This window comes from Haliotis rubra, unplaced genomic scaffold (assembly GCF_003918875.1).
Source record: "Haliotis rubra isolate DU_JTF1 unplaced genomic scaffold, ASM391887v1 Scf138, whole genome shotgun sequence".
Classification (NCBI taxonomy): domain Eukaryota; kingdom Metazoa; phylum Mollusca; class Gastropoda; order Lepetellida; family Haliotidae; genus Haliotis; species Haliotis rubra.
In genome coordinates, this window is record NW_025765314.1 from 1,841,130 (window position 1) to 1,904,949 (window position 63,820).

Below are 63,820 nucleotides of genomic sequence, written 5' to 3' on the forward strand. Positions count from 1 at the left end.
AACAGTATTTCAGTGACAACAGACTTTTCCTAAATATTTTTTTGCATTTTGAAAAACGGCTTCACATCGAAAGACAATTGTGAATAATTTCGCAAATAAAATGTTCTCGCGGAAGGATCAAAGGAGCCGTGATGCATATGTATGCCTCGCGCCTCATCGATTTTTAACAGACTTCGTTAATTGCGACAAAAGCTCAGGCAGGTATTGACGTGAGTTCCTTTATTTTAAAGATGTTTTTATAGTAAATACCATATGGTACGGACATCTCATTATTGTGTGTAATTCCATCACTGTATATATGTGTCTGCTTAATTAGCATCCTTAAGCCTTATAATTAACCCGTATTGACTGTTTGTTTTGCTTTAACTGTACAAATCTGAACATCAGATTAGCTTAAGGCGCCTGATTTCTCTATGTAGTGTTTCATCCCTCTGTCTTTTTACCCTTTTCGCGAACACCTGGTGTCATCACTGATTTTCAGTGATCCAATCATATCATTTTCACAGCTATTTTTCCCTTTACACCAGACGGAATGTGTTTATGAGGATAGTCAAGACTGGGTAGACATTTTGCACTGACGTCCTATACTTGCAAGGATCTGGTCATTCTTGGTTGAAATATTAGTTATGACCTGATCATCAGCATCATTGTCCTCACAAAGCACCACTGACGGCACCTTTACCGATGTATTTCTGTGCCAATTTCTCACACATTACAGCTAAGGTAAACAGGTAGATGTCTCTGAAGCGTGTTTGTATTCCAACTGGAAGTTCTTGGGGGAAAAGCCCTTTGTTATTCATAACAGGCCACTAAAAGGGGCATCGTATTTTACAAATACTAGCTGGATCAAACTGAAACGGAATTATTGAATGAATGAGTACTGGAACGGTGCCTAACGTGCTGGAGTACCTTGACGGTATCGTAACATATGTCACCTGTGTCAATGGGTTGGGCGTAATGCCACTCAGGACAGTGTTTCAGGTTTATTATGGCGTGTAAGCATGATGTGGCGGAACGCCTCAAGTGATGCATGTCTCAAACACTTACCTCTTCGTTGGAACCAAGGGGTACAGCACTCACAAACCCAGAAACATAACCCACGATCATAAACATGTGGCACGGTAAGGAACGCAGCTCCAGGATCTTCACAACCAACAGCCTTCCTTGGCCAAACCGATAAAACAGATTCTTAATGTTTATTTAAAGATTGGTTGTTTAACCTAGCTTCTGTTTGACTTTATCCAAATTGTCAGGAAAGTGTTGCAGAACGCGGAAGTGGCGGCTCATGATATAAACTTCACTACTTTTGCTGCCAAGACCAATCAGAATACTTCCAACTTGTTGGTCAGATAGTCACTGGTGACGTCTCTATTGCTGTTCCTCAGTTATTCAATTATGAACCGAAATATCTTCAGCAGACATTTACCAGTCGGGATATCGTAGTTGCTGTTGAGGCATGTGCCAAAAGGCGAAAGAGAACATGAACTTGTTGAATGTCCATATGATTTTGGTCTATTAAGTTAAGGTGGTGTGACTGGTAGAAGGCACATCAGAGAAACAACTGTAATCAAACCAATATTAAAATCCTTCCAAAGTCAGTCCAAAGTCTGGCTGAACTACATTAAACATTATCTAATTGTGACGACTGACACAGAGCCCACCTGTGACGGGGTGTAAAAACCTTGGAGTCAGCTTTGTGTGCAGACTCTTTCAGTGTTGTCACAACCCCTAGTGTACAGCACACAACCCTGTGCACTTAAAAGGACCCACGAATCCGTTGGTAAATGATCAGATGGTGGCCACATGAATACGCGCAAACACCTTGGGCAAAGTACTGTGACTATGTGTCCCAGTCCACCCAGCGGTGAATGGGTACCACGTAAGCATGGTAACAAACCGAAACATGAGTCTCATTAACCTATTCAGACAATGACCTACTTTTCATCCGATCCGAATTTTCTTGTGTGAAAGTGAAAATAGACACCATAAACAACTATGGTTACACTGAATTCCAAATTCCTTGTTTCATAAGAAAATGGCATTTACAAAATGAAGTTTAAGTTTAAACTTTAATAACATCGTATTTCTATATTTTATGGCGAGGTTGAGGCAGCATGACCTTAACTAAGACGTCACAGACTGCCCCTGTTTGATGAGGTCGTAAAATGATTCACAATGCATCTGGCATACTGGTTCCACCTGTTATGTGTTTTCTGCGCTTATTCGGTGTAGTTCTGTAACGCACAATGTGATTGGTATAATATCAAGTCCGTACCAGACCGCCAAACTTTTCTAGCGGGAGAGCCTCGTTTTGAGATTTCCACGATTTCCAGGTTTCCGTTTGTCAGAGCTCGCTATACGACAGAGCACACTGCACGACGTGTTTGCAAGGATAAGAAGGAGCGTATTGTTACAATATACAAGTGCTTAGATGTATCAAATAATACTGATTAATAACTATGCATCAAGTTAAATGAATTGGTCCCAAAATTCTGGACTAGTTATTGTACTAAGTTGCGCAATATGACGGGATCCAGTCAACAGGAAACGAGACTGTTGTGTAATCAATGTTTTGACTTGGATGGGAAACTCACATTAACTCGGTGCGCCTATTGGCAGCAAGAGTTGTATGATCCCCAGGAGTTGAGATTGATAATATGATGTGCCGCTGAGTTTGACATGCAATGATTGAGGGACAAACAAAGAAGCGCTTTCAGCATGCATGTGGGATGGACTATAGCCCTATATAAATACCCACATAAAAATATGGACAATATCGCTGTAAAATATGTACGTCGGTGACGTCACTGACGATACCAGGTGTAAATGTACCACATCAAAAGTACCCACCTGGACTAAAGACAAAGGAAATCCGTGAAACAGCTTCATCTGTTTCATGGTTAGGCTATAACGTAAAGATTCAGATCGTCAGTGAAACAGCTTCATCTGTTTCATGGTTAGGCTATAACGTAAAGATTCAGATCGTCAGTGAAACAGCTTCATCTGTTTCATGGTTAGGCTCTAACGTAAAGATTCAGATCGTCAGTGAAACAGATTCATCTGTTTTCATGGTTCTAACGTAAAGATTCAGATCGTCAGTGAAACAGATTCATCTGTTTCATGGTTAGGCTCTAACGTAAAGATTCAGATCGTCAGTGAAACAGATTCATCGTACGTAAAGATTCAGATCGTCAGTGAAACAGATTCATCTGTTTCATGGTTCATCTAACGTAAAGATTCAGATCGTCAGTGAAACAGCTTCATCTGTTTCATGGTTAGGCTCTAACGTAAAGATTCAGATCGTCAGTGAAACAGATTCATCTGTTTCATGGTTAGGCTCTAACGTAAAGATTCAGATCGTCAGTGAAACAGATTCATCTGTTTCATGGTTAGGCTCTAACGTAAAGATTCAGATCGTCAGTGAAACAGATTCATCTGCTTCATGGTTAGGCTCTAATGTGAAGATTCAGATCGTCAGTGAAACAGATTCATCTGTTTCATGGTTAGGCTCTAACGTAAAGATTCAGATCGTCAGTGAAACAGCTTCATATGTTTCATGGTTAGGCTCATATGTTTCATGGTTAGGCTAACGTAAAGATTCAGATCGTATTACAAGGATAATTACTTTGACTTACTGAAGAGCTATTACCTGTGTTTAGTGTACTCAAGCAGCCCCCATACTTTGGGGTCCACATTTAAAGATTTTTGATGCTCAATCGAGCATTCTGTTTTAAAGAGCATCACACCATTAATACCCTTCCATGTTTTGTACCACACGTTCCAGTGTTGAACAATTGACTTGCCTGTGCATGTGTGTGGCGGTGCCTCCAGGTGCCACCCAGTCCATAAACGGCATTATTTCCCCTTCAAACCAGCCCTTTCTGAAATGCTAAAGCCCTAAATGAAGCAAGTCTAGAACACCTCACGTCTGAATCTTCCGTCTCACTGGGGATCCTTTCGAACTTTAAATGTATTATTGGTTTCTATCAAAGTGTTATATATTCAGAGACTAAACGTGAGTGTAGCTGATCCCTGGTATCAACAGTATTTGACTCACTCACTTACCATTTGTTATGATCCATGCTGGTAGGCTATAGCTAACACGTGAGTCACCACTCCAACCAGTTCATCATCCACCCAATGAGAGTCTCAGTATTTATTCAGCCAACGTGTGGACTAGACGATGACCAGTTGATAGAGATTCACATGCACATGCTCTTGACGAGGTAGGACTCTAACAATAGCGTCGTTCGTCTTATAAACATGTTATTTCCTTGACTTTTGTCGAACCTGAACGCACCTAGGGAGAGTTTTGGTATTATGTAAGCTTTAAATAAATTCTGAAAAAAAATAGATTTCTTTTTGCCTTAATAAGTTTGTTATTCAAAGAATTCCTGTTAAAATATCAGACTAATAATATATCCTTTGCTTCTACTAATACAAGACACAGACGAAAACAACCGACACGGGCTTTCATCTATACGCAGTGTAATTGAGTAGATCAAAGGAGTTTGATAGCTTACGAAAACATTACCGTCACACACTTACTGGTGTAATGCCAAACGACGTCTCTTCGCACGTGTATTAACAAAGTCGTACTATGGCACGAATCCCGTGGGACTGTGAACAAGGACGGAAAGTGAATCCAATGTCGCACAGAGAAAAAGTATATTACACTGGCGCGGGAAAGTATTGCAACGCCGATCACACCTTGGAGAGTCAGTTACAGGCACCGAACAATGTTTGGTATCACCGGCCCATTCAGCATCTGTAACCTGCTCTCCGCGTGGGAGGGGGAAGGAGGGGGAGGTCGGTTAACGCCGCCATGGCGGGGAGGTGCGGTATCACTAAAACAGATGGAATGTAAGCAATGCAGTACAGACAATACCGTTTTGCTATCATACCCATCTGGGATTGGAAGATTGGGGTTGAAGGGTGGTGAGTGTTTGATGTTCACAGCGCCTGAGGCCAGTCTTTCCCGCCACGGCAATATTCTTGACGTTGTGGGCAATTCCCATGTTATACATGCAAGATGGCTAACTGATGGCCCCACACGGGCTTGTTTGTGTTGGTTTGGGATCTAGGTATTAGTTGTGGGCGTCTGATACGTTGTTGTGACGATATTGATCTTGTTTGCCTTTGTGATATTGCTAATAACGTTGTGATTAACGATAGCGCTATGTTCTTTTAAGTCCCTGCACGTGGGGATGCTATTTAGGGTTAATACAGGAAAACTCCAGGCTAATATGACGAGTGTGTAAGCAAAGGCGCAAAACATTCATGATAGCATCTATATATATTAAGTAGCACTTCCCTACGCAAATAGGGTCGTAGACTCCTGCAAATAGTTGACTGCGTCAGTAGTTGTATAAATAGCATGACGGTTTTTATATTACAAAATCTTCTCCTCTTGAAAGTGTTTATTGTTTACATGCATATATTTAGATGGATTCCAGGAAGGTTCTGGTTATTACATAATAACGATAATGAATGCATATAAATACTCCAGACTTACACGGCAATCCGTATGCATAGAAGCTGTAATGTGGAGTACACCGAGATCTGTAAGTTATAATGTGGAGTACACCGAGATCTATAAGCTGTAATATAAAGTACATCGAAATCTGTAAGCTGTATATGTAATGTGAAGTACACCGAGATCTGTTAGCTGTAATGTGAAGTACACCGAGATCTATTAGCTGTAATGTGAAGTACACCAAAATCTGTAAGCTGTAATGTGAAGTACAAAAATATATGTAAGCTGTTATTTGAAGTACATTGAGATCTGTAAGATGTTATGTGAGGTACATCGAGATCTGTAAGCTGCAATGTGGAGTACACCAGGATCTGTAAGCTGTAATGAGCAGTGCATTGAGATCTGTAAGCTGTAATGTGCCGTACACCGAGATCTGTAAGCTGTAATGTGCCGTACACCGAGATCTGTAAGCTGTAATGTAAAGTACACCGAGATCTGTAAGCTGTAAAGTGGAGTACATCGAGATCTGTAAGTTATAATGTGCAGTTAATTGAGATCTGTAAGTTATAATGTACAGTACACCGAGATCTGTAAGCTGTAATGTGCCGTACACCGAGATCTGTAAGTTATAATGTGAAGTACACCGAGATCTGTAAGCTGTAATGTGCAGTACATTGAGATCTGAATGCTGTTATGTGAAGTACATCGAGATTTGTAAGCTGTTATGTTCAGTACATTGAGATCTGTAAGCTGTAATGTGCAGCACATTGAGATCTGTAAACTGTAATGTGCAGTTAATTGAGATCTGTAAGCTGTAATGTGCAGTACACCGAGATCTGTACCGAGATCTGTAAGCTGTAATGAGCAGTACATTGAGATCTGAATGCTGTTATGTGAAGTACATCGAGATTTGTAAGCTGTAATGTTCAGTTAATCTGAGATCTGTAAGCTGTAATGTAAAGTACAGTCTGTACATTGAGATCTGTAATGCTGTTATGTGAAGTACATCGAGATTTGTAAGCTGTATGTTCCGTACACCGAGATCTGTAAGTTATAATGTGAAGTACACCGAGATCTGTAAGCTGTAATGTGCAGCACATTGAGATCTGTAAGCTGTAATGTGCAGTTAATTGAGATCTGTAAGCTGTAATGTGCAGTACACCGAGATCTGTAAGCTGTAATCATAAGTACAAAAAATATGTAAGCTGTAATGAGCAGTACATTGAGATCTGAATGCTGTTATGTGAAGTACATCGAGATTTGTAAGCTGTTATGTTCAGTACATTGAGATCTGTAAGCTGTAATGTGCAGCACATTGAGATCTGTAAACTGTAATGTGCAGTTAATTGAGATCTTTAAGCTGTAATGTGCCGTACACCGAGATCTGTAAGCTGTAATGTGCAGTTAATTGAGATCTGTAAGCTGTAATGTGCAGTTAATTGAGATCTGTAAACTGTAATGAGCAGTACATTGAGATCTGAATGCTGTTATGTGAAGTACATCGAGATTTGTAAGCTGTTATGTGCAGTACATTGAGATCTGTAAGCTGTAATGTGCAGCACATTGAGATCTGTAAACTGTAATGTGCAGTTAATTGAGATCTGTAAGCTGTAATGTGCAGCACATTGAGATCTGTAAAATGTAATGTAAAGTACATTATTGAATGTGTGACCAAAAGCCTCATTCAGCAGTGTGTGTCTAATGAATGAGTGAGTGATCTTCGTTGCATAACGTTTTTAAGAGTATTGGAGACTGTGTTATATCACAGCTGATATTGGCGTCATGTTGGAGATAAGCCTGAAAGAGTGCAGGCCTCAGACGATTATCACTTTAGTGAAACCCTCCAGCAAGGTAATGTTCCTGACAAACCCTGAAACAATCAGGACGAACTGTGATTCAAACTGATAACCACGGTTCCTGGCGTTTCCAAGGGAAGCAACTCTGCGAACTGTCTGATGTAGGAGGACGCCATCCGTGACGACACGTCGTTGACCTTAGTTACTAAATCGGAGACACGGGTTGGGAACAGGCAGACCAAAAACCAGGTTGCTTATTGAATTTATCGCTTCTCAGGATCCTGGAAACCACACAGCAGCACACAAAGAGGGCTGATATATTTTCCCTTGTCATTGATCCGATGTATAAATACCAAATTCTAACCTCTCAAACTTTCTAATCAAATTGAATGGACACTGAATGTTCCGCCCAAGGCGGGTACTGCACTGACTGAGCTCTGTCTGTAGAGCATTCTACGAACAAATAGTGACTTCACTGAGCCTCGATAACCAGTCAAACATGCTGCCTGCCACTTAATGTACATTCACACGCACACCAACGATTACAAACACATTAGAGAGCGGCATTCCCACTCTGACAAAGACAAATATTGACGCATTGACTCGGTGAGAGGCTTTCATTAGGTGGGAAATGCTGGCTGTATACTGTGAGTGACGGCAGCAACTATAGCAACCTATACTTCAGGAGGGATTGACACCATCCACGGTATCCTCCAGGGAACTTACGTAACAGGGTATCTCGCATTACTTGCTGTGGAAATTCCACTGTGCATGTCGACAGGAGGTGCCCTCTCTGTGATACTGCTAGTCAGGAATGTATATTCCAGCTTGACGTTCCAGTTGGTGGACTGTTCCACCTCTTCATTGCAATGCCAAGGACACTTTTTCGCTAAACATTACCAGTGGTGGCTTACATCCCAGCTGTGTGATGTCCTGTAATCAATGATGACAAAGGGCCAAACCGTGTGAGGCTCTGCAATCAAAGATGACTGATGGGCAGCAATATGACGTTCAGTGATAAGTGAAAATGTACGGCTCAACCATGTAATCAATGATGACCAAGGCTCAACCACGTGATGTTCTGTAATCAATGATGACCAAGGCTCAACCACGTGATGTTCTGTAATCAATGATGACCAAGGCTCAACCACGTGATGTTCTGTAATCAATGACGACGAAAGCTCAACCAGGTGATGTTCTGTAATCAATGATGACGAAGGCTCAACCACGTGATGTTCTGTAATCAATGATGACCAAGGCTCAACCATGTAATGTCCTGTAATCAATGATGACCAAGGCTCAACCACGTGATGTTCTGTAATCAATGATGACCATGGCTCAACCACGTGATGTTCTGTAATCAATGATGACCAAGGCTCAACCATGTAATGTCCTGTAATCAATGATGACCAAGGTTCAACCACACGATGTTCTGTAATCAATGATGACCAAGGCTCAACCATGTGATGTCCTGTAATCAATGATGACCAAGGCTCAACCACCTGATGTTCTGTTTAAGAAATACAGTTCGCTCTTCGTTCAGTGTGCTTTATTACACTATACATGGTGGTAGAACGAACTGTATTTCTTTTCTAAGATGCCAAATTTAATACTTTCTAAGGATAATTACGATTAATTTAAGGCAGAAAACAAACCACGGTGTCTGTGACCTAAATTAAGAATCCTCGCACAGGGCTAACTGGCGCGCTGTGCTATTGATGTGTCAGCCCCCCTACGTTAAGACGAACGTCACCAGAAAAAAACAAATGATAACAGTTTGATGACGGTTTATGTTCGGATTAAATATCTACTCTGAATTATTTTAATTACATCTGGCATTAACGTAAACCATATGGGGCAATATGAACGTCGCATTTCTTCTACCAAAGTAAGTTTAGATCAGTATATCCAGATGAAGCTGTGTAGTCAAGCAACATTCCACGATTGCATTGAGGGAATGTAAACATTGCGAACGTTACCGTGTCGCTGAAAACTTGTGAGTCGAATTGACACAATTTAACCGTCGTAAAACATAAACGTAGTGTTTCCACCAGTGATGTTAGCTGCGTGAAGCAACTGCAAACCAAGAAACGGGATGCAACGGAGTAGTTTACTGTAGGAGGCCGTACGAGGCGATGACAACTGACATGCATCGTGACTTCGCTTACATTGTGACGTAATGTAAAATGGTTCGACTACGAGGGGGCACACTGGAATGGCGCAGTGACGGGATAACGTCATTCAATTGTTACGTCATCAAAAAACTATACCTTTATTGTCTGATAATGTATTTTTTTTCGATTGTTCTAACCGCTAGGCATCTTAGAAAATTCAATGATGACCAAAGCTCAACCATCGGATGTTCTGTAATCAATGATGACCAAGGCTCAACCACGTGATGATCTATGATCTATGATCAATGATGACCAAGGCTCAACCACGTAATGTTCTGTAATCAATGATGACCAAGGCTCAACCACCTGATGATCTATGATCTATGATCATTGATAACTAAGCGCTCAACCGCAGGATGGTTCTGTAAATAAGTATGACCAAGTGGTGCTCTGTAATCAGTTAGAGCTTTGGGCTAAACCAAGCCCAGTGGCCTAATACACTGGTCCTCAAAATAACACTTTCAAGCAACTAGCTTGTCGTTTTGGCCTCACACTAAAGTACTCTTATAACTAAACGAACACCTAACCGTCAAGGGGATGTAATGAACACATTATATGATAATTTTCTCTGGACTTCTCGATATCAAATAACCCTGCCAATTGCATTACGAAAGATACACTTACTGACAATCTTGATTCAGAACGTGGGAAACACGTACATCTATGACAATCAGGACAAATGCATCAGCAGTTTCAACAGCTCTCTGTTCTATACTGTGAGGAACGAGTCTCGTGGTGATTGCCACCAGTTATTAACTGTATGGACCCTCTATCATATCAAGCCTGTACCTTAGCCTGGGAAATATGAGAATACTATTTGAAAAAATAAAGTTTCAGATATTTCAAGTGCCCACAATGTGTATCTGCTCTAGTCCTTACGGTAGTAGACAGCTTTTGTCGCTTTTAAACAAATACCAAATAACGTTAAGAATACCCTTTTCATCACACTTAACAAATAATTTCTATTTTCATCTGGCTCAGGCGTTGGTAATTGTATGGATGCAGTTTGAAGAGCTATTCATTGAATGTTCATACGCGCACATATATATGCAACATGCATTGCATGTGATGATTTTATATCTGCCGTTATTCACAGCACATATATTTAAGTAGATTCAGATGTTGGCCTATGATGTAGAAATACCACGGAAAGGGTGTAGTATCATTTGCTGCCAGCATCTGATTTGGATTTAGGTGGGTTAGAGTTATTCTTGGAGATCGGTAGAAAGACTGGGTTGGATGGATTAATTATATGTGTGCTTGTTCATATATAATTAAGAGTAAAGTAACTAAATGCAACAAAATAGGTTCGGCAGCAACTGGGACAGCAACTGGGACTTCTACGAGGTGACTGTTGCTGTGCAGCCTTCTATTTCAATTTTCAGGCCAGCCAACCTCATCCAAGCAATATGGTAATCGCTACAACTGAAAACATGCAGCTGAATTTATAATTCGGATATATATTTCTTGCAGACCAAATCAAAATCGAAGCCAAATGTTTTAACGTCTCTTGGGATGAAACTGCCGGGATTCGAACTACGAATCTCCAACGCTATACCCACAACAGCCTGCCCACTAATACTGTAGCTGGTCGGGGTTGGACTCTCAAGAGATTGCGGCTTTAATCAACTTTCACCCACTCACTCAGAATTGGAAAAGTGACTTCAAAATATATGTTCATTCTCTAACGTAACATTTAGTGCAAACACTAGTGCAGTCAATATCCTGGAGAACTTATCAAAGGTTAATATATAGAGTCATTTCCAGATAATATTCAGCCTCGGTTATTTGACAAGGCATATTCCATTGAGCGTACAAGAAACTTGTAGTGAGAGTCTTGACACCAGGTGTTCGAATCAAACACGGCCAAGCAAATCATGTGTTTGGTGTAATATCACTTTATAAGCGTTTGCAGCAGTTGTCCAATCAGTTGGAGTTTCGCGTTAACAAAGTCCCCGCAATAACAGTGATACCATGCGTTAAGCCACTGAAGTCCTTTCAGAGTAAAAGTTGCATCATAGTCATGTTTGTTAACGAGCTGTCCTTCCTTGCATGTAGTAACTCTGTTCGGGGTTAGTTTGTTCATGTAGCTGTGTTGTACAGAGGTACACCCATCCACATCCCTCACAGCCTGTCTGACTACATACCACCGGACACCTTCCCACACAGACCGTCTGACTACAAACAACCGGACACCTTCCCTCACAGCCTGTCTGACTACATACAACCGGACACCTTCCCTCACAGCCTGTCTGACTACATACAACCGGACACCTTCCCTCACAGCCTGTCTGACTACATACAACCGGACACCTTCCCTCACAGCCTGTCTGACTACATACAACCGGACACCTTCCCTCACAGCCTGTCTGTCTTCACATCCCTCACAGCCTGTCTGACTACATGCCACCTTCCCTCACAGCCTGTCTGACTACATACTCTGACTACATATCACCGGACACCTTCCCCACTTTGTCTTCACATCCCTCACAGTCTGTCTGACTACATACCACCGGACACCTTCCCTCACAGCCTGTCTGACTACATACCACCGGACACCTTCCCTCACAGCCTGTCTGACTACATACAACCGGACACCTTCCCCACATCCCTCACAGCCTGTCTGACTACATACCACCGGACACCTTCCCTCACAGCCTGTCTGACTACATACCACCGGACACCTTCCCTCACAGCCTGTCTGACTACATACAACCGGACACCTTCCCTCACAGCCTGTCTGACTACATACCACCGGACACCTTCCCTCACAGTCTGTCTGACTACATACCACCGGACACCTTCCCTCTCACAGCCTGTCTGACTACATACAACCGGACACCTTCCCCACACAGCCTGTCTGACTACATATCCCTCACCTTCCCTCACAGCCTGTCTGACTACATACAACCGGACACCTTCCCTCACAGCCTGTCTGACTACATACCACCGGACACCTTCCCCCACTTTGTCTTCACATCCCTCACAGTCTGTCTGACTACATACCACCGGACACCTTCCCCTGTCACAGCCTGTCTGACTACATACCACCGGACACCTTCCCTCACAGCCTGTCTGACTACATACAACCGGACACCTTCCCCTCACAGCCTGTCTGACTACATACCTCACACCCCCTCACAGCCTGTCTGACTACATACCACCGGACACCTTCCCAGCCTGTCTGACACAGCCTGTCTGACTACATACAACCGGACACCTTCCCCCCACAGCCTGTCTTGTTTTCATACCACCGGACACCTTCCCTCACAGCCTGTCTGACTACATACAACCGGACACCTTCCCTCACAGCCTGTCTGACTACATACCACCGGACACCTTCCCCCACTTTGTCTTCACATCCCTCACAGTCTGTCTGACTACATACCACCGGACACCTTCCCTCACAGCCTGTCTGACTACATACCACCGGACACCTTCCTTCACAGCCTGTCTGACTACATACCACCGGACACCTTTCCCCACTTTGTCTTCACATCCCTCACAGCCTGTCTGACTACATACAACCGGACACCTTCCCTCACAGCCTGTCTGACTACATACCACCGGACACCTTCCCTCACAGCCTGTCTGACTACATACAACCGGACACCTTCCCTCACAGCCTGTCTGACTACATACCACCGGACACCTTTCCCCTTCCCTTTCAACCGGGACACCTTCCCTCAGCCCTGTCTGACTACATACAACCGGACACCTTCCCTCACAGCCTGTCTGACTACATACCACCGGACACCTTTCCCCACTTTGTTTTCATATCCCTCATAGCCTGTCTCACTACATACAACCGGACACCTTCCTTCACAGCCTGTCTGACTACATACCACCGGACACCTTTCCCTCTTTGTTTTCATATCCCTCACAGCCTGTCTCACTACATACAACCGGACACCTTCCCTCACAGCCTGTCTGACTACATACCACCGGACACCTTCCCTCATTTTGCCTCATAGTCTCATGATATTGTCGGATTCGTACACTGGACTCTGCGATGTTCAGATTTCTTGTGGTTACGGAAATGGTTTTGTTGCATGGATAGACATACAAAGACCAATCGATATGTCGAAAAACATTGAAAGCGCCTATTTTTTTTCTTTGAAGATTTGGTTTAAATAACAGTTTCATTTCTTGTTCACTTTGAAGTGTACGTGTTTGTGTAGACTCTGCTTTCATCCTGACTCCTTATGATCATGGACTTACGTTTGCAAATTTTTTGCATCCATTTATACATGTTTGGAAAGGTTTACAAACTTTCCAATTTTCAGATGCAATATGCTCAAAAGATGGTGCAGCTTGAGTTTTATATCATTTGTTACACTGTATCATCTTGAAAAGTAAAGGAAGGTGAAACCCCTTACAGCAATGAGCTTTCAACTTACATCCGGGTAACATCGATGCTGTGGGGTAGCCAAGCGGTTACAGCTTTCGCTCCTCACACCGAAGACCCGGGTTCGATTCCCCACATGGATTTCTGGTGTTCCTGAAATATTGCTGAAGGCGGCGTAAAACCACACACACTCACCCTAGGATATTTGGTCAGTCTGTTGTGTATAGCATTAGATTAATCAAACGATCGACATACTGTCTATACAGTGGTGACTAATTTCAATTTTCAGTCTTCATAAAATTCGTTACCTTTAATTCACACAATGCTTCTATACACACACCCCTGATGCAGAAGCTGATCATCTTCAGGAACAGACTCATATCGCCGATTCCCGGACAAGGAATGCAACACATCAAAGCCGTTAACCCTACTTTAACAGGATCAATATACCATGTTCTGTTATGTACCTCCATTTGGTAAGATTTCTCTTTCATTCTCACACAGATTAATGTAATATCTGTACAAAGTACATTAACGGAAATCGTAACACATTTTGGTTTGGTTCAGCATAACACACTCCTTGTGTAAAACAGAAACCGAAATTTACCATCGCATGACATGTTTTGTAAATTACCTGTGCTATAGGTATTTCACAACGCTGTGAATTGTTTCTCCTCCATAGTTGCATGGCGGGATGTGGCTGAGTGGTTGAGACAACTCCAGAAACAGACAATGGCAGGTATCGATGTGCCATAAACCTCAACCTGACGTCATTTAATAAATAGCATATATAGGCTTCCAATTGTATACAGGTTCGGTATATATTTATTTGTAAGTCTCTTCCTTTTGTTAACGCCATAGTATCACAGTTATATAACTGCTGTCTGTATGTGACCTATTCTGAACCAGACAATCAAGTGATTGACATCATAAGCATACTCCTACGTACTTGGGATACGTGATATGCATCAATCAATGCTGATCACTCCGTCACCTTTCACAACCAGCGAAGGTTGCTGAAGACCAATTCTAACCCGTATCTTCAGGGGGATGGCATACATGAAGTTAAAGCAGGGATGGTGCTTAACCTTTTTTAAGTACATATATTTCAGCGACAGAATATTGCAATGCTGGTCTGAGACGAGTTTTTTTAAGTGCAGAGATAACGTATTTGACGATAACAGCTTAAACAGGCACGGCATGTTCTTAAAGCGCTCTCGTTGAAAACAGATTCAGCCACGATAGTGTGCAGCGTTCTATTTACACTTTGCTTTTTTAAGTCATTTACGACAGATGGGTCAGTTTCGGTGTATTACCGATAACATTTCACTCGATTACCTTGTGTTGAATGAATTAACGATAGCAAGGTGAAAATGAGTGGAGTTTATATATACACGTGTTGAGTGTACGAGGAAATAGACAACGACGGAACAAAGAAGATCAGTGGCACTTTCTTTTATATGAATAACAATTAGCATAATATACATCTTACTGTAATTTTACTGCAAATGTATAACAAATAGACAACGTCAATTCGAAAAATAAAACATACAAAATTTTGACAACTATGAGCCCAAGTCATATATATAATATATACCATGATTAGAAATTTACTCATGTATAGTGAAAGACATACAGACCAGTACTGGTGAAACAGCTATCACAATAGAGAGTCTCTGGACCACACGGATTACCAGTGAGGTATGCAGTGCTATCATCGGATCACCGGAATAATGTCCCATGTAAACACTGCGAGTGTCACCAATATACACCTAGAATACACATGTAACGTGTAAGGTGTTCGCTGTGGCAGTGTTGGTAAGCTCACAACAGGTAGAGATGATTTGTGTGGAACAAGAATCACATAGAAACGACAGGATCACAGTCCGGGACATGATGAAAGAGGTGAGACATACTTGAGACATCGTCCATCACAGTTTTATCACCAGGTAAGCATAATTAAATGACAAAATTTGTTCTCTTTGGAATACATGTATACGTGACCTTCCATACACTTCACAGCACTTTCATGTCATGTCAGGACTTTGGTTGCACTATTCACGCACCGCTGGAAAGAATCCGTTATCCCGCACACCCTCCGAGTCCATACCTTGCTGAAGGTTCCAGTACAACAAAGCTTCTTTCAGCCTGTACTTCCTCGTTTTCGGGCAGAAGAACCATTGTCTGAGCACCTTCCTGAACTCCGCATTAAGAAGTCCGTATAAGAAAGGGTTGATGGCCGAGTTGGCCATAAGCACCCAAAACGCAACGGTTCGAACCCAGGACGCGAGACACGTATCGCACTTGGCATACACAACACTGCTCACCATGTAGGGGGTCCAACACAACGTAAACACAAGCACCAGCATGCCCAAGGAACATGCTGCCTTCTTGTCCTGTTTCACCAGAAGGTCCCTCACAAGGTCGTCACTCTGTTTCCTGATGATTGAGCTGCTCCTCAGCCCCGTTCCACACATGGAGGACTTTCTGATAGCACTAGGTCTGTAGGCCGTCTGACCCATCAGGGTGTCAAAAGACACACGTCGTTTTACGCTCATCCTGGAGTACTGAGCAGGTGCAGAGGATGCTCTGGCAGGTGTCAGGTAGTTTGCAAGGCTGTGACGCCTGGTCGAATTCATGATTAGAGACGTGCGTCTAATATCAAGTCGAGAGAAACTGTTCGGAAACAGATCTGCACTTTCGTCAGAAGGGTTAGTAGTACAGTCAGATTCTGATGAAGATTTTCGATATGTGAGAATGAATGTGTCTGATGCGCTAAGAGATCGTCGAATTTTCATGCTTTTCCTCCTGCTGATTTTAAAATAAATGCTACAATTAAGTCCCCACAACACCATGACTGGGACCAGGTACTCCACAGCCGAGGCAGTCAATGTAAATGCAAAATGTCTCCTGTAGGGTACATCACAAGTATAGGACGCTGACGATGTTAAATTTGTGTCAATGTCTGCAATTAGATCCCAGAGCACAATGGGTGGAATGTGTATCGCCAAACTGAGGAACCAACACAGACAGACAATACCAAGAGCCAGTCTGCGACTTTGTCGTACTCGGTAGGAGAATGGGTAGTGGATGGACCACCATCGATCAATGCTGATAAGGAGAATACTAAGTAGGGACACGTACAATAAGGAATGGCGAAAAGTAAGGCTAAGTTTACAAGCACAGCCCGCAAGAGCCCAGTTTGGATTCAGATCTTGAAGCATCGCGATGGGCATGGTACACCCTATTAGAAAATCCGCCATGGCAAGGCTAGCAATGTATATATTTTTACACTTTCGCAGCACCCGTGTTAAGATAAACATCAACAGAACGGTTCCGTTAGCCATCAACGTCATGAACGTCACTGACACCATCGGGATGGAGAGTCCCCAGATGACGTAGAAGCTCCAGACAGGTTTTGAGTGTTCAGGATTGAACAGGTGCTTGTCTGTGTCATTGACCATTGCTGCTCTAGTCGTCACGTCCCTATACCAATCAGGTACTCGAGCTACCATTTATAAGCAGAGATGGTTAATCCGATTACATGGCCTTACCCACATTCATCATGGAGAATGGTATTTAGATACTTCTTTAAATCCAATTACACGGTATCCGATGAAATCTATATACCCGTCATACTGTGCAGGCGGAGACGGACGGGCCGGTGTTGAGGAGACCAGCAGCATGCCTCGCACGGACTCCTACAGGAGAACAGTTAGATTACACTCGCCTTTGCTTCATAGACGGATGATGATATTCCTTAATTGCTTAAATCCCTTTAACACGTCTCGAATTCTACACATTAAGCAAGCGTTATGCATTTGATACAACTCTCAACGCTTCCCACAGCCGGTGTATCATGTTCATAAACACCGACTCCAGACAGGAAGACGGCGGGTGTGTTTGATATTTGACGCAATCACCACACCTGATCGGAGGTTATCCAAGAAGTATATGGCATAAACACACTAGATGACAGGATCCAGCAGGCAACAGAAGGGGTTTATATTGTCTGGAAGTTGGGCTGTAAAACTTAATAGTATACTCCTTTTACTGGCACCAAGCTCAACGGAAGGCTTATCTGGAAATGTCAAATATATCTCAATGTTGTCTATTCACAGCTCGGCCATGCACAGGACACTGCTTGTATTCTCTTCATGAACCGCCTCCTCACAACGTTCATATCTTCCAATGCCAGTGTAAACAAACATTACATTAATCAGTAGAAAATCTCTCACAAGTTGTCTTCGCTTTGATCACAAAATACGTCTTCCTTGTAATAACTCTTCATGTAGAAATAAGTTCTGATGGTACGTCAACTGCTCCAGTTGCACGTGTTAAGCTGCTAGTAGCTTCTATCATATACATCACCTCACGAGTAATGCCTTCACCAGTTGGTGATCAGCTGGTAAGGAATGCTGCTAGCTGCTCTGAGTGTGCTAGCGTTGTGAGGTAGAGAGTTGGAGCGACCGCTCATACCTTCCCGGATCAATACGGTGCTGATGCTTGTAGGCTGGGCAAGATGCTTCTGAAACCGAGGCCTGGTCTTCGCGCAGCCTGCCCGGGCTGGCTGTCAGTGCCTGCCCAAGATATGCTCTCGCCATGAGACGGCGTAGGCCTTTCTCTGTGCAAGACAACAGGTTTCAGTAATGTGTCGTTACGTTTAAGTAACATTTTCTTCTAAACATTATTTACGTCGGTTTGTACAAAGCGGATATAATTGTATGAGTGAGAGGAAGAAAACATTTATTTCTATATTTAGAGAGGAGTAGGGGAAATGTTTGTATGGACTTACGACCTGGATGCCAATTAATACGATAGTGCTAATGCTAAGTGTAATATGACACTTACATTTTCAAAGGTTGAAAATACCATCATGACTTTTTAATGAGGGAGTCGACTTGATCCAGGGACTGAACACATGTGAGCATCGAATATGGGTTAATGGGTTGCTGGTACACTACAGTTAAAATCCTATCTGTCATTCTCTTCATGATATACATAGGAGGGTTATATACTATAACTGGAGCACAGAACAGATATGGAGTTGCAACACAACTATTTCATGTCTATATGAACAGGTATCGTTGGGCAATCTCTTGTCGATAAATGCACCAGACAAATCAACATGACTAGAATCTTTAAATACTCGCTGGCTGAATGGATAGTATTACGTAATTAGTAAGAACATGGCTTTCTTTCTCAAATACGATATATCGACCTCAAAACCAGAGGTTTTCACATGGATATCAGATGTAAAATCAGTTCTTGCAGTGTTCTATTACATCCTAACATGGTGTATAACGTTGCTTAATTAATATGTGACGTGATATGATGGTTTTTATTCCTTATGTTATGATCATGTGAGTTTAATCGATCGTGACCCCTCCACACGGGGCTGGAGCTGATGCTGGAGAGGTGACATACTTGTCTGAGGCGCGGAAATGCGCAGTACAGAGTCGCGTCCCCTAGATATGCCAGAAACCTCTGTTCCTGTGGTCCAATACCGGATTCGCGGCCGGTGGAGTAGCCTAGTGGTTGAAGCGTTCGCTCGTCACGCTGAAGACCCGGGATCGATTCCCCAGGTTGGTACAATGGAGCCCATTTGAAGTGTCCTCTGCTGATATTGCTGAAATATTGCTAAAAGCGGCGTAAAACTACACTCACTCTCTCACTCAATACCAGATTCGTCCTCATTATATTTCTTGGTTTGTAAACATTATAACGAACGCAGGAGTCCCGAGAACTGAAAGATATCAAGGTCCCGATAACGCCCGAATTTCCTTAGTATGTCTCAGAGTCCCTGAAACCTATTATTTTCCCTAGAGCCTTGCCCTCCCTGCAATGCTAAAGCCCTAAATGAATCAAGTCTAGATAGATTTCCTCAGGTCTCCCTGGGGCTCCTTTTTAATTTAAATGGGTGTGTTTGTTACAATCCAAATTATATATTCAGAGACTATAAGAGTTAGTCTGGGGTTTCCTCACAGCGTAGTTCACACGCCATGATTTGTCTGAAATACTGAAGAACCAAACTGAACCCATCCATGATGTCATGTTTCAGTGACCAACTGGTCATCTATTGATGAGTTTAGAAACCATTAAGCAATAAATAATTGTTTTTGGTGCCTCGTTGGTTTGACATCACACTCAATCCTTATGAAGGAAGATTACGTTTTAAGTCAACGGGATGACCAATCCCGACCCTTGTAATAGATGTTGTCAAAAGTCTAACCACTACAAGGCTAGGCAGAACAGCCAGTGCCCATATGGCCTTGTTTTCTATTGGAATGGGTCATTTCAAACTGTCCGCCAGGCTTCAGTGACGGGATCAGGGGTCCGTTTCACAAGGCGATCGTAGCGCTTACGACTGTCGTAAGTCTGTGTTAAACAATGGGAGTTACGACTGTACGACTGTCGTAAGTCTATGTTAAACAATGGGAGTTACGATCACCTTAGCACTACGACTGTCGTAAGTCTATGTTAAACAATGGGAGTTACGATCACGTTACGATCGCTTTGAGAAACGGGGCCCAGTACTACAGGGTTTACGACACGAAAGTGTAAATGATGGCAAAACATAATCGTACGGTGGTTGTCTTTACAAATTCATTTACATAACTAAAGTGTTCCTAAATGGTATATGTGGTGTCCTTAATCTTACCTTGTTGCGTGTGTTGTGAGTTCACATTTGCCATCTACATCGGGATACACACATGTTCTGCGATATCTGGGGCTCACATTTAAACAAATAACTCAGTAATGATCGAAGTATATAATCAGGCGTCTCGTCACTTGCCAGATAGTCTAGAGTGATATGTTGAAGCAATTGAAAGTTTCCACCATATATATGCAAATATATTATGTGAAAGATTTGTGTAGTACTATGGTGCCAGGGTGTGGTTGGTTGTGTGGCGTCCATTTGTGGCCGGTTGTGTGATGTCCGTGTGTGTCTTGTGTGGTGTCCGTGTTTGGCTGGTTGTGTGGTGTCCGTGTGTCTTGTTTGGTGTCCGTGTGTCTAGTTTGGGGTCCGTGTGTGTCTTTTTGGGGTCCGTGTTTGTGCCGTGTTTGGCTGGTTGTGTGATGTCCGTGGTGTCAATGGTGTCCGTGTTTGGCTGGTTGTGTGGTGTCTGTGTGGTTTCCGTGTGTGTCTTGTGTGGTGTCCGTGTGTGTCTTATTTGGGGTCCGTGTTTGGCTGGTTGTGTGGTTTCTGTGTGTTGTTGTTTGGGGTCCGTGGTTTGGTGTCTGGGATTGTGTGGCTGGTTGTGTTTTCTGTGTGTCTTGTTTGGGGTCCGTGTTTGGCTGGTTGTGTGGTTTCTGTGTGTCTTATTTGGGGTCCGTGTTTGGCTGGTTGTGTGGTTTCTGTGTGTCTTGTTTGGGGTCCGTGTTTGGCTGGTTGTGTGGTTTCTGTGTGTCTTATTTGGGGTCCGTGTTTGGCTGGTTGTGTGGTTTCTGTGTGTCTTGTTTGGGGTCCGTGTTTGGCTGGTTGTGTGGTTTCTGTGTGTCTTATTTGGGGTCCGTGTTTGGCTGGTTTTGTGGTTTAGTCTGTGTGTCTTATTTGGGGTCCGTGTTTGGCTGGTTGTGTGGTTTCTGTGTGTCTTATTTGGGGTCCGTGTTTGGCTGGTTGTGTGTGGTTTCTGTGTGTCTTGTTTGGGGTCCGTGTTTGGCTGGTTGTGTGGTTTCTGTGTGTCTTGTTTGGGGTCCGTGTTTGGCTGGTTGTGTGGTTTCTGTGTGTCTTATTTGGGGTCCGTGTTTGGCTGGTTGTGTGGTTTCTGTGTGTCTTATTTGGGGTCCGTGTTTGGCTGGTTGTGTGGTTTCTGTGTGTCTTGTTTGGGGTCCGTGTTTGGCTGGTTGTGTGGCTTCTGTGTGTCTTGTTTGGTGTTCGTGTATATCCGGTTGCGTGGTGTCCGTGTGTATCGTGTGTGGTTTCTGTGTGTATCTTGTATGGTGTCCATACCTTATTATTGTACCTTATTTGAAACTTCTTTTTAATAGAGTCTTAATTACTGGCGATTTTCCAGAATCATGGAATATAGGTATGATTTTGCCTTTGTTTAAGTCGGGTAAACGTTCCGACCCCAACAATTATAGAGGTATTTCTATTCTGAATGTCACAGGTAAATTGTTCACTATTGTCAAAGAAAAGCGCCTTAGAATTTGGTTAGATATAAATGATCTTTTATCAGAATGTCAAGCCGGTTTCCGCCAAAATTACTCAACAGTTGATAATCTATTCATATTGCAAGCATTGTGTTCAAAATATTTATGTAAGCCGAAAGGTAGATTCTATTGTGCTTTTATCGATTTTAAAAAAGCTTTTGATTACGTTGATAGAAAGAAATTGTTATATGTACTGCTTACTAAATGTTGTCATGGAAACCTGTTTAACGTCATTCGCAATATGTACTCCTCTGTAAAGGCTTGTATTAAAACACAATATGTGAAGCCTATTTCTGGTGTCCCCCGCCGTGATGTTGCTGGAATATTGCTAAAAGCGGCGTAAAACCAAACTCAGTCAGTCAGTTGTATTAAAACTTCATCTGGTAGAACAGAAGAGTTTTCCACTTCTAGTGGTGTGAGACAGGGTTGCATTTTAAGCCCAGCTTTATTTGTCTTCTTCAATAATGAACTTGTAACCGAAGTATATAAAGAGTTTAGTTATGGTGTATTTGTGACACAGGATATTGTTGATTTAATGTTACTTCTTTTTGCTGATGATGTTGTCATGTTTTCATATACTGTTAATGGCCTGCAGAAACAATTAAATGTACTGTCTTCCTTTTGTAAGAAATGGGGTTTAGAAGTCAACTTACAAAAAACAAATGTCATTGTATTCAGAAATGGAGGTAAAATTGCTAAGCATGAACACTGGGCATATGACAAAGTTCCTTTAGAAATTAAGACATATTATTAGTATTTAGGATTAGTTATATCTTCTAGATTATCATGGTCAGTATCTTGTAAACAATTAGCATGTCAAGCCTCTAAAGCTGTCATTCCAGTTTATACATTTTCCAAAAAACTTGTAAATGTTCCGTTTTCCACAGCATGTTCTATTTTTGAGGGTAAAATTGCGCCGATTTTGTTATATGTGGCAGAGATATGGGGCACAAAATATAATGAGGCAATAGAGAAAGTCCAATCATCTTATTTTAAATGCTTTTTACGGGTTGGGAAGTTTGCTTCAAATAAGGCCATTTTAGGCGATACAGGGCGTTATCCTCTTTTTATTCTCAGCCAAGTTAGAGTGGTTAAATATTGGTGTAAATTACTAAAGATGGAACGACAACGATATCCTTATCAATGCTATAATTTATTAAAAACTCTTGATGATAATGGTAAGACCAGTTGTAATTGGGTTTCAAATATTAGATCTTTGCTGTTTACTTGTGGGTATTCTTTTGTTTGGATTGCGCAAGACTTTGGTGATGAAGAGTTATTTCTATTTTCATTAAAACAAAGATTACAAGATATGTACATGTATTATCAAACCTGGCACAATAGTATTTCATCTTCATCCTTTTTATGTCATTATAATTCGATTAAGTCAGCTATAGAACCAGAGAAGTATTCAACATCATTAGAAAATAAGGATTTGATAAGAGCCATGTGTAAATTTAGACTTTCCCTACACAATTTTAATGTCAATTTTTCCAGAAGGTATAAACAAGACGATATTGACCTAATTAAATGTGCAAACTGTAAATTGGGTTTTATTGAAGATGAATTCCATGTATTATTAGTTTGTGATAAATATAAAGATCTGAGAGAGAAATATCTTCCACACATTAAACATGTCCATAAAAACAATATGTAAATGGTAAATTTATTAAACTCTCACAATCCTCTTGTTATACATGCAGTTGCAACATTGTTAAAACATATATTTATTGCTAGATAACTATTTCAATTTGTGCTCACGTGACATTAAAAAATCACATTATATATTAACTGTAAAATGGGCCATAAGGCCGTATATTACCGAATAAAGTGTCTGTCTGTCTGTCTGTCGTGTGGTGTTTACCTGTGTCTGTGTGTCTGAAGCCTGTCGCATATGTCGGTCATTGTTTGTGTTTGTTTAAGTTGTCTGTGAGATCTTTTCCTTTGATATCATTCTGCATCTATGTATCAGCACATATATACTTCATATAAAAACCCTCTCATCGTTGACCTTGAAAATTGCGAAGGACATATATTGCCCGAGTCTCTTGTTTTCCCATAGCAAATACATGCAAGTCGTTCCCGGGCACTGTGGAGTAATATTGGTCAGGGAAGTCAGACCACGCACCTTCCAACACAATGTTATTAATCGCTTTGTCTCCAGGCCAAAATTCCTTTGAGATTTAATTAATTTTCTAGCAAGACCAATCGCCGTTTTCCCAGGATCCGATCTCTGGCGGGTCCCTGTTGTGTGCGTTATTGGGGCAACGCGGCAAGGAAAATACTACCAAATAATTTCCTCTCTGTTCATAGACTTTGAGGGGGGCCTGAAAATTTAGCAGATTTCTTAGAGTGTGCTATTCTTGTAGATTGAATACTAAAGCGGGAGAAGGGACTCGAGAATAAATCGCTGCCCATGCCTCATAGGTGGGGAGTCAACCGAGATTACGATGTCGTGGGATTTGTACTTTATCAGCCACAGCCTTCATTGGCCTTCTTCCAAGTGAACGACTGTACGCGGTTGCTCTTTTTCTCAACTCACTGCACATATCCTCGATGTAGTGTTCGTTCCGAAAGCATTCCCTTGTAAAACCAAGCCCATCGCTCGGTTGACACTCATTTCTATACTGACAAGCAGTACAGAGCCACATTGACATTAGGTAAAAACCTTCATCCACCGCTCGTTTATCTAAACGGTGGAATGGCTTTTTCGTCATGACCTTTTACATGATTCACATGATTATTCATGATTTCATCAGAAACATAATGTGTCCAAAGGGCTAAATGATATTCTGTCATAAGTGCCTATGAAACTACACCTTCCCCTAACATGAGGGAAGAGTGAGGGTGTGGAGACATATTTATTTACACGATCCTTCGTATGTGGGTGTTAATTATCTGAACTGCTTGTCTTGTCCAATCAACACTAAAAGGTTTAAAAGGACGGGCAAGGGAGTGAGTGAGTGAGTGAGTATGGTTTTACGCCGCTTTTAGCAATATTCCAGCAATATCACGGCGGCGGACACCAGAAATTGGCTTCACACATTGTACCCATGTGGGGAATCGAACCCGGGAGGAGGGGCACAATATCACGGCGGCGGACACCAGAAATGGGCTTCACACATTGTACCCATGTGGGGAATCGAACCCGGGAGGAGGGGCAAGACATACGTATCTGTTTTCGATTGTATTGTGAGCGTCCAGTTCTGAACGCCAGTGGCCGTATGCACATGTCGTGCGTAAAAAACGTCAGGCGTAACACACTACGTCGGGCTTAGCAGCGCCCAGCTCTTACACGTCATGCGCAACGTCGGTTAAGCCTAGGCATTTCTACACCCGACTTAACGGATATACATCGAGGCGCAGTGTGCTATTTTTAGATTTTCGAACGCGTTTCAACCACCGGGAAAAGGCTCGAAACAAATGACCCCGTAGCATTAAACCCTAACGCTACAAGCATCTGCATTTCCAGGGTAAGGGTAGAATTGTGGTAGGAGCAATAATCATTATCACATCTGATTGCATCCACTATCATGAAAATGTCAAATCTCCTGAATCTGAATCTTGTGTACAGACCAAGGTCGTCGTTTATTTCTAAAAGGTTGGAATAAAATATTAATATATACGGTTTCTGTACTTAGAACCTGTCGTCTGCGATATTGGTATAGGAATGCCGCCATTCCAGGGCTATGCCCGGCTTACGCCTGTTGAAATAGGTGGCGTAAATATAGAGCGCTACGCCTGGCATAACTTTAGCTACGCCTAAGATATGCATGCCGGTTTAATGTTACGCCCGGGCGCACAGTTTACTTTCGCCCGGACTAGAATTTACGCCCGACTTATGCATACGGCCACAGATGTTTTAAAAGCGGTTATGAATTCTGCCCGAAGTATGACATTTATATGGGCATTGTGGAGATTGTCCTTAGCCAGCATTCCATAATGTACATAGGTCTTCCACGGAGTAGTCGATAACACCACCCCACCCCCAATCCCCCCCACACACTCACGCACACATACACAAGACCCTTCCCCCCTATTGTGATATTGTGATCATGAGGGCCCTCGAGGTCTTGTTGTTGTGTTCTACTTGTTATGGAAATACGTTATAGGATCCACCTGACAATGGCAGACACCACACTATAACAATTTCCCATCTATATCTGGACCTGAGCGTGTGGGAGGACTTGATTGGTTTCATATTCATTTAATCAGTGTGAAATGTCGGCGTCCATATTTGGATACCCCTTCCACACTTGATGCCCTTTACCTTAAACAGCTATAGTAATGATTCAGATGTTACATGACCAGCCGTGAGGGCGACGGGAAGGACACCAACTATAACAGTAAATGGGCACATACTGCGCTACCATATAAGAGGTGGTTGGTTGGGTGAGTGAGTGGGCGGGTGGGGTATCAAAATATGTGTGGTAACAAAACTAAATACTAAAGATTATACTTCATGAGGAAATGCAGTTTAAAACAGCTTTCCACCAGACATGGAAAGTTTGCAATTCTTATCTTAGTACACGTCAGATATGTGCGTTCGTTTTGACAAACTGCCCTTCACCTTTGAAATGGTTTGTTTGGTTGTATCTTTGATCATAACGTTTAGTGACGTGCGCCATGAATCAGGACATCCGTCTGGGAGAGTGATGTTCAAACTTCAAATAACTTGGCTCACTCATTTTGATTTTTACAATTTGTTAATTCAATTGGTGACATCATCCACTGACCTAATGGACCCTTATAGACATTCATCTTCTTGGATTGAGTTTTGTTGTGATCCTGAGTGGTAGCAGGATCGTCACGATATTTTGGCCCATAGATTTCTGCTATTGTCAAAAATGGAGATGTGACCTGTGACCTTATCATCTTCATGTTGGTGGCACCCGTGAAAATCCGGGTTAGAATTGATCTTCCGTAACCCATGCTTGTCGAAAGAGGCGACTAGCGGGATCGGGTGGTCAGGCTCGCTGACCTGGTTGACACATGTCATCGTATCCCAATTGCGTAGCTCGATGCTCATGCTGTTGATCCCGGGATTGTCTGGTCCAGACTCGATTTACAGACCGCCGCCACATAGTTGGAATACTGCTGAGTGCGGCGTAAAACTAAACTCACTCTCTCCCTCATGTCGGTGGCAGTGGGGTGGATCTTGACTTTCACAATGATACAACAAGAAACAGCAGCTTCATTGTATATGATTTTGGTCTAAATTTTCACTAGTATTTGAACCATGAATTACCCTGTTGGCATCGACGTCTTGTCACTACTGCATTGACGTTGACTGTTCTTGTATTTTGTCATTGCATCCATTAGTCATTTTACTGAACAGTCGACTCCAATGGTTTTCTCTGAGGACTTTCTGTAAGGTCGTCAGTATTTAGGCCTAATAAATCACAGGAGGGTGCTTAGTGATAGCCTTACTTTCATGCCAAGGAAACATATTCAATATTTCTGATCATGTCGACCGATGTTGGCTAACTCGTGTCAGTAATTTCAGTTGTGTTCCTAACATATACACCCTTGAAGGTCCGGGTTAGAATGTGCTTTCAGTAACCCATGCTTGTCCTAAGAGGCGACTAACGGTAGCGGGTGTTCAGGCTCGTTGACTCGGTTGACACATGTCATCGGTTCCCAATTGCGTAGATCGATGCTCATGCTGTTGATCACTGGATTGTCTGGTCCTGACTCGATTATTTACAGACCACGCGAAATAGCTCAAATATTACTGAGTGCAGCGTAAAGCTAAACTCACTCACTCACTCTAAAATATACATCAACCGACAAAATATGCATTCAATGCAAAAGACGACGTTTTGATTTTTGACAGGTTTTCAAAAGTTATCATGCTGTATGTTATGGGGATTTCGATTCAGGACCACATATCAAAATAACACATGCATGAACACTTAGTTGTAGGAAACAAATCTTGTTGGGCACCCGTACATTTGGCAGAGATGTTTCTCACATTTAAATCGTAATTCTGTTCTTGTTACTGTCAAACGTTTAATCGTGCATGACGGGCGAGCCCTCATCACACCAATAATCCCATTCCGTAGACGTCTCATATACGTGAAATATTGATCACTGATCCTACCCATGAATACCTAGACGATAGTGCCAACAGAGCTCTACACAGATTCATTTTGCTAATGAACCCAGCTCTTGATTAAAGCAGTTGATGGGAAATGTTCATCTCAGATCACACTACGTGATGTATTTATCAGATGTGGCCGAGACAAAGGTATTTGTGAAGAGCCTTATCCTGGAAATTGGATTGGTACCGATATAATACAATAGTGTGGATGTAGCCGTGTCACAGGCGTATATATATATAATACAGATACAAAGGTTAGACGTTCTACACGCCAGAATAACAATGTATGGTTTGTCGATTTATGTAGGTGACATATCATGGGGAATTCATTCTAATTTCCTGGAAATGTTTGACTTGGATATAGACGTTCTAGGCAGCATGGACTGCTTCCCTGTTGAATCTATGTCCACACAAGGAAGAAGAATCAATTATTTACTGTCAGCTGACGTTGAAGAAATTATCTTTGTAAGTGTATTATCTACTAAATATATTATAACTAATGTTTCCTTAAACAGTACTTGCTATTCTGACATTTCCCTTGGCGCAACGAATTCCTGAATATACTCTTGTATATTGATTTTAGCAGGAAAATATCAAATATATACACCCTAATTTACACAGTGACACGTCTATTAATCACTGAATATTTCAGTTAAACATGACTTTTCTTAAGACTAAAATAATACGTTCCCATCCAATGAAGTTTAACGGGGTAAGCAGGACGACATATTTTTAGGCAGAATGGAGGAGTTCATTCGTCCAGTCTGCTCGCCGTCAGAGATGAATAAATGAGTTGCCTGGTTGTTCATTCCGTCCCGGCTGAGTAGGAACGTTATTGGTATTCAAGTCTGGCACCAATGGCGAGCGGCCCGAGGGGAATGACCGCCGCTACAACACCAGTCTAGGTCAGCAAGACTCCATTTCCGGCACCCTGACACACACACACACACTTGGATGTAGTATTCTTGTCACTGTATTACAAATGGTATCAATAACAGATATCCTGTACGTAGGTTGGGAGTGTTCTGTCCTCGCCTATATATACACCATGGGTCGGTTATGGAATATTATACAGAGATATTACCATTCATCAATAGGAATAAGGAGTGGATCAATTTAATTTCCGACCACTGAAAACAAATCTGAATATTTTGGATGCCGGCATTTTAAGTTGAAATCTTGTAACTGAATCAGTCACCTCAATACCTCCCGGCGTTTTTGTTACACACGTAATTTTACCAACCCCCGAGATTTTATTGGGAAGGATGTAAGACTATTGCGCTGGTTTGTAGAAGGTGATGAAGGGTCACCCATACAGGAATATCTGGGATGTAAATCGGTTATGGGCAGCCATATTCAAGTAAATATTCTGAAAGTAATGTATTGGACTGATTTAATATACCAACAAACTGCGTTTTCTTTCCTAGGTGGTGTAGTTTAATATATTTGGGCATTGTTTAAAATCATTTTACATTACTCAGCGGTGTTTTCTTCTGGCTAATTGAAAATGCCGACGTCTTAATCAGTCTCGCATGTCAACCTATTTACATTCGATAAAACTTCCACTGATTTACCCTCCAGGACAGGACACAGAGAAGAGACTAATGAAACTTGCCGTCTTACATTCGGATGTGTTCATAAAAACTAAACAGTCACAGTACAGCCAGGGATTACTACAGCCTTCCCATAATCAACTTTCTCTATATGTGGAGCAATATTCCAGCACATTCTCTCATCTCTAATATTTACTAATCTTGATGTACAATCCAGCATATTCTTTCCTCGAAAATTTCAAAGAGCGTTATATGACTCTTGCTTTCACGGTGTCTTAAAAGAGCCATGTAGGGTATATTTCTAAATTTAACACACCAGTTACCGTGGGTTGTTTTTAGATGAATAATTACCCTCCTTTGCATGTTTCTATGACGGGTGTCACCGGTGGCATAAAAGACTTCGCCAACAGCTGGTATTGCCACAATTTTGATGCTGCTTCAGAAAGACAAGCTTATGATATAGTCAGCATCTTAAAATAGAATCTGAGGTGGTACAAGATTTCTTGTTGTTTCGGAAATGGTTCGTTGATTATATTTTAAAGGCAACATAGTCATGAAAATATATTTATGGATAACTGTAATAACCAATAAATGAAAATCATTGATGACATACAACGTTCGCGAAATTATTACTCGCGTGCTTCACTAAGGTGTGCAGGAAACGTGATCAAGGTGCTCTGGTTGTAGGTGTGTCCCCATTATATCCGTAATCACTTCCAGGAATGTGGGAAACGTTGACATATGCCTGGCGTCCACGTTTCCTCCCTCTTGAAGGAAACACGTCGTGGCATCATTGAAATACTGTTTGAGGTGTGGCGTTAAACCCGGCCCACTCACTCACTTAACATAGGCAATGATCCATTTGTAATAAGGTAAGTCATTATTACAGTCAGCCTTCCAATTAGTACTTTCTATTAATCAGATTCAGTACAGACAAATCTGCGAATTACGTGTGTATTAATACTGAAGTTGTAATAGAATATTTGTCGATTACATACTAGTATTTGAGATTTGTCTTTCTAACATGTGCACCAAAACTTACACCGTCATTTGATTATAGTATCAGCACGGTAAGATATGAGCATGTCAAGGCTCATTATCGATGTCAACCGTCAATGGATCTGTCATCAGATCCTTGTATTTGTATACCGAAAACAAACAAACAGACAGTACAATATCTGGATCATCCTTTGTGTACTAATTTGCACACTAGTCATGTTGTAAAGAAACCAATAAAAGGCCAATACGTGACGAGGCCTGTATGTGTAGGCTCATATGATCCTTATTGTCCACGAATATATGTTCAAAACCGTTTTCCATTTGTTTATGGTACCATCTGGAATGGCGTTGTGGCTGAGTGGGTTAGATCGCTGACATTGTGAGCTGGCAGTCAGGTGTCTCTCTGAGAGTGTGGGCTTGAATCCCTGATGGAACTACCCACTCACCCCACCCTACCCACCACCACGCAAAATACAGAAGGAGTTCTAGATTCTGTACTTACTGTAATCCCCAATACAATATATGTTGCATTTGACCAATGTCTAGGAGATGTTGCGAATTTAAGTTTGAGGCATTGAGTATTCGTTCTTGAGTTTACAATTACGTGTTGAAGCTGGAATAATTCGTGTTTAATCATACGGACGTGATTACAATAGGTTCCTGCATAAAAAAGGGAATTGTTTAAACATTTTCATGGATTAAAAGTTAAATGCCGGGGACGAAAATTCTTATGGGATGAAAATGAGTCCTGGCGCCTCCAAGCCTGACTAATAGAGGTGGGGAAAATAGGAGGAGGATCCTCATAATATTTGAAAGGGCCTTGGGAAATGTGATTTCAAATTAGACGATCCTGACCTTTCACAGGGCAATAAGGCAATTATGTAAGGAATTATAAACATGACTATTCGTGATGAGTTTATCAGGTAAAACACATCATGCGATGCATTTCGTGACATCGTGATAAGTCGGATAATTGTGTTGAAGGTACAACCAGCTGTTGATGTTTGTGTGCCTTTGATAGGTGGCTACCTTGATCGTAAGAAATGACAAAGACTGTATCTTATAATCAACCTTACTAACACGAACAACTAAAATACGCACAGTGTTACGTGTGTCCTTTTTCCTATTGTTTATAATATCATACGGTAACAGCTTACATGACAATAAGGGTAAGCATAGCTAAATGTAACTGATGTTCCACGATAATCCATTGTATGACAATTGTTAAGGTTTAGAAATTACCGTGACAAATGTCTCAAATGTCAAATGAATTATATCCCGGCCGAGCCCCCAAATTTTGTTACGGTTTAGAAATTACTGAGATACAGGCTTGTGAGTCCCCTTTACACCAGCAAAATAAAACACATACAAGTTTATAATGCTCAGTTACATATTCCATAAACAAGATTAAAGTGAATGATAGTACAGATTTCTAATACAATACTATTGGAGCACAAGTCTAAAATATTGGGTCACAAATGTTGGGCAGTATGACTACATATAGCAGGTGTTCTATATCAGGTACGCTGTATGATAATGCCAGGCAGTAAGACTAGATATAGCTTGTGTTCTATGTCAGGTACACTGTGTGGCAAAACCAGGCAGTATGACTACATATAGCTGGTGTTCTATGTCAGGTACACTGTATGTATGACAAGACCAGGCAGTATGACTACATATAGCTGGTGTTCTATGTCAGGTCCACTGTGTGACAATGCCAGGCAGTATGCCTACATATAGCTGGTGTTCTATGTCAGGTACACTGTGTGACAATGCTAGGCAGTATGCCTACATATAGCTGGTGTTCTATATCAGGTACACTGTGTGACAATACCAGGCAGTATGCCTACATATAGCTGGTGTTCTATGTCAGGTACACTGTGTGACAATACCAGGCAGTATAACTACATATAGCTGGTGTTCTATGTCAGGTACACTGTGTGATAATGCCAGTATGCAGCTGGTGTTCTATATCAGGTACACTGTGTGACAATACCAGGCAGTATGCCTACATATAGCTGGTGTTCTATATCAGGTACACTGTGTGATAATGCTAGGCAGTATGACTACATATAGCTGGTGTTCTATATCAGGTACACTGTGTGACAATACCAGGCAGTATGACTACATATAGCTGGTGTTCTATATCAGGTACACTGTGTGACAATGCCAGGCAGTATGCCTACATATAGCTGGTGTTCTATATCAGGTACACTGTGTGACAATGCCAGGCAGTATGCCTACATATAGCTGGTGTTCTATATCAGGTACACTGTGTGATAATGCTAGGCAGTATGCCTACTTATAGCTGGTGTTCTATATCAGGTACACTGCAATGCTAGGCAGTATGACTACATATAGCTGTGTTCTATATCAGGTACACTGTGTGACAATGCCAGGCAGTATGCCTACCGATACCGGTAGCTGGTGTTCTATGTCAGGTACACTGTGTGGCAATGCTAGGCAGTATGCCTACATATAGCTGGTGTTCTATATCAGGTACACTGCATGGCAATACCAGGCAGTATGAATACATATAGCTGGTGTTCTATGTCAGGTACACTGTGTGACAATACCAGGCAGTATGCCTACATATAGCTGATGTTCTATGTCAGGTACACTGTGTGGCAATGCCAGGCAGTATGACTACATATAGCTGGTGTTCTATATCAGGTACACTGTATGACAATGCCAGGCAGTATGCCTACATATAGCTGGTGTTCTATGTCAGGTACACTGTGTGACAATGCCAGGCAGTATGCCTACATATAGCTGGTGTTCTATGTCAGGTACATTGTGTGACAATGCCAGGCAGTATGCCTACATATACCGGTAACTGGTGTTCTATGTCAGGTACACTGTGTGACAATGCCAGGCAGTATGCCTACATATACCGGTAACTGGCGTTCTATGTCAGGTACACTGTGTGGCAATGCTAGGCAGTATGCCTACATATAGCTGGTGTTCTATATCAGGTACACTGCATGATAATACCAGGCAGTATGCCTACATATACCGGTAACTGGTGTTCTATGTCAGATATACTGTATGACAATCCTGGGCAGTCAAAGGCGTGGGTGCGAACTCCAACATCTCTGCTCTGTGTTGTTGTGGTTTGTCACGGATCCTTTAAGACCATAAACGTCTTACTGACAAACGATCCTCTTAGATCCGCAGACGTGACGACGATTATCCTGTCAAAGGTCGGGATAGACGAGACAACGTGTACAGTTTAACCGGCTGTATGTGCTCAAGTATTAGTATTATCTCGGTCGTTGCCCTCTGAAGAAAGAGCATCTGACAGTAGATTGTCTAGCATATAATCGAATTACGGACAATCACTGAATTGGAATCAGCAGTCAGAGATATACGTGTTCATGGAAGGTGAACGACTGGAGTGGTATGTCGTCTTGCTGTGGCTGAACATGCTTGGGAAGCATATTTTCATTTATAAATTACGTTAGAAGGTGAAATCAAATGTTTTGTTCATATCGATTACAATAAACGGTTTAGCGTATGTGACTACCAACAGCGTGTGTATTGTGCCTGCCGTAAATGTTCTACAAGGTGTCAGATTCACACTTCAGAAGTTCTACAACCAATCAGCTTCACTCTTCAGAGGTTCTTTAACCATTCATCCCTCGTGTTGCATTATGGCATAAAAGTAATTAAATGGAACACATTCCTCTTTTGAAACTCGTTGTTGTTTGGTTCTGATCTGACTCGTTCCAAGGCTATCCAGGTCGGACGTTTCCACCCTTGAGGTTTCCAATCATACATCGTGAAAGGGATTCCTTTGTGCCCGCTTCAGAACACTACAAAGTCTGCGCGTGAAGGAGCTGCATATCAATTACGACTCTGGTATTGAACGGCGCATGGTTTAATCACAACCTAGGTTGAGGCCAAAGCGTCTTTGTTTGAAAACAAGAGTTAGTGGGCTAGTTGGGTTTAACGCCTTTTTTCGCCGAAAACAAGAGCGTTGTGACGAAAGGTAGCAAATAGTTTGTAAATACCAACGTGAATAACATACATCCACGTACTTCGCATAATTGCTCATGGAATGACGAAGATAAAGATCTGAGTATCTCTTTGTTCTTCATTATATGCGCTAATAAGTGAGTGTGTATGTCAGTGTGTTAGTATGTATCTGTGTGTCTGTCTGCCTGTCTGTGCGTGTGTGCGTGTGTGTGTAACGGTCGAAGGGTATCCAAATATAGACGCCGACATTTCACACCGATATATAATCGCGTATCGATGATCGAGTGAAGAACACATGTTGCTCAGATCGCTCCACGCTGCTGTCTTACCATCCGGTCCTCATCAGTCCGCGCTGAATGTGTGAAGCCCATTTCAGGTGTCCCCCGCCGTGATGTTCCTAAAAGCGGCGTAAGACCACGCTCACTCACTCACTCACACACTCACTCACTTACTCACTCACTCACTCACTCACTCAGGCTCAGGCTGACCACACCGACACTTGAGTCGCATGAAGCAGGCTTCCTGTCAACAAGCTGGGACATACTGTTGCTGTAATGACTTCTTCACTACATCCTTAGACCTTCAAGGTCAGCTCAATAGAATAGACTGACGTATAACAGAAAGGACTCACCGAGAACTTCGGATATATATTTTCAAAACAAACTATAATGTTTTATTGTGACTTACAAGTCACACATGTTATGTATTGCTGTCAAAATACCACAAATATCCCTTACAGTGTTGAGAGTGGATGTCGTGAATAGCATGATGATTGTGGAATTGTACGCGAATGTTAGGCGCCAACAGTATATAAACCAACACAGGACACAACCCAAAAAGTACTAGAATCTGTACTTTACTAAGAAAGTGTAATCCCAAATATAACATATGTTAAACCAAAACGATATAGGATGCAAAGATAGAGGGTACCATATCGACATGGTGAGAACATGCTAATGATGTTAATGAGCCACGAGGAAGTATGGATTATCTGTCCAGAGTGAGGTGATCTTTGGTTTGACCTTTCAGCTTTAACCCACGAGTGACTGACAATACGTAATTCTGAGCTGTGTGTAGATTAATTACTCTCTACATTTTCGAATGATCAATCGTCTTAACATGTCGAACAATGTGGAATTCATTATCCCAAATGTGACGTCAAATGGACAAATCCATCTCCAATTATATTTGTAAAAATGAGAATGCATGATGTCACACTGAAATTGGACTTATTAACAGTCATAAATGGCCAATAGGCACGGACCAAAAAAGTAATAAATATTCTCAGCTACAGATTCATACAGATTACTAGAACTGTTCGATACATTGCGGTAGAGAGTGTGAGAGTTTAGCGCTGAGATCAAAGGCATTCACATTTCACAGTGTGCAATATTGATTTAACGCTTTTGCATTCCACAAAAGATCATAAACCTTTTAGTATTTTTTGTCAAACATCACAGTGATACAGTTTATGTTCGGAGAACTATACAGACATTTGACGACTGTTAACAAAAAAGACAGACAGACTTCGTTTCTCTGCGGTCTTTGAAGATTGGGACATAGCTTTTCGTGAAAACCTTTAACTGACTATAACTATTGCTGTCGTAAATAATAGCGAAAGAAGAATTTTTACATGCATAAATATATTAACGACAACAGCAGCATATAAACCGACCATCTTCTCGCTTATCCTGAAATAATACCTTCCAGAGGTTGCTTAAGGCGAACACCTGGTTAGAACCCATGGGAAAGAACACCAAACACCAGCGACAACACCAGGTGCTTGGAAAATGGGGAAAGCGAATGTCTGATGAAAGCGGTCACTTTACGGCTCCGAATGTGTTATGAACATGTGTTTAATAATCGCTATACAATTGTGATGAAACCGGATGTTGGTAAAAAAAGGGCGAGTGGCACAAACACACACAAAGCCATGACACATATTAAAACACACACGGGAACTTGGGTACAAGTCACATAGCGATGGTGATGCGTCAAATTTGGAAATGTTCTCCACATACAACCCATAAAACGGTTTGCAAGCTTCGCCAAGGCCTTAAATATCATACACCTGATAAGAAAACCTTTGGGCAAGAGTGATATTAAGTTTCTAAAGTTCGAATATTCACTTCCTTTATGTGAGTGGTTTTATCCAACCGGCGGACTCGATTGGAGTTACGGGGGAATGCTTCCACCACCTGGCGACCGAACCGTATGTACATGCGCAACTATTAAGTATACTCACATTAACATTTTACAAAACAGTTAGTGAACTAATTCAGTCGAGTACATATGGACGCAGTGTCCTGATTTAGCTTATGGTCATTTGACTTCCACACTGGACTACCACACTTGTCTCCAACTTTACCTTTCTTACCCACTCTATATCCGGATGACAAGCTTCCGACCGAAAAACATGACGCCTGGTCTGGTTCCCCGAGAAACGTAATTAAACAAGGAGAGGTAGGAGATCTGCTGGTTAAATAGTCAGCAGAAAACTATATCTGTTGTCCACGACGGTGATCTTTATTTGATCTCTAAACATAGAAGCTGCCGGTAATTTGATGCTAAAATTTGCAAACTACGTCATGGTCTCGAGAAGAAAACACGAGCATAATCCTTAGATAGAGATCCTGAGACAGAAATCCCGGCACGTTTGATGGTTCCCATTGGGACAAAACAAGCGCGTTTAATGTTTCTGTGTGGGAAGCTTGACACAACACTCTAATGTTCGATGTTACAGAGTGAGAAGCTGGACACAACACTCGCATGTTTGATGTTACAGATTGAGAAGCTGGACACAGCACTCGCATGTTTGATGTTACAGATACAACACTCGCATGTTCGATGTTACAGAGTGAGAAGCTGGACACATCACTCGCATGTTTGATGTTACAGATTGAGAAGCTGGACACAACACTCGCATGTTTGATGTTACAGATTGAGAAGCTGGACACAACACTCGCATGTTTGATGTTACAGATTGAGAAGCTGGACACAACACTCGCATGTTTGATGTTACAGATTGAGAAACTGGACACATCACTCGCATGTTTGATGTTACAGATTGAGAAACTGGACACAACACTCGCATGTTTGATGTTACAGATTGAGAAGCTGGACACATCACTCGCATGTTTGATGTTGTAGATTGAGAAACTGGACACAGCACTCGCATGTTTGATGTTGTAGATTGAGAAGCTGGACACAACACTCGCATGTTTGATGTTATAGATTGAGAAGCTGGACACAGCACTTGCATGTTCGATGTTACAGAGTGAGAAGCTGGACACAACACTCGCATGTTTGATGTTTGAGAATGGGAAACTGGACACAACACTCGCATGTTTGATGTTACAGACTGAGAAGCTGGACACAACCCTCGCATGTTTGATGTTGTAGATTGAGAAGCTGGACACAACACTTGCATGTTTGATGTTACAGAGTGAGAAGCTGGACACAACACTCGCATGTTTGATGTTACAGATTGAGAAGCTGGACACAACACTCGCATGTTTGATGTTACAGAGTGAGAAGCTGTTTGACACTGTGTTACAGATTGAGAGAAGCTGACACAACACAACACTCGCATGTTTGATGTTACAGAGTGAGCTGACACAACACTCGCATGTTTGATGGAGTGAGCTGGACACAACACTCGCATGTTTGATGTTACAGATTGAGAAGCTGGACACAACACTCGCATGTTTGATGTTACAGAGTGAGAAGCTGTATACAACATTCGCATGTTTGATGTTTAAGCATGGGCAGCTGGACACAACACTCGCATGTTTGATGTTACAGATTGAGAAGCTGGACACAACACTCGCATGTTTGATGTTACAGAGTGAGAAGCTGGACACAACACTCGCATGTTTGATGTTACAGATTGAGAAGCTGGACACAACACTCGCATGTTTGATGTTACAGAGTGAGAAGCTGGACACAACACTCGCATGTTTGATGTTACAGAGTGAGAAGCTGGACACAACACTCGCATGTTTGATGTTACAGAGTGAGAAGCTGGACACAACACTCGCATGTTTGATGTTACAGATTGAGAAGCTGGACACAACACTTACATGTTTGATGTTACAGAGTGAGAAGCTGGACACAACACTCGCATGTTTGATGTTACAGATTGAGAAGCTGGACACAACACTCGCATGTTTGATGTTACAGAGTGAGAAGCTGGACACAACACTCGCATGTTTGATGTTACAGATTGAAAAGCTGGACACAACACTCGCATGTTTGATGTTACAGATTGAGAAGCTGGACACAACACTTGCATGTTTGATGTTACAGAGTGAGAAGCTGGACACAACACTCGCATGTTTGATGTTACAGATTGAGAAGCTGGACACAACACTCGCATGTTTGATGTTACAGAGTGAGAAGCTGGACACAACACTCGCATGTTTGATGTTACAGAGTGAGAAGCTGGACACAACACTCGCATGTTTGATGTTACAGAGTGAGAAGCTGGACACAACACTCGCATGTTTGATGTTACAGAGTGAGAAGCTGGACACAACACTCGCATGTTTGATGTTACAGATTGAGAAGCTGGACACAACACTTCGCATGTTTGATGTTACAGAGTGAGAAGCTGGACACAACACTCGCATGTTTGATGTTATAGAGTGAGAAGCTGGACACAGCACTTACATGTTTGATGTTATAGAGTGAGAAGCTGGACACAGCACTTACATGTTTGATGTTACAGAGTGAGAAGCTGGACACAACACTCGCATGTTTGATGTTACAGATTGAGAAGCTGGACACAACACTCGCATGTTTGATGTTACAGAGTGAGAAGCTGGACACAACACTTGCATGTTTGATGTTACAGATTGAGAAGCTGGACACAACACTCGCATGTTTGATGTTACAGATTGAGAAGCTGGACACAACACTCGCATGTTTGATGTTACAGAGTGAGAAGCTGGACACAACACTCGCATGTTTGATGTTACAGATTGAGAAGCTGGATACAACATTCGCATGTTTGATGTTACAGAGTGAGAAGCTGGACACAACACTCGCATGTTTGATGTTTGTCTTGCCACCATGTGACAATGATCAATGAACATGCTCAACTACGGCAGATATGTACTTTCATTATTCTACCAACGTTTACCTAACTTAATAATGGTCAGATCTCTTTATATTTCCAGTACACGATTTCCTTATTCCCGGTAACTACTTCATGCATTACTGATAGATCACGAATTTAGTTTTTCTATATATGGGAATTGTTGATAAGCAAATATCATTATTTTAGGAAAGACTCAATATGCCACCTGTTAACAACAACCCAATAGGCATCAGTTGATCAATGAATGAGGTTTTCGAAGGAAAATATGACTGTCAAAGAGATATCCTGCCGAAAGTGTCCAGAGAGAAATGGACGGAAGTCAGTGATAAACGTCAACTTTGAAAGGCTAAGCCTTATTTCCCTTTGCCGACATATGCAACACTAATGCTAACAATCTACCATTAACAACAGGAACATTGGTAATCACTGAAAGTGTCCTCATTCGTTATCGTCAAAACATAATCGATAACGCAATGGTTTCACATTTGATTTCCTGCTGAGTTACAGAGCTGTTTTGAGCATGTTGGTCAACAAGGAGTTTCAAATGAGATGGTGCCTCGATTCTATGGGAAGCGTTACGATTCTTTGTACGGAGCTGTATCACATGGGCTTGTCAAACGTTGAACATCATGGGCTGGTATCTCGATTGTCCGTTTCCAGGTTTGTCTGCATACCCATCTTATTGACTTTTACACCTGCATCGTTCGGGGTTCGGTACCACCTCCCCAACGCGAGGTATAACAGAAATACTGTTGAAAGTGCCTTTATAACAACTTCTTATTCACTCAACCAAACACGCCTAATGGAAACGATTAAATCATTAACATGACAATAGGGCAATTGGTTAAATCAGAAAAAATATAACTAGACTCTCCTGAGTGTTTCGTGTTCAGAACGCAGGCCGGGATATCATTGAAAGCAAATATATGATATGATACCGCTTTGCTTTTCAGGGGAACAACTGACTGTGCATGTATTTGTGACGGGTTGGGAAGGTCATGCTTACACTTTTTGCAAATACCTATCTATGTAATCCTAGAAGGGACATTGTCGCGTTATCTCTTCTAGGATTCAATACCTATCTACTCACAATTTTCACGGGTATAGTCTCACAGTCCCTGAACCATAGTATTTTCCCTACGGGCTAGCCCTCCCTGCAATGCTAAAGTCCTAAATGCAGCAAGTCTAGATTTCCCCATGTTCTCTGGTCTGTGTTACAATCAAACGTATATATATTCAAGCGTTAGTTTATAACGGGTCCTTTATTCTTTGTGTTCAATGGAATCCATTAATAAGCGATTGTGTATTCCCTGGTGTTGACGTCTAATATTTAAGCTTCTGAAACAAAATATGAATTTCATGTGTGCGTACCTATCCGAGATACTCTGGTTGTACGAACATTATGGATGCCTTAACATGTACTTGTTTTCTTCCAAGTGATAGTGTAGGTGTGAATTCCGCTGACTCCGTCATTTTACCCAACTACTACGCAACTAACTACTATGCAACTCTGAAGCATGACACAGCTGGTCACAGTAAACCCTTCAAGCCCACGGCAAATCTAGATCTTAAATGGATATGTGACATTTGTAAGCCAACAAGTTGTATAATTGTTTATCAATATTTTACTGACACACACCAACATGTTTATCAAGACATGTCAATAGTTAAACTGCTGGCGATATCGTGGCTTAAATACTAAGTGTTTTACGGGTCTCGCCAAAAGCATGGGTTCGATTCCCTACATGGGTAACTTGGTATAATATCACTCTGTCTAACATTGCCAAAGCAAGACGAGGAGTAAGACTGCATTGTCTCCATTGTATGACAGGCTCATTTGTTTACCTTGGTCTGGTGTAAGGGAGAGCATTCAGGTGAAGCGTATTTCGTTAATAAAATACTTTATACGTCACTGTTGGAGGTCTGGACCAGACAGTCAAGTGTATGACGTCATGAGCATCGTTCTAGTCGGGAAGCCTGGCCGCCTGAACCCACGGAAAGCATATGAATTGGTGAAGATCAATTCAGAATCTTCAAAGGTGGTCCCAGAAGTTCGACTCACTTACTCCTACCTCTTTGTTATTGCTAAGATGTAATAGGGTCCAATACACACAGGCAGTATAACGGCTGTGTATTGCTGAGTCTGGTGTGATAAAAAAAAGTAAACAAAAATGCTAGCTGCAACATACATAATTTATGCATTTAGGAAACATTCAAACCATCGATATCTGCAAAGGAATGCCTAAATCGCAGCAAATCTGAAAATAAATCAGAAAAAGACACAAGTTTCAAATGTTCTGATCTCGGTAAGATACAGGAATGTGATAAGTTCACAGATGACGATAAGTATATGTCTGTGATAGCTTCACAGATGAAGATAAGTATATGTCTGTGATAGCTTCACAGATGACGATAAGTATATGTCTGTGATAGCTTCACAGATGACGATAAGTATATGTCTGTGATGGTTTCACAGATGACGATAAGTATATGTCTGTGATAGCTTCACAGATGACGATAAGTATATGTCTGTGATAGCTTCACAGATGACGATAAGTATATGTCTGTGATGGTTTCACAGATGACGATAAGTATATGTCTGTGATATCTTCACAGATGACGATAAGTATATGTCTGTGATAGCTTCACAGATGACGATAAGTATATGTCTGTGATAGCTTCACAGATGACGATAAGTATATGTCTGTGATGGTTTCACAGATGACGATAAGTATATGTCTGTGATGGCTTCACAGATGACGATAAGTATATGTCTGTGATAGCTTCACAGATGACGATAAGTATATGTCTGTGATAGCTTCACAGATGACGATAAGTATATGTCTGTGATATCTTCACAGATGACGATAAGTATATGTCTGTGATAGCTTCACAGATGACGATAAGTATATGTCTGTGATAGCTTCACAGATGACGATAAAGTATATGTCTGTGATAGCTTCACAGATGACGATAAGTATATGTCTGTGATAGCTTCACAGATGACGATAAGTATATGTCTGTGATAGCTTCACAGATGACGATAAGTATATGTCTGTGATAGCTACACAGATGACGATAGGTATATGTCTGTGATAGCTTCACAGATGACGATAAGTATATGTCTGTGATAGCTTCACAGATGACGATAAGTATATGTCTGTGATAGCTTCACAGATGACGATAAGTATATGTCTGTGATAGCTTCACAGATGACGATAAGTATATGTCTGTGATAGCTTCACAGATGACGATAAGTATATGTCTGTGATGGTTTCACAGATGACGATAAGTATATGTCTGTGATAGCTTCACAGATGACGACAAGTACATAATTATTCATGAAAACTACATACCTTCGTCCTGACAGCTCGACTACCAGCACTGATGTGAACATAACATTTGTCTGGACTGAATCAGGTCCCAAGAGCAGCCCGTGGGTACCGTGCACGCTCTGCGGCGGTTCTGGGTCATATACCCATTGCAGGTTGCTGAGCACTGGGACACTCCAACCCATGTGGTCCACTCGCCAACATCTATATAGTTGCAAAAACGCTCTTACATGATAGTGGAAACAACTTCATATTCATATATGCACATGTGAGGGATACTTAAGTAAGCACTTGTTAAAATAATGTTTGTAAATTTCAAATACTTTTGCAACCACTGTCAATAATTTCGGTGATCTATTCACATAGTTGGGGGTGCTCAGATCAGCACACTCCAAAACATTGGGATTAAGAAGATACAGCTCAAACTGGGATAACACCTAGCCCACTCACTCACAAGATAGCTCCTACAAGCAATGATACCTGATCTTGTTTCCATAGAAACAAATGATTCGTAACTGTTACTTTTACGTCACAGTAGCATCTCATGTATGTGATTATTGATCAATGCATTGCAAAATCATTTACACAATTGAAAGAATCATTCTTGAATAGTACATACATCATTGATGATGTTTTATGCATGATGATGATGAATGCCGCCGCCGCCGCCGCCGCCGACGACGACGACGACGATGATGATGATGATGATGATGATGATGATGACTATGATGTATTTCACATCTGACTCGCACCTGTATCCGCATCACATTCACCCATGTTGCAGGCTGCTTGTCTCTGCTCCTCAAGTGGGCCGTCACAGTCACTAGTGGGTGTTTCCATCAGTTCTCTGGTTCGCTTCTCGATCGTCACGCCCTCCCCACACGTCACCGAGCACCTCCTAGGCTCCCAACACCCCCAGGGGCCGTAGCATCCTGACAAAGAGAAGAAGGAGCTTGAACAAGTTGCCTTGCTCTCAGAGACGGACTGTTTAATATTCTCTGGCTGAGAGTGGGTCTAAGGTTACAGTTGGGATGGTCCCCATTCCTAATCTCACCCCTCTACTGAATACCACATAGATGGCCCCTTGGCCCTTCCATCTGATGACACAAGTTAAACTTCATGTAATCGCAATGAAGCACATATATTACAAAACTCACGTGACTTTAGTGCCGACCAAGCTGTCAATGGCGTTCGTGCCGACCAATCTGTCCATGGTGTTGGTACCGTCCAGGCTGTCCATGGCGATGGTGCCGTCCACGCTGTCCATGGTGTTGGTACCGTCCAGGCTGTCCATACTTTTGGTGCGGTCCAGGCTGTCCATGGAGTTGGTGCCGTCCAAGCCGTCCAATCTGTCCACGGCTTTGGTGCCGTCCAGGCCGTCCATGGTGTTGGTACCGTCCAGGCTGTCCATGGAGTTGGTGCCGTCCAGGCTGTCCATGGTGTTGGTGCCGTCCAATCTGTCCACGGCTTTGGTGCCGTCCAGGCTGTCCATGAAGTTGGTGCCGACCAATCTGTCCATGGCGTTGGTGCCGTCCAGGCTGTCCACGGCTTTGGTGCCGTCCAGGCCGTCCATGGGGTTGGTGCCAACCAAGCTGCCCATGGCGTTGGTGCCGTCCAGGCTGTCCACGGCTTTGGTGCCGTCCAGGCCGTCCATGGGGTTGGTGCCAACCAAGCTGTCCATGGCGTTGGTGCCGTCCAGGCTGTCCACGGCTTTGGTGCCGTCCAGGCAGTCCATGAAGTTGGTGCCAACCAAGCTGTCCATGGTGTTGGTGCCGTCCAGGACGTCCATGGTGTTGATGCTGTCCAGGCTGTCCATGGCGTTCGTGCCGTCCAGGCTGACCAAGGACTTGTGGATATCGATGGTGTTGTGGTTTGTACAGATGTCGCAGTTGTGGTTGGTGAAGGTGTTGTTGTTCGTACAAATATCGTTGTTGTAAGTGATGGTGTTGGGACTGATGTCACTGTTGTCGATTGATATGGCGTTGTTGTTGGTTTTGGTGTTGATGTTGATGTTGATGTCGCAGTTGTGGTTGTAGTTGTAGTTGGCAATGGAGTTGTGGTTGGTATGAATGTTGTGGTTTGCAATGGTGTTGTTGATGGCATTGATGTCGTTGTTGTCGTAAGTGTCGGCGTGGTTGTTGGTGTTGATGTTGTAGTTGTGGTTAGCGTCAGAGTGGTTGTTGGTATTGATGTCGTAGTTGTTGTTAATGTCGGCGTGGTTGTTGGTGTTGATGTTGTAGTTGTGGTTAGCGTCAGAGTGGTTGTTGGTATTGATGTTGTAGTTGTTGTTAATGTCAGCATGGTTGTTGGTGTTGATGTTGTAGTTGTGGTTAGCGTCGGAGTGGTTGTTGGAATTGATGTTGTAGTTGTTGTTAATTTCGGCGTGGTTGTTGGTGTTGATGTCGTAGTTGTTGTTATTTGTCGGCGTGGTTGTTGGTATTGATGTCGTAGTTGTGGTTATTGTCAGCGTGGTTGTTGGTGTTGATGTTGTAGTTGTGGTTATTGTCGGTGTGGTTGTTGGTGTTGATGTTGTAGTTGTGGTTATTGCGTCAGAGTGGTTGTTGGTTGTGGTTAGCGTCAGTGGTTGTTGTTTGATGTCGTAGTTGTTGTTAATGTCGGCGTGGTTGTTGGTGTTGATGTTGTAGTTGTGGTTAGCGTCAGAGTGGTTGTTGGTATTGATGTCGTAGTTGTTGTTAATGTCGGCGTGGTTGTTGGTGTTGATGTTGTAGTTGTGGTTAGCGTCGGAGTGGTTGTTGGTATTGATGTTGTAGTTGTTGTTAATGTCGACGTGGTTGTTGGTGTTGATGTTGTAGTTGTGGTTATTGTCGGAGTGGTTGTTGGTGTTGATGTAGTTGTGGTTAGCGTCGGCGTGGTTGTTGGTGTTGATGTTGTAGTTGTGGTTAATGTTGGCGTGGTTGTTGGTGTTGATGTTGTAGTTGTGGTTAATGCATGGCAGAGGTTGTTGGTGTTGATGTTGTAGTTGTGGTTAATGTCGGCGTGGTTGTTGGTGTTGATGTTGTAGTTGTGGTTATTGTCGGAGGTGGTTGTTGTTGGTGTTGATGTTGTGTGTAGTTTGTGGTTAGCGTCGGAGTGGTTGTTGGTGTTGATGTTGTAGTTGTGGTTAATGTCGGCGTGGTTGTTGGTGTTGATGTTGTAGTTGTGGTTAATGTCGGCGTGGTTGTTGGTGTTGATGTTGTAGTTGTGGTTAATGTTGGCATGGTTGTTGGTGTTGATGTTGTAGTTGTGGTTAGCATCGGCATGGTTGTTGGTGTTGATGTTGTAACTGTGGTTAGCATCGGAGAGGTTGTTGGTGTTGATGTTGTAGTTGTGGTTAGCGTCGGAGTTGTTGTTGGTATTGATGTCGTAGTTGTGGTCAATGTCGGCGTGGTTGTTGGTGTTGATGTTGTAGTGGTTAGCGTCGGAGTGGTTGTTGGTGTTGATGTCGTAGTTGTGGTTAATGTTGGCATGGTTGTTGGTGTTGATGTCGTAGTTGTGGTCAATGTTGGCATGGTTGATGGTGTTGATGTTATAGTTGTGGTTAATGTTGGCGTGGTTGTTGGTATTGATGTCGTAGTTGTGGTCAATGTTGGCGTGGTTGTTGGTGTTGATGTTGTAGTTGTGGTTAGCGTCAGAGTGGTTGTTGGTATTGATGTCGTAGTTGTGGTTAATGTTGGCATGGTTGTTGGTGTTGATGTTGTAGTTGTGGTTAGCGTCGGAGTGGTTGTTGGTATTGATGTTGTAGTTGTTGTTAATGTTGGCGTGGTTGTTGGTGTTGATGTTGTAGTTGTGGTTATTGTCGGCGTGGTTGGTATTGATGTCGTAGTTGTGGTTATTGTCAGCTTGGTTGTTGGTGTTGTAGTTGTGGTCAATGTTGGCGTGGTTGTTGGTGTTGATGTTGTAGTTGTTGTCGTTGTCGGCGTGGTTGTTGGTGTTGATGTTGTAGTTGTGGTTAGCGTCAGAGTGGTTGTCGGTATTGATGTCGTAGTTGTTGTTAATGTTGGCATGGTTGTTGGTGTTGATGTTGTAGTTGTGGTTAGCGTCGGAGTGGTTGTTGGAATTGATGTTGAAGTTGTTGTTAATTTCGGCGTGGTTGTTGGTGTTGATGTCGTAGTTGTTGTTATTGTCGGCGTGGTTGTTAGTATTGATGTCGTAGTTGTGGTTATTGTCAGCTTGGTTGTTGGTATTGATGTCGTAGTTGTGGTTAATGTCGGCGTGGTTGTTGGTGTTGATGTTGTAGTTGTGGTTAGCGTCGGAGTGGTTGTTGGTATTGATGTTGTAGTTGTTGTTAATGTCGGCGTGGTTGTTGGTGTTGATGTTGTAGCTGTGGTTAATGTCGGCGTGGTTGTTGGTGTTGATGTTGTAGTTGTGGTTAGCGTTGGAGTGGTTGTTGGTGTTGATGTTGTAGTTGTGGTTAATGTTGGCGTGGTTGTTGGTGTAGATGTTGTAGTTGTGGTTATTGTCGGAGTGGTTGTTGGTGTTGATGTAGTTGTGGTTAGCGTCGGAGTGGTTGTTGGTGTTGGTGTTGTAGTTGTGGTTATTGTCGGCATGGTTGTTGGTGTTGATGTTGTAACTGTGGTTAGCATCGGAGAGGTTGTTGGTGTTGATGTTGTAGTTGTGGTTAGCGTCAGAGTGGTTGTTGGTATTGATGTCGTAGTTGTGGTCAATGTTGGCGTGGTTGTTGGTGTTGATGTTGTAGTTGTGGTTAGCGTCGGAGTGGTTGTTGGTATTGATGTCGTAGTTGTGGTTAATGTTGGCATGGTTGTTGGTGTTGATGTCGTAGTTGTGGTCAATGTTGGCATGGTTGTTGGTGTTGATGTTGTAGTTGTGGTTAATGTCGGCGTGGTTGTTGGTATTGATGTCGTAGTTGTGGTCAATGTTGGCGTGGTTGTTGGTGTTGATGTTGTAGTTGTGGTTAGCGTCGGAGTGGTTGTTGGTATTGATGTCGTAGTTGTGGTTAATGTTGGCATGGTTGTTGCTGTTGATGTTGTAGTTGTGGTCAATGTTAGCATGGTTGTTGGTATTGATGTCGTAGTTGTGGTCAATGTTGGCGTGGTGTTGGTGTTGATGTTGTAGTTGTGGTTAGCGTCGGAGTGGTTGTTGGTGTTGATGTTGTGGTTGTGGTTAGCGTCGGAGTGGTTGTTGGTGTTGATGTTGCTGTTGTTGTTAATGTCTGCGTGGTTGTTGGTGTTGATGTTGTAGTTGTTGTTAGCAGTGCCGTTGTAGTTGGCAATGGAGTTGTGGTTGGTGTAAACGTTGTGGATTGCAATTGTGTTGTAGATGGTGTTGATGTCGTTGTTGTCGTAAGTGATGGTGTGATGGTCGGTATTGATGACGTAGATGTGGTTAGCGTCGGCGTGGTTGTTGGTGTTGATGTTGTAGTTGTGGTTAGTGTTGGCGTTGTTGTTATTGTCGTTGGTGTTGGTAAAGCTGTGGCTGAAAGAAATATCAGCAAAGAGTGAATACAATGCTGCTAGTTTCTGTTTATTTACAATACAGATGCTGGATAATTATCAAATGTAAGACATACTAATATGATGAATGAATTAACCGTTTAACACTGTATTTGTAAGGTAATACACTCTTCAAATAAAAGAAGAAAAAAAGCATCGACGTTTTCAGCGTTTCATTTCGATATATTTTGACAGCAATCGTCATTAAGACAATTTCTTAGTTTGAATCCCGTTAATCATATCGTGGTTGTTGTGTATTGCCCGCAAACGCGCTCCAAAATGTGTTTGTAAACGTTTGTCATAAAGAATGAAAACGATACATGAAAAGTGCATGCAGAAAACGTTTTCCACATTAGGCACGTGCAACGTGTTGGACACATGAGCAGAGACATCGACTATGAAAGGCCAAACCAAATTCATCATTTCATTACGAAATTTACGATGTAAACGAAGATAAAAAATGCCAAGATTGAATGGTTCTGACCGAAATTTCGCCATTGGGGGTTTGGAAGCAAGGGAGTCACACTTCAACATCCACCACAATACCATATCTCGATTATGGCATCGATATGCCCGTTTCAATTCGACCCAAGATCGTCCCAGAAGTGGAAGGTCAAGAATGACCACTCATGCTCCGGCCCGATTCATACGAGTGTTTCACCTCCATCACCGATTTGCTACAGTATGTACCTGGTCTTCGAAAAATTTCCGACCAAACCATTAGAAATCGTCTGACAGAAGTGGGAATTCGAGCATATCGACCAAAGGTTGGTCCTGTCCTGACACGACTACACGGACAGCGACGTGCCCTGACACGACTACACGGACAGCGACGTGTCCAGTGGTGCAACAGGGTACAGGCATGGAACCTGTGCAGCTGGCGACGCGTTTGGTTCATCGACGTCGACACGAACGTTTTGCGCCGAACTGCGTTCGACAGGTGGACAGAGTTGGTGGAGAGAGCGTCATGGTGTGGGGAAGTGTCCTTTACGGGTAAATCAGATCTAGTGGTGGTTCAAGGCAACCTTACAGCAAATCGCTTCATCCACCAGATTCTGCGACCTCACCTGATCCCACTCCAGAGGGAGCTGTTTCAACACGACAATGCTCGACCCCACACAACTCGTGTAACAGCCGCCTATCTCGCCAATGCAAATGTCAATGCCTTCCCGGGCCTTCCAAATCGCCGGATCTGGACACGATCGAGCATCTATGGGACGAAATTGATCCATGCGTCCGTAAACGTCACCATCGTCCTCAGACACTTGCAGAACTTGCCAACGGGTTGTAGGATGAATGGCAAAGAATTCCCCAAAAATCCAACGACTTGTGCAATCCCTTTCAAGGCAGTGACGGCTGCAAGGGGTGGTGTCACAAGGTACTGACCTGAACGCCCCCTAGTGTCCACACATGTGCAGTAAGTGAACTGAATCAATGCTGACAATGGCAACAATACTTATGTTCACCCCTGTGACGAATTTCATTCATCCATGTTCAAGCTTGAACGACTTATATATACTTTAATACTTAGAATACATTTCCCTATTTTGGGCCAGTGCGTTTCTTTTTTTTAAGAGTGTATGTCGAGGGATAAATTAGTCTTGGCTTTTGATGGAATCACATGAGCGTGATTGACGTATCATGACTAGTCATTGAAACCAGATCCACGGCAGTTTCAAGGGGTTGGAGATAGAGATGGGGGTCATATTATATTGTTATATTCTTTTATTTTCACAATCGTGCACATAACGTCGATATTTTTTTTAATTAAAATCCGTAAGTAAAGTTTTTCACATCGAATTTCTTTTCCCCCCGGATGCTGACTTTACCAAAATTGAGCATCAGGGGTCTTGAGATCACGTGTACATAGGAATCAAGTTAAAGAAGCCAATAGCATCATCAGTTTCAATTTCTTAAATCGGTTTTGACCATAAGTCAAAAGAAGCAAGAACGGGTTTCGCGAACACCTGTGTTGTCATCGATTTTCAAGCCTCTATTTATTACTCTATTTACCAATATCAGGCCTTAAGAAATCCTTTTGTGTAGATACGAATATTAGCGTTGACGATTATTATGGTACTGAATGGTACTGAATGGTACATATGCAGAAATTACTTGTGCCGGTACAAATAGGAGTGCCAGAACAGTCGACAGTATCCATCACGCTGGAGTCGCCAACACAAGTTCGAAAGGACTGCCCTTTGTCATCACATGTTCTGTTTCTCGTCCTCGGTTGGGTGCTGGTGGAACATTCACAGACACCAAGTACAGTTGTCCACTCGGTCCACTCTGAAGCACACCACAAATATGGCAAGGCAAGGTGACTTGGTTTCGTTTACAACAGTAGACGTGAAAAGCGTTTTTCACGTTCTGTACGTGTACCAAAAAGATCACATTTTCAACATTTTCGTCTTCATAATGCTAAAACGTAATTTAACATTATCACAATTGGACCCATCGCATTTCGTCAAATGAAAAAAAGATAGCTGTTAGGCATTTTACTCAGATAAAAATGAAGAGTGATTCCCTGGTTTAACTCCAAAATATCGTCATGTTATATCTGAATAATAGAAAGCTGCAGGAAGTAGTTACTATATACAGCAGCATGGTGACGGGCATTAAAGTGCGGATTTAGCTATACTGACTCACCACCATCGTCATCGAGCACCTGGAAAAACTTGCTGAGAGGCGTTGCAGTTAGGGATCCTTTATCTAAGCTTGTGAGGGTCACATTTATCAGTCGAGTGCCAGTGTCACAGACCTTAATGAAGAGTGTGCAATGTTTATATGGTTGAGGTAGCTACAACAATCCGTGGGACAATTTGGAAGTCGAATGCTAACAATCCTTCACTGACGCCCATATTGGCATATCCCAATACTATTTGCAATATAATTCAGGTGTTTCATGAGCATGTCGAGTTGATCAGGTTTGCATTTGAAAGGGCATGTCAAAATGAATGAGCACAATGAACACTTATCAGAAACACTAAAACATTCTTGTTCTGTTGTAGTTTGGAATGAAACGTTACGACATCAACTCGACATGACTCGAGTTATCATGTTGGCTTGTATCAACATGCTTTGAACTTTGATATATACTGTAATGTTCACTACCCAATATGGACATATTTACCAATGAAGGCCCTCGAGGGAAAAGATATATATCTGAAGATTTTAAGTTCTTACTGTGTTATCATTAAATGTAACGTTGATTTTTATTGTGCTTGATGCTGCTGGGTAAACTATTTGGAAATCCCCAGCTACAAAATCGTCAGGGGATGTGATGCCGATTCCTCCAATGGTGTAAGAAACTGTGATATCTCCATTCGAAGATCCGGCCCGCATCAATGTTACGCAGTTGTCGGTTCTGTTCTCAAAGATGAACTCCGTATCAGGAATGAAAGCAATAAAATCTGAAGATCAAAATGAATTCAAACATTACATTACTTGTAACGATCATTACTTGTCTGTTTTAAGTAAAGGAAGATGGTGTACATATCTTAGTGTACAAATGACAACTTAATTAGCCCAGATACCTTAGTTTTGGTCTGGATATTTAATATCGTCAGTAATGGGCTGCCCCACCACCCCCATCCCCATTCTCACCTCCTCAAATTACACATCTGTTTCCAGTTGGAGTATCCCAAATGTTCAAACCAAACGCAAGTACTTCAGAATACACACCGCGGCCGAACTAACCTTTTGTATTACTTTTGACCAGTGCAACAATTAAGACGATCAACCAGTTCATGAAAATCTACGATTAAGCATTTGCATACATTACAGTGCAAAGTGAGTGATTCGTACCTGGAGATGTGCAGTTAGGATCACCAGAACAATCGATGGTATCTAACACGCTCGAGTCACCAACACAAGTTCGAAAGGACTGCCCTTTGTCATCACATGTTCTATTTCTGGTGCGTAGTTGGATATTCGTGGAACAGTCACAGACGCCTAGTACAGTTGTCCATTCGGTCCACTCTGTAACAGATCACCAATAAAGCAGCCTTCACATTGGACCTTTTAATGGCATAAACTGGAGGAAACCTATTCACAACATGATTTAATAAAAGGCAACTGTACATCTGTAATTAAGACAAACAAACAATCAGTAGGGAAGATAATTGGAACTGAGTGCACACGACTTTGATGTTCAAACTTAAAGTATGTGCCAAAGGAATTTTGTGATCCAAGATTATATCGTCAGTGGATTAACAATGGTACAACACCAATCTCAACGTTTACAACAGTTTCTGTGCTTATGCCGCCACCTGCAGACATTAAACGTCATTTTTCGTTATTAATGGTAATTCTCTGGCCTTCATGTTGTGTATAATCATATGGGATTTTCAGCATATTTGTATTCTTAATGCTAACATTAATTACAACAATATTTTAATCAGATCCATCACAAAGCGCCTGTGTAATCACGCATATAATTGTCCATAAAAAGACATCTATTGGGTGTCCATAAAGGGACATCTATTAGGCATTTTACTCAGATAATAACATTGTACAATGATTCCCTTGTTTTAATCCAAAATATATTCAAGGAATTGGTTCAACTACACAAGCGTGTGATCAAGTATCAACGTGATATTTAGGTATGTAATATCTGAATGATAAATACCCTCGTAAGTAGTTACTATATACAGCTGCATGGTGACGGGCATCAAAGTGCGGATTTAGCTATACTGACTCACCACCATCGTCATCGAGCACCTGGAAAAACTTGCTGAGAGGCGTTGCAGTTAGGGATCCTTTATCTAAGCTTGTGAGGGTCACATTTATCAGTCGAGTGCCAGTGTCACAGACCTTAATGAAGAGTGTGCAATGTTATATGGTTGAGGTAGCTACAACAATCCGTGGGACAATTTGGAAGTCGAATGCTAACAATCCTTCACTGACGCCCATATAGGCATATCCCATCTCTTTGATTGGTTCCTTTTTCTCACCAAATCTACACATCCTCCAGCAACTCAAATGTTTCTAAATACCCGTAAAATAGTTGTGATTCGTAGATGTATCAAGAAACTGAGATAATGTATCCTCTTTGTCTTGTGTGCTGCTTTTTCATTTTTATAAAGGATGAAACATTGACAGGAGGGACGTTTTAAGATATGAAAGTCAGTGATAGAATATAGTATGAGGCAAATTTGTGGCTATTTGTGCCTAAGACAACGTCATGTGCAATTATGCTATTTGCGATCCATTTCAGGTTATTCATTAGCATGTCGAGTTGATCAGGTTTGCATTTGAAGGGGCATGTCAAAATGAATGAGCACAATGAACACTTATCAGAAACACTAAAACATTCTTGTTCTGTTGTAGTTTAAAATGAAACGTTACGACATCAATTCAACATGACTCGAGTTATCATGTTGGCTTGTATCAACATGCTTTGAGCTTTGACAAAGCCTGTCATGTTCATTACCCAATATGGACATATTTACCAATGAAGGCCCTCGAGGGAAAGATATATATATCAGAAGATTCAAAGTTCTTACTGTGTTATCATTAAATGTAACGTTGATTTTTATTGTGCTTGATGCTGCTGGGTAAACTATTTGGAAATCCCCAGCTACAAAATCGTCAGGGGATGTGATGCCGATTCCTCCAATGGTGTAAGAAACTGTGATATCTCCATTCGCAGATCCGGCCCGCATCAACGTTACACAGTTGTCGGTTCTGTTCTCAAAGATGAACTCCGTATCAGGAATGAAAGCAATAAAATCTGAAGATTAAAATGGTTTCAAGCATTACAACTTGTAACGATCAGTAGTTGTGTGTTTTTTTAGCAAATGTGTATCTAAGTGTACAAATGACAACTTAATAAACCCAAACACCCTGAAACCTAGTTTTGGTCTGGATATTTAATGTTAGCAGTAATGGTGACTATCTCCCCAAAATTACATATTGATTTCCAGTTGGAGTATCCCAAATGTTCAAACCAAACGCAAGTACTTGAGGATCCACACGGAAGCCAAACAAACGTTTTGTATCACTTTTGACTAGCACAACAATTAAGACGATCAACCAGTTCATGAAAATCTACGATTAAGCATTTGCATACATTTCAGTGCAAAGTGAGTGATTCGTACCTGGAGATGTGCAGTTAGGATCACCAGAACAATCGATGGTATCTAACACGCTCGAGTCACCAACACAAGTTCGAAAGGACTGCCCTTTGTCATCACATGTTCTATTTCTGGTGCGTAGTTGGATATTCGTGGAACAGTCACAGACGCCTAGTACAGTTGTCCATTCGGTCCACTCTGTAACAGATCACCAATAAAGCAGCCTTCACATTGGACCTTTTAATGGCATAAACTGGAGGAAACCTATTCACAACATGATTTAATAAAAGGCAACTGTACATCTGTAATTAAGACAAACAAACAATCAGTAGGGAAGATAATTGGAACTGAGTGCACACGACTTTGATGTTCAAACTTAAAGTATGTGCCAAAGGAATTTTGTGATCCAAGATTATATCGTCAGTGGATTAACAATGGTACAACACCAATCTCAACGTTTACAACAGTTTCTGTGCTTATGCCGCCACCTGCAGACATTAAACGTCATTTTTCGTTATTAATGGTAATTCTCTGGCCTTCATGTTGTGTATAATCATATGGGATTTTCAGCATATTTGTATTCTTAATGCTATCATTAATTACAACAATATTTTAATCAGATCCATCACAATGCGCCTGTGTAATCACGCATATAATTGTCCATAAAAAGACATCTATTGGGTGTCCATAAATGGACTTCTATTAGGCGTTTTACTCAGATAATAACATTGTACAATGATTCCCTTGTTTTAATCCAAAATATATTCAAGGAATTGGTTCAACTACACGAGCGTGTGATCACATATCAACGTGATATTTAGGTATGTAATATCTGAATGATAAATACACTTGTAAGTAGTTACTATATACAGCTGCATGGTGACGGGCATCAAAGTGCGGATTTAGCTATACTGACTCACCACCATCGTCATCGAGCACCTGGAAAAACTTGCTGAGAGGCGTTGCAGTTAGGGATCCTTTATCTAAGCTTGTGAGGGTCACATTTATCAGTCGAGTGCCAGTGTCACAGACCTTAATGAAGAGTGTGCAATGTTTATATGGTTGAGGTAGCTACAACAATCCGTGGGACAATTTGGAAGTCGAATGCTAACAATCCTTCACTGACGCCCATATAGGCATATCCTATCTCTTGATTGGTTCCTTTTTCTCACCGAATGTACACATCCTCCAGCAACTCAAATGTTTTTCAATACCCCTAAAATAGGCGTGATTCGTAGACGTATCAAGAAACTGAGATAATGTATCCTCTTTGTCTTGTGTGCTGCTTTTTCATTTTTATAAAGGATGAAACATTGACAGGAGGGACGTTTTAAGATATGAAAGTCAGTGATAGAATATAGTATGAGGCAAATTTGTAGCTATTTGTGCCTCAGACAACGTCATGTGCAATTATGCTATTTGCGATCCATTTCAGGTTATTCATTAGCATGTCGAGTTGATCAGGTTTGCATTTGAAAGGGCATGTCAAAATGAATGAGCACAATGAACACTTATCAGAAACACTAAAACATTCTTGTTCTGTTGTAGTTTGGAATGAAACGTTACGACATCAATTCAACATGACTCGAGTTATCATGTTGGCTTGTATCAACATGCTTTGAGCTTTGACAAAGCCTGTCATGTTCAGTACCCAATATGGACATATTTACCAATGAAGGCCCTCGAGGGAAAGATATATATATCAGAAGATTCAAAGTTCTTACTGTGTTATCATTAAATGTAACGTTGATTTTTATTGTGCTTGATGCTGCTGGGTAAACTATTTGGAAATCCCCAGCTACAAAATCGTCAGGGGATGTGATGCCGATTCCTCCAATGGTGTAAGAAACTGTGATATCTCCATTCGCAGATCCGGCCCGCATCAACGTTACACAGTTGTCGGTTCTGTTCTCAAAGATGAACTCCGTATCAGGAATGAAGGCAATAAAATCTGAAGATTAAAATGGACTCAAGCATTACAACTTGTATGAATCAGTTCTTGTATGTTTTAAGTAAACGAAGAATGTTTAGATGTCTACTTGTACAAATATCAACTTAATTAACCCAAACAACCTGAAACCTAGTTGTGATCTGGATATTTAATGTTGGCTTGGCACTCACTCCTTGGTATCAGGAACGAAAGCAATAAATTCTAAATGTCGAAATCGATTTTGTTTGAATGTGCGTCATTGTGACTGATATGCTTGTTATCGAAGTGTGCAAATTATAAGGACAAAAGCTTAAAGAAAATCATCAACTGTTTTTAGCGTAGGCAATAACTGTCACCAAGTTGTGTAAATCGTGGTGTGGAATTTATGACATCCGCAGCAATGTTCAGCATCTGAAATCCTTTTGTATTGGAAATTTGAATTTGAAGGGTATTGTTAAAACCAGTAAGTTATGGTGAATTAGGCACAAAACAAATCTGCAGAGAAACTGTTTAGACAAAAAGAAACGCAAAACAACGCAACTGATGACAAACAAAGAGTGTTATCCAGAAAGGGTGTGGATGTTTCTGACTGGGATCTAACACATAGCAGATGTGAAAGAGGCCAATTCTTTAGTGCCAAACGCTATGTGCACCCCATGTGAGTTTCGGTTTTGAATAGTTCGGCACCAACTTCTTCTGGGAATGAGCAGCTGGAAAGCGTCGTCATCGTAATCTCATGGGGTGAATTGTTGCTTATGTTGTCGATCACCAGAATGTCTGTTTCACACTATTATTAACAGCTAGGAATAGATTGGGATGCTTATGAGTTGTGATTAAAACAACCGAGCAAACAGACATATAGACCTTCACATACAAATGACCCCAACATTTGACGAAGGTCGCGGGATTGGACCATCATGCATCTCGTGTTTGTATATACCTTGTGCCTTGACGTTGTCCGTGAGTAAAACCAATGTGAGCAGAATGCAGTAGAAAATATGTGTCCATGACTTCTACAACGGACCAATCCAAACCGACCTGTGGGTAAAAGAACAACTTTTTATCGGAATTAAGACTAACCATTTTCTGAAACTAGACAAAATAATTTGATTTAATTCGAACAAACAATATCCATCAACAACATTGATGCTTTACGAACAATGTTCGAGATATTAAGGACAGGCATCCGCTAACTGTGATTTGTACGTCATTGTAGGTAATCGATTGTTTTTGACAATGGTATACGATCATTATGATCGTGCTCCTCTGTTAAAATTAACATGTATTTCACAGCTCTTTGTTACAAATGTCGGTTCTGTGACAAATCCGTAAATCGTTGACTCGTAAAACGGTAAAACCGTGTCCATGTTCAAGGAAACATCTGCTGCAATGAGAATACACATGATCAGGTATCTTTATCAAATAGTGATCGCGGAAATGTGAGTGTGTCCTTTCCCAGCGTGGCCTCGGTCACAAACACTTTGAAGAAACGTTTAAGGCAGCATATATCTAATTTTAATCCTGTACATACCAAACAATCTATTTTCTCATGCGTTATGTACATTTTACCTTACCGTCAAGATTCCCCTTGTACTCAGTCTCTTTCATGAAATCGTAGCCATATCTGATGTTTTAATCCCAATGGAGGCATCCCGTGTCACAGCGTGTGTCCAAATATAGTAACATCACGAATAAGGTGACATCAATAAGCAATATTTCATGACATCATTAACATCTGTGATTAAAAGGATTACGGCTTATACCCTTTAATGATTGACGTCTGTTGGTCGATAAACCTATGTCTTTCGTTTGGAATACGTGAAGTGTAAGGCGGCATTTGAACAAAAACACAAACCAGCACTTTGTAAGCAGTGGATTTAGGTACCGATGTACTTTTCAACGACCTTCCTGCACAGCATTAGCCGTCCCACTTGCAAAAGTAAGACTGACATTAAAACAAAAGGGACAAAATATACTTATATGTGCTATAACATGAACCACCTGTGCGATTCTAAACATGTCAAACAGATACGACTCCAAACTTGTTTGATCAGGTTTCAACATTCATAAACCGTTAAACCTTTCAAACAGTTTTATTGCAGAGCATTCTAAATTTTCTATCGTTCCAGCGACAAGAATCATGCTTGTGGCAGAACCCTATTTGTATTCGTGTTTCAGGTGACCAATCAGCTCTGCTTTTAGCGGAAATTTCTTATGGTGATGGTTTTGTCAGTTTCATATTATTGATCACAACGAAATGTTACCTCTCAGCCGCGTGGTTCGTCATGTTCATAGTTTTGTCAGGGAATATTAGATTGTTTCGTCAGGGAATATCAGATTGTTTCGTGTCATCCTGAAACAATTCCCACAATACAATTGATTCACGGGTTTTTAAAGGACACGACTGGTTGGCTACTACCGTCAGCACTTGATGGTTTCTCGGTTTCTCACAATATTAGGTGATATTGCCCTTTATCAATTGTGCATCGTGTGGCCCACACTGTAGCAGACTAATGTCACATACAAACTGACAGGCCCTATATCTACACACGCGTATCTACACACAACTACCATTAACAAAATCAGGACCCTATCACAGCCAGATAGTTCTATGTTTCAGAGACACAGTTTTCTACAACACCTCCTCGTATCTCACCAAACTACTCACACAATCTACTTTGAAAAAGTAGCCCTGTCCAAATCCAAACTCCAACATGCTTGCTTGTTTAGCACTGTGGATGACAAAGGGATGTGGACTCCTTTGCCATTCACAGAAAACACAAACCATGTTGTGCCTGTACGAAACATCTTTGCCGCCACGACTGTCGTAAGTTTATGTCAGTATAACAGTTACGATCACTTGTACCACGGCACTCAGGACCCCACTCAATCACCTATTTATCAAGTCAATATAGAGAACGACAACAAACATCCCTTCCGCAACGCCTTTGTATCCAGACAACCCATCAACAAAATTCAAACGACTGTCTGCAGGAAGCCAACCCATTCTGACCAGTACCTTCGTTTCTCCCTGAAGCTGAGTAATCTCAACCCTGACCAAGAGAGACAAGCACGTCTGCTGCAGCAGCGGTGTCCTTGAGTATGGACATAAGCATCTGCAGTAACCGTGTCCTTGAGCATGGACATAAGCATCTACAGTAACCGTGTCCTTGAGCATGGACATAAGCATCTGCAGCAACCGAGTCCTTGAGCATAGACATAAGCATCTGCAGTAACCGTGTCCTTGAGCATGGACATAAGCATCTGCAGTAACCGTGTCCTTGAGCATGGACATAAGCATCTGCAGCAACCGAGTCCTTTTTTGCATGGACATAAGCATCTGCAGTAACCGTGTATTTGAACATGAACATAAGCATATCCAACATGTCTTTGCCAACCTCAGCCAGCATCACAGCAAGTACTTCAAAAGAACCTTTCCGACAACAGTCCAGCCCAAACCCAAACCGACCAAGCCTGAAGCCTACTTCTCATCACCTGCTTGATAAGGAAACGTTGCTCTGATGTGGTAAACAAGGTTGTCATTTTCATAATCATGAGAAATATGTACGGAAGCAGAGTACCTTGTACGAACACATGCACATTGTAATCGTGTGTTTATGAACCTATATAAAATAGTAATGACATTACGTGTTCATATCCTGCCCCACATGTCAGGTAAGTCTGTTGTTCACCTGACATGTCTAGAAACGAGCAGCAGGTTTAACCATCGTTACCAGTGATTTTGATAGTACGTTTTAACGTCGTGCTTTTTAGTTTCAAGGACCTACACGCGAAAAGAATTTAAGATCCCAATATTAGCTAGTAACTTGTCTTTTTATCTATTGCAGTTCTGTGTAATGGTTATGAAAATAGTATCTTAAGCTTATAGTATATACTTTAATAAACATTACACAAAAGGGGAGGCCCACATTTCGCGAAAAGTATCAACTCAAACAAACAGGCAAGCTCATGCAGACCTATTGATAATGATGACTGTATTCGAACACAGTTTCAGCCATATTGTATAGTGTACGGCATTGAGGAAGTTTAGTTTCATTGAAAATCAATTAACTATTTTACACTGAAAGAACGACTGCTTGGATCTGAAACTGTATGAAGCTACATGAAAATACACCAACATCAAAGAGAAGCGGGTGTAAAAGGCCAAGTGTGCTGCACAGTTGTTCAGTTCATGTCATTATTTACTGAACTGAACTGAGCTGAGCTGAACTGAACTGAACTTTATTTCACTCAGACTGCAAACTGCAGCATAAGATGTGCATAAACAATATTTACATTTATACAACATACAAGTTATATACAGACGGTATGATGGGAGCAACATACATCGACCAAGTTAAGGTATTGAGGTTATTTCTTAAATAGAACCTGTATTGTTCAAAACTGAGATAATGCATTTTTCAAAAAGCTATCCATGTTTGCTGATGGATATCTTTTAATTTACTATTGATAATAAACGCTTTAAGCCAAAATATACTTTTAAAATTTTGGGATTTGAAGGTAAAGCTAAACCCAGGTCGTCGAAACTTCTCTCAAGGTAGATTATCCATTTTTGTTCATATTTGTGAAATACATAATCGTTGGAAATTAATTTATATATTAAGAAGCACAATTATGACGATTTCTGGTTAAAAGATTAGACCCAAAACATACCATTCTGGTTTTAATAACATTTACAAGTGGGAATCTACTCAACTTGCCATATGCCACAAAGTTATGTGTACTTTTCCTGAGTGATGCTGAATATTTGAGAAAGCGTAGATGTACATTTTCAAAACAGAAAGTATTTTAACATCCCCAGACCTCACCTTCATCTGAAAGAATTGGGGTTACCATACAGCCCAACAATTTCAAATGACAATCAATGGAAAGTTTACGTTTTGTGCCTTGGATTATTATGAAGAACATTGCTTTTGTTGCCTTTGCCACAAGTATACGTTTGATTTCAGTAAATTTACTATTCGTTTGTAGTGTAATGCCAAGATAGGGAAAATAATCTATATTTTCCAGGATAGTATCTCCAAAACTTAAACTTCTTTTTTATTCTTTTTTGGATAAACCAAAAATAAGAATTATGGATTTGGGTGTGTTAATTTTAAGCTTTCATTTTTGTACAATAATTATGAAAGGAATGCAACATATTTTGCAAATCACAAGGACCTGAGGACATAAGGACGGTATCATCAGCATATAGCAATGCACAAAGTGTAATAAGCGTATCTAAGCGGTTGTGAAAATCACCGGGTTTAAGTTGTAAACCACAACATGAATCTGTTGTAGCTAAAGCATCTTTAAGATCATTAAGAAATAGTGAAAACAAAACTGGAGACAAATTCTCTCCTTGGCGGACACCTTGTTTACAGATAAGAAATTAGAATAATTACCGCCGTTGCAACACATGATTTAATTTTTGATACATGTTAAAATGACATAAAAGCATTATTTTCCCTAATGGAGTAATGCTTAGCCCTCTCTGCAGTGCTAAAGCCTTAAATGAAGCAAGTCTAGAAGCAGACTTCTCCCAACTCACTGGGGCTCCTTTTCGATTTAAATGGGTTTAGTTGTTACTATCAAAATTATATATATTCGTGGACTAAGCGTTAGTCTAGAGTAATATGTATTGTATATCAGTCACGTCTCCGAACGTCTAATTCTGTTGTGGAATCCTTTACACTAATTCAGACAAGAGTGTCTACTGCGTCATATTTATATTGAGGGAGAACACCGTGTCATTCAACGCTGATATCAGAATAATTCCGGCATACCACTCTTAGTCACATTCACCGTGTGATTGGGAGCTTTCTTTTGAAATGCCCTTGCCACAAATATCACATACTCTTATTTTCAGGCATTGGTGTGTGTCTCAACCTATTTTATATGTTGCCATGACTAACGCTAAAACCTATCACAACAGTAGTTTGTCCCTTATCACAATAATATCGACAGAGTGTTTTTAACTTTTGAAAAAATCAAAACATTGTTTTTGACTGTAGCAATATTGCAAACATTGTTACTGACTAGAACGATAATCGAAAATTTTGTTTTTAACTGTAACAATAATCGAAACATTGTTTTTGACTATAACAATAATCGAAACATTGTTTTTGACCATTGCAATAATTCAAACATTCTTTTTGGCTGTAGCAATAATCGAAGCATTGTTTTTGACTATAACAATACTCAAAACATTGATTTTCACGAAAACAGTAATCGAAACATTCTTTTTAACTGTAGCAATAATCAAAACATTTTTTTTAACAGTAGCAATAATCAAAATACATGTATTGTTTTTGACTGTAGCAATAATTGACACAATGTGTTTGACAATAACAATAATCAAAACATTATTTTTGACTGTAGCAATTATCTAAACATTATTTTGACTATAACAATAAGCAAAACATTGTTTTTGACTATAACAATAATCGAAACATTTAGTTTGACTATTGCAATAATCGAAACGTTGTTCTTGACAATAACATTAATCGAAACATTAATTTTGACGATAACAATAATTGAAACATTATTTTGAACTGTAGCAATAATCGAAACAACTTATTATCAGAAGAAATCATCGTAACATTGTTTTAACTGTAGCAATAATCGAAACATTGTTTTTGACAATAACATTAATCGAAACATTGATTTTACGACAACAATAATCGAAATACTGTTTTAAACTGTAGCAAAAATCAAAACATAGTTTTTAACAATAGCAATAATACAAACATTGTTTTTGACTGTAGCAATAATCGAAACATTGTTTTTGACTATTGCAAAAATCGAAACGTTGTTCTTTTGACAATAACAATAATCGAAACATTGTTTTTGACGATAACAATAATTCAAACATTATTTTGAACTGTAGCAATAATCAAAACATTTTTTAACAGAAGCAATAATCAAAACATTGTTTGTAACTCCAGCAATAATCAAAACATTGATTTTGACTATACCAATAATCAAATCATTGTTTTTGACCTTAACAATATTTTCAAATATAGCAATAATCGAAATAGCGTTTTTGCTTTTAGACATGGTAATATCTTACTCCAGTTGTTACTGCTTTAATTACCGACAAACGTTGTTGTTGTTGTTAATCCTCTTTATGCATACAATTAATTCATGTATTAATTCTCTTTAGATGTATATATATATAAGTAACGGTTTTAAAGCTTAGCAGTACTGCTGCAATGTATACTCATAATTCTAAGACACGTCACTTTCAAGATGACGATTAATTCTGATGTTTGGGCCTATCAGAACGTGTGCAATATTATCTTCTGAGCAATCGGGTGGTCAAGCTAGCTGACATTGTTGAAACA

The 63,820-nt window shown here is 41.3% G+C and overlaps 3 protein-coding genes across 3 annotated transcripts; all 3 read right to left on the bottom strand.

The window, feature by feature from the left end:
* Positions 1–15,233: 15,233 nt before the first annotated feature.
* Positions 15,234–18,282, bottom strand: LOC124268424 (muscarinic acetylcholine receptor M5-like). The gene has a single exon (XM_046703388.1). The coding sequence runs from the start codon at positions 17,307–17,309 to the stop codon at positions 15,849–15,851; it is 1,461 nt and encodes a 486-aa protein (XP_046559344.1). The 5' UTR covers positions 17,310–18,282; the 3' UTR covers positions 15,234–15,848.
* On the bottom strand, positions 17,428–44,833 carry LOC124268397 (dentin sialophosphoprotein-like). Its single transcript, XM_046703362.1, has 4 exons — positions 44,242–44,833; positions 43,770–43,949; positions 18,290–18,418; positions 17,428–17,495 (listed from the first exon to the last, which is right to left on the bottom strand). The coding sequence occupies exons 1-4, from the start codon at positions 44,831–44,833 to the stop codon at positions 17,428–17,430; spliced, it is 969 nt and encodes a 322-aa protein (XP_046559318.1).
* A 3,222-nt stretch (positions 44,834–48,055) lies between these two features.
* Positions 48,056–58,082, bottom strand: LOC124268398 (mucin-3A-like). The gene is made up of 11 exons (XM_046703363.1): positions 58,049–58,082; positions 56,269–56,495; positions 55,465–55,576; positions 54,569–54,742; positions 53,975–54,201; positions 53,171–53,282; positions 52,275–52,448; positions 51,654–51,880; positions 51,117–51,228; positions 50,583–50,756; positions 48,056–48,450 (listed from the first exon to the last, which is right to left on the bottom strand). The coding sequence occupies exons 1-11, from the start codon at positions 58,080–58,082 to the stop codon at positions 48,056–48,058; spliced, it is 1,968 nt and encodes a 655-aa protein (XP_046559319.1).
* Between the last annotated feature and the right edge of the window lie 5,738 nt (positions 58,083–63,820).

Excerpts from the sequence above, each read along its gene's own strand:
- LOC124268398 (XM_046703363.1), bottom strand. The coding sequence starts at position 58,082 with ATGAAAGAGACTGAGTACAAGGGGAATCTTGACG. Across the intron at positions 50,757-51,116 it reads GGTGCTCGATGACGATGGTG|AGTGGACCGAGTGGACAACT; the intron begins GTGAGTCAGTAT and ends GGTGTGCTTCAG. Across the intron at positions 48,451-50,582 it reads TCCTATTTGTACCGGCACAA|CCACAGCTTTACCAACACCA; the intron begins GTAATTTCTGCA and ends TATTTCTTTCAG.
- LOC124268397 (XM_046703362.1), bottom strand. The coding sequence starts at position 44,833 with ATGGACAGCCTGGACAGCATCAACACCATGGACGTCCTGGACGGCACC. Across the intron at positions 43,950-44,241 it reads CGCCATGGACAGCCTGGACG|GATGCTACGGCCCCTGGGGG; the intron begins GTACCAACACCA and ends TCTCTTTGTCAG. Across the intron at positions 18,419-43,769 it reads TGAATGTGATGCGGATACAG|AGAAAGGCCTACGCCGTCTC; the intron begins GTGCGAGTCAGA and ends TGTCTTGCACAG.
- LOC124268424 (XM_046703388.1), bottom strand. The coding sequence starts at position 17,309 with ATGGTAGCTCGAGTACCTGATTGGTATAGGGACGTGACGACTAGAGCA.